At 40.0% G+C, this 72,089-nt stretch overlaps 1 long non-coding RNA gene across 1 annotated transcript; it reads right to left on the reverse strand.

Moving 5' to 3' along the window:
* Positions 1 to 1,016: 1,016 nt before the first annotated feature.
* Positions 1,017 to 37,207, reverse strand: LOC309653013. The gene is made up of 2 exons (XR_014258978.1): positions 20,821 to 37,207; positions 1,017 to 20,760 (listed from the first exon to the last, which is right to left on the reverse strand). It is a non-coding gene; the product is annotated as an uncharacterized lncRNA (long non-coding RNA).
* Positions 37,208 to 72,089: the final 34,882 nt, after the last annotated feature.

A 72,089-nucleotide genomic window follows, 5' to 3' on the forward strand; every position in this document is an offset into this window, starting at 1 on the left:
TGACATTTATTTATTTATTTATTTATTTGGCATTTACTTATTGTTATTTATTTGATATTAAAAAAATTTGACATTACAAACTTTCCAAAAAATTTGTAACATACTTCTACCAACAGTATACAAGAATGCTTGTTTCCCCAGATCTTCAACCTCGCTAGATATAAATGCCTTTTAATTTCCACCCGCCCCATCTGATGGGTAAAAACTGGTATTTTATTTTGCATTTCTTTGACTACTAATGAGACTGTACAACCTATTACATAATTCATAATTTTCGGCTATTTAGATTTCCTCTTCTATTCCTATTCTTTGCCCATTTCTCCCAATATTTCACCTTGTTTATGGTCTCTTTTGCTATGCAGAAAGTTAAGATTTAAAAAATAGACTTAAGTGTATGTCTGTCTTTTTTTTTTTTTTTATGGTTCCTGGGTTACCTATCTTGCTTCAGAAGGTTTCCCCCACTCTAAGATAATATAAAGCTCTCCTAAATTTTCTTTTATTATTATTCTGATTTGTATTTATTACATGGTATGCAGTAAAGATCTAGTTCTGCGTCTGTTTGGATAGTTAGCAATTATGTCAGCACCATATATTGAATAATCCAACCTTTTGACAAAGATTTGAAATTCCATGTTTGTGGAAATTTAAGTTTGCAGAAATTCCACCTTTGTGGAATTTTTGTTCATGTGCCGAGTTCTCATATATCTTTGGATCTATTTCTGAACTCTCCATTCTACTCCACTGATCTATGTATTTATTCCTGCAATAATACTATTTTTGTTTTAGTATTTTTACAGTAATTTTTAATATTGAGTAAGATAAGTCTTCACTATTTTTTTCCCTTAAAAATGTCCTGGCAATCAGTTTGCAGCCATTTATTCGTCCATATGAGCTTTTAAATCATTTTTCCCTATTCCCAACCCAGTCCCTTAGGATTCTGGTTGGCATTCTATTAAATGTATACACAAATGTATATAAAATGTTTATATATGTACATATGTATAATAAATTGGGGAGGAATTAACTTTTAAATGATAAGTATGTATATATGTTTAGGTGTGTATATATATATATATATATATATAAATGTATATTGTATGTATGTATATATAATATATTCAGGAAGGATTAGCATATTAATGGTAAGCCACATGATGTGGAAATGATAGCAAAAGAGACTTGATCTTGGTTAATTTCTTGCCAGAAATACTCTCCTCTCACCAACGATGCCCAAAACTTTCAAAAATTTAGAGTTTTAGTCCAGAAGACAAAATTAAAAGATTTTGCCTGTCATTGGATTACAGTTTTTTTTCCCTCCCTCCCTCTTTCCTTCCTTCCTCCCTCCCTCCCTCCCTTTCTTCCTTCCTTCCAGTTTTATTGAGATATAATTGGCACACAGCACTGTGTAAGTTTAAGGTGTACAGAATAATGAGTTGACTTACCTACATCATGAAATGATGACCACAGTAAATTTAGTGACCATCCATCTCATATAGATACAAAATTAAAGAACTTGGAAAAATTTTTTTCCTTTGTGATGAGAACTAGGATTCACTCTTAACAACTTTCATATATACCATACAGCAGTATTAATTATATTTATTATGTTGTATATTATATCCCTAGTACTTATTTATCTTATAACTGGAAGTTTGTGCCTTTTGACTGCCTTCATCCACTTCCTCCTCCCTCCACCCCCTGGAATGCAGTTTTCTTTCGAATTGTAAAGGTAAAGTGTTTTTCTGCATGCTATGGGAATAAAACTGTATGGTGTATTCCTGCAATGTGTCAGTAATGTATTCCCAGGTGTGCTTGAAAACTTGTCTAGATACTATTAATGTCTGAGTAAATCCATTTCCATCTGTCACACTATAATGTATCCTCTCTGTGTCGCCCTCAACATACAAATACTCATTTTCTTGTTTCAAGTGGGAGACTTTTAGCATGGGTCAAATACCATTACACTGAACTCTGCAGGTGTGTCAGACGCTCCCTGTACCATTTGGTGTGCAGATCAGAATTGCCTTCCCAGCTCACACACCCTGTTGCTCAGAGGTCAAGGGCTGGGGACACCACAGCATGGATGCAGGACCCTCTCAGGGAGCCAGGATTTCTGTCATCAGCAGCAGGGCTTCTCTGGCTGCAGCTTTTTCCAATTCCAGCTGCTTGACCGTCATGGCCATTGACCTTGAATAAAGTACTCAGAAGCCTTGGGAAGTTAGGAAGGGTGGGTTAAGCTGGATTTGTCAAAAAGAGATATGAATGTTCTATTTGTAAAAGATATAAATATCCAATACGGGGGAAAGCCAAGGATTCTGGGCCCCCAGTACCTGGATCTGAATCTCAGCTCCTCCACTCCCTTGGCAATGCCAGCTTGGATGTGTGACTTAAACCAGTCAGTGCCTCAATCTCCTCATCTGTAAAGTGGGGGTTAAAGTGGTGCTGAAATCATAGGGCTGTTGTGAGGATTCAATGACCTGATATATGTAATGCATTTGAAACTGTGCCTGTCACATAATGAGTACTCTTTAAGTGTTTGCTATATTTTTATTATTAGTTCCTTGAGGGAGAAATTGATCACAGAGTCTGGGATTATAAAGGAAAAGGCAGGAAGGAGGCAGGGTGTGAAGGTCTCAGGTAGGTAGACAGATTTAGAGTAGGCTTCTATTCCAGGAGAGAGCTAGGGAACAAAGCAAGAAACTGGGATAGAAGTACCTTTCTATGGGTGACTGTGGGGGTTAGGGAAGAACTGCACTGCCCAGAGCTGTGTGTGTTCAGTTTTTACCATAGTCACTCTGGATCCTGGGTCAGGAGCAGCATAACCACTTCCAGACCTCACCTGCTGATGGTCCCGATGCCCCCAATGTATCTCCAGCCCCAGCCAGGATTGGAGGAGTTACTGGCTGAGTTATTCAAAGTGGAGGACATCAGTGGGCTGACCTGGGCTTTGTATGGCAGAATATAAATCAATCTTCTCTTTCTTCTCCTCCTCTTCCTTTTTTTTTAATGGTAAGTTTTAAGCACAGCTAGAAGTAGAGAAGCTAGCATTATTAATAGATTTATGCTTATCTTTATACATATATAAGTTGTAGTCTTATGTCAGTATCAGTAGCCAATTTACTTATTTATTTTTTTAAGTAAATTTATTTTTGGCTGAGTTGGGTCTTCGTTGCTGCACACGGGCTTTCTCTAGTTGCAGCGAGCGGGGGCTACTCTTTGTTGTGGTGCACGGGCTTCTCATTGTGGTGGCTTCTCTTGTTGTGGTTCATGGGCTCTAGGTGTGCGGGCTTCAGTAGTTGTGACACGCGGGCTCAGTAGTTGTGGCTCGCGGGCTCTAGAGCGCATACTCAGTAGTTGTGGCACACGGGCTTAGTTGCTCCGCAGCATGTGGGATCTTCCTGGACCTGGGCTCGAACCTGTGTCCCCTGCATTGGCAGGCGGATTCTCAACCACTGCGCCCCCAGGGAAGCCCAGTTTACTTATTTTTAAATTAAAAAAAAATTTTTAACTGTGGTAAAGTATGCATAACATGAAATATATCATCTTAACTATTTTCTTATTGAAGTATAGTTGATTTACAATGTGTTAATTTCTGCTGTACAGCAAAGTGACTCAGTTATACATATATATACATTCTTTTTTATATTCTTTTTCATTATGGTTTATCCCAGGACATTGAATATTGTTCCCTGTGCTCTACGGTAGGACCTTGTTGTCCATCCATTCTATATGTAATAGTTTGCATCTACTAACCCCAAACTCCCACTCCATCTCTCCCCTACACCACCCCCACCCTGGCAACCACAAGTCTGTTCTCTATGTCTGTGAGTCTGTTTCTGCTTCGTAGATAGGTTCATTTGTGTCATATTTTAGATTTTACATATAAGTGATATATGGTATTTGTCTTTCTCTTTCTGATTTACTTCACTTAGTATGATAATCTCTAGTTGCATCCATGTTGCTGCAAATGGCATTATTTAGTTCTTTTTTATGGCTGAGTAGTATTCCACTGTATATATGTACCATATCTTCTTTATCCACTCATCTGTTGATGGATATTTAGGTTGTTTCCATGTCTTGGCTATTGTGAATAGTGCTGCTATGAACATAGGGGTGAATGTATCTTTTTGAATTATAGTTTTGTCTGGATATATGCCCAGGAGTGGGATTGCTGGATCATATGATAATTCTACTTTTAGTTTTCTAAGAAACCTCCATACATCTTAACTATTTTTAAGTGTACAGTTCAATAGTATTAAGTACATTCACACTGTTATGCAAGTAATCTCCAGAACTCTTTTCATCTTGCAAAACTAGAATTCTCTATCCATTAAATAATAACTCCCCTTTTTCCCCTTCCCCCAGCCCCTGGTAACTACCCTTCTACTTTTGGTCTCTTTGAATTTGACTACTCTAGGTACCTCATATAAGTGGAATCATACAGTATTTGTCTTTTTGTGACTGGTTTATTTCATTTAACATCATGTCCTCAAGGTTCATCCATGCTGTAACGCGTGTCAGAATTTCCTTCCTTTTTAAGGCTGAAAAATATTCCATTGTATGTATATACCACAGTTGGTTTATCTTTTGATCCCTTGGTGGACACTTGGGTTACTTCCTCCTTTCAGCTATTGTGAATGATGCTACTATGGACATGGGTATACAGATACTTCTTTGTGACCCTGCTTTCAGTAGCCAATTTACTTTTGTATTTTGCTTTAGAGTTATAGTTAAAAAAAAATCTTAGCTCATACAGATAGTTTCAAAGGTAATAAGTTGCAAATGGTAATAGTTTGTAATAGCTTGCCATAGAGTATTATGACTCATGTGAATGTCAACTCATCTAGAATAATGTAAGAGGAATCATGAGGCATTTTAGTTCCAAAGTTAATCATTAGCAATACCTTAAAAGCTTTTTTCTTTTTTTAACCAGTAAGTGTACAATTTGGAGAGTCAGTGAAAGAGTTTCTAACCAGTTAAAATCTGTATTTATTTATTTTTTTTGGCCGTGCTGCGCGGCATGCGGGATCCTAGTTCCCCCACCAGGGATGGAACCTGTGCCCCGTGCAGTGGAAGCATGGAGTCCTAACCACTGGACTGCCAGGAAAGTCCCTTAAAATCTGTATCTTATGACACAATTTGTGATGTCATTTGAAGGAATCTTTGATCTCTCACTATCCTTTTTTTTGTAAGACAATCACATACATTTTGTTCCTTTTTTTAATTTTATTTTTGGCTGAGTTGGGTCTTCGTCGCTGCACGCGGGCTTTCTCTAGTTGCGGCGAGCGGGGGCTACTCTTCGTTGTGGTGCACGGGCTTCTCATTGCGGTGGCTTCTCTTGTTGCGGTTCGTGGGCTCTAGGTGTGCGGGCTTCAGTAGTTGTGGCACGCGGGCTCAGTAGTTGTGGCTCGCGGGGTCTAGAGCACAGGCTCAGTAGTTGCGGCACACCGGCTTAGTTGCTCTGCGGCATGTGGGATCTTCCTGGACCAGGGCTCGAACCCGTGTCCCCTGCACTGGCAGGCAGATTCTTAACCACTGCGCCACCAGGGAAGCCCAGTAATGGATTTTTATGATGGAAAAGAACAGTATACTGTGAGAGAGAATAATAAGGGTGACTGCTTTAGATCTGGTGGTCAAGGAAGGCCTCTCTGAGGAGGTAACATTTAAAATGAGCCCCGTTGGCAAGAAGAAACCTGACATTTAATAATTTGGAAGAAGACAAATTATTCCAGACAATTCCAGACAGTGGGAAGAGCATGGCTAGTGGTTCTAAGGCATGAAAGAGCTTGGTGTGTTTGAAAAACTGGAAGACCCATGTGGCTGAAGCATATTGAGTGTATTCATTTCCTATTGCTGCTGCAACAAGTTACCACAAATTTATCATCTTATGGCTCTGGAGGTCAGAAGTCTGTCATGAATCTTTTTTTTTTTTTAATAGGTTTTTTGTTTTTAAATTAATTTATTTTTTGGCTGCGTTGGGTCCTCGCTGCTGCGCGCGAGCTCTCTCCAGCTGCAGCGAGTGGGGGCCACTCCTCGCCGCGGTGCACGGGCCTCCCACTGCAGTGGCCTCCCGCAGTGGAGCGTGGGCCCCAGCAGTTGCGGCACGTGGGCTCAGTAATTGTGGCGCACGGGCCTAGTTGCTGCCTGGCATGCAGGATCTTCCCGGACCAGGGCTCGAACCCGCGTCCCCTGCATTGGCAGGTGGACTCCCAACCACTGCGCCACCAGGGAAGTCCCTGTCATGAATCTTAAGGGGCTAAAATGAAGGTGTCAGCATGGCTGAATTACTCCTGGAGCCTCTAAGGGAGAATCAGTCTCTTTGCCTTTTCTGTTTTCTAGCTTCCAGAGGCCACCTGCTATCCTTTTCTCATGGCCCCTTCTCTATCTTTTTAGTGCAGCACTTGAAACTGATTCCATCATCACATCTCTTCCTCTGACTCTGATCCTCCTGCCTCCCTCTTATAAGGACCCTTGTGATTGCATTGGGCCCACCTGGGTACTCCACGGGCATCATCCCATCTCAAGATCCTTAACTTAATCACGTCTGCAAAGTCTCTTGTGCCATGTAAGTTGACATTTATCAGTTCCAAAGAAATTTGGGGGGCCATTATTCTGCCTACCATTCAGGGTGTGGGGAATTGAGAAACTATAAAGCTATATAAGTGAGTGTATTATGTTTTAATTCAGGGATATTTTAGTTAGTGGAGTTTGTATTCATTACGGTTTAATGTAAGTTGTGTAAAGAGACCACTCAATATTATGGTTTAAACAAGATAGAAGTTTATTTCTCTTTCATGCAGTGATCCGGAGGAAGGCAATCCAGGGCTGGGAGGGTGAATCTGCTCCTTAAGTTCAGAGCTCCAGGCACATTCTGTCTCTCTGCCCTGCCAGCCTCAACACGTGGCTTCCTTGTCATGGTCTAAGGTGATTATGAGTCCACACTTCAGCCAGTGGGTATGTGGAAAGGGACAGCAGGGCAACCCACCCATTCTTTTTATAGGCATGACCTAGAAGAGGTACATAACGTTTTCACTTGTATCCCAATCGCCAGAACTTTGTCACATGATCACACCTGGCTGCAAGGGAGACTGGGAAATACAGTTGACCCTTGAACAAAATGAGTTTGAACTGTGTGGGTCCAGTTATACATGGACTTTGTTCATTAAATATGTACCACACGTACTGTACTATCCAAGGTTGGTTGAATCCGTGATGCAGAACCGTGGATACAGAGGGCCGACTGTACAGATATAAAGAGATTTTGGACTGGTCAGGGATCGGCGCCCCTAACCCCCATGTTGTTCAAGGGTCAATTGTATAGTCTTTGGCTAGACGGTCGTGGGTCCAGCTAAGACTCAGGTGTTTTATTATTAAAGAAAGGAGAGCAAAATGGAAATGTGTCTCTGCAGCAAATTCCTTCATTAAAAAAAATACCGATTTCTTGTTTTATTTGAAAAATTGGTACTTGTACCTTGCCTTGAGACAGCTATTGGCCTTCAAGTTAAAAAAGGAAATTATGATACTTGCTGCCAATAAAATTACAAACATTTCTGAAAAGTCTGCAATTTAAAGTCTGCTCCTTAATAAAATTGACAGTTTGTATGGCATCATTCAACCCTATTTTGAAAGATGCTGACATCTTATTAATGCTTAGAGCTTGTCTAACTAGAATAAGAACTACTATAGTTGGAAACATTGTGGTCCCAGCAGTGATAGAAGCCCCTACTTCTCCAGTTTATTTAGTAAAGGGCTCACTGCATTATTATTAACTTTTTGGAAATAAATTAAAACTTATCAACATACTTAAAGACATATTCCTGTTGAATAAGCGATAAGTGGTTTATATACTAAAAGTCTTCTTCATAGTTACCTGGCAGAACATATATTAAAAACAGGCAAAAAAGTAGATATACCCTTTATGGATATATAAAATCCATAATTTTATGCAGGTGAATTGTGGACTTCGTATAACATCAGTCCTTGAACCAATTCATCAGATATGTGTGCTCTGGTATTCTATTCTAGCTTTTTCATGTGATGGTACAAATTACATGTTTGGAGCAGTCTGCTTATCTACCACTCATTCAGTAAATATCTATTGAGCACCTCCTATATATCAGGCACTGTTCTAGATGCATAGGGCACATCAATGAATAAAAGAGACAAATATCCCTTCCCTTCATGGAACTTCCATTTATGTTGCAATATCAGTAGATCAACATTTACTAAGCATTTTTTAATGTGAACTTTTAATTGAAATATGCCATACTTACAGCTTAATGGATTTTCGTAAAGTTACCACAACCCCAGATCCCGTTTGTGCTGCCTTAGTCTCTGTCTTCTGGGAGAAACCACTATCCTGACTTCTGACACCACAAATTGGCTTTGCCTGCTTTTGAACTTATGTAAACAGAATCATACAGTACATGCTCTTCTGTGGCTAGGTTACTTTTGTCAACGTTTTGTTCATGAGATTCATTGGGTTTTGTGTAGTTGTGGTTCATTTAGTCTCCTTACTGCATCACATTCCCTTGTGTGAGCATATCAGAATGTTCTTATCCATTCTCCTGTTGACAGCCATTTGGTGGTCTCCTATGTTTGGCCATTATGAATAGTGCTTCTGTAAACATTCTTGTACATGCCTTTCAGTGGACATTTGTATGCATTTCACTTGGGTATGTAACTCAGCATGGAATCATTGCCTCATAGGGAGTGCTTATGTTCAACTTCAGTAAATATTGACAGTTTTCCAAAATGTTTGAACCAATTTATCTCTCCCCAGCAATGTAAGAGAGTTAGTTGCTCCACACCCTTGTCAACACTTGATGTTGTCTTCTTTATTTAAGCTATTCTGTGGAAGTGTAGTGATATGGCATTGCAGTTTTAATTTGCATTTCCCTGGTGACTAAGTGGGGCCCCTTTACCTATATTTATAATACTCATTTGAATATCCTCTTTTGTGAATTGTCTGATTAAGTCTTTTGTCTATTGTTTTTTTTTTTTTGGCTGCATTGGGTCTTCATTGCTGCACACAGGCTTTGTCTAGTTGTGGCGAGTTGCGGCTACTCTTCATTGCAGTGTGCGGGCTTCTCATTGTGGTGGCTTCTCTTGTGGGGTACGGGCTCTAGGCGTGCGGTTTTCAGTAGTTGCAGCACGCGGACCGTAGAGCACGTGGGCTTCAGTAGTTGTGGCTCACGGGCTCAGTAGCTGTGGTGCATGGGCTTAGTTGCTCTGCGGCATGTGGGATCTTCCTGGACCAGGGATCAAACCCATGTCCCCTACATTGGCAGACGGATTCTTAACCACTGAGCCACTGGGGAAGTCCATGTCTATTTCTTTCTAGTAAGCTTTTCTCTATGTGCAGCGTTGTGGCATCTTGCTTTGATAGATCCTATGTGTACTTATATAATCAGATTTAAATTTTGTTTGCATAATTTTTTCAATAACATTAAGTTGTTTAATTTTTGCTGAAAGAACCAAGAGCCTTATTTTTATGCTCACTGTGTATTGTTTCAAAATGATGTTGTAACTTGGCAAGGACCACAGAACTATTTTGAAAAATTTCACTGCCTCAACTCTGCTGATGACTCGTGCACTGTTTTAACATGATAAAAGCTTAGCGCCTATAACAAATTCAGCCACCATTTTATTCTGCCTTTAAATGACATCGTGAGAGCATTTTAGGTACATTATTTTCATTTTATGTACTGTCAATTGCTAGAGAAAGACTCATTTGATTCCAATATGCTATTTTTTGTTGTTTCATCTCCAGCCCAATCAATCTCATCACCCCCATCACCAGTTTTTTTTGTTTAAAAAAAGTCCTGTTTTTAATCTGTAATCCATTTCTGGCTTTAAAGGTAATAATTTCAAACCATCAAAGAAAGTTGTAAATAATAATAGCTCACAGACTCTTTAAGATGTACCAGTCATTACTCTGTGCTTTAAGTGTTTTAATTCATTTAACCCATATGAGGTTGGTGCGTTATCAGCTTCATTTTACAGATGATGAAATTGAGGCCCAGGAGAAGTGACTTGGCAAAGTCACAAAGTTGGTAAGTGGGAAACTCAGAATTCGAACGCTGATGCCTAGCTCTCCACTTCTTCAGCCCCTTTAGCTGTCTCTGTCAGCTTGATATGGCAAATTGCCCACTACCAGCATGCTCACCAACACACTGCACATTTTGTCCTTACTGATAGTACTGTTGGTGCCTGGGAACCCTACTACGAGCACATGTTTGACTTGTCTAGACCCTCAAGGTTGGCCAGGACGTTTCGTGCATTCCAGCTTACAGAGTCCTTGTATTCAGAGGTCAGACACAGGGATGTGGCTCTTTCTTCTTATCTTCCTCCGCAAAGCTGGGGCAGCACGTTGACATTCTTCTGCTTTCTCCTTACATGGGTCAGAGCCTGGCCTTCTAGTACATAGCATTGGAAGCCAGGCCATCTCTTTTCTCCTCTTGTCTTACATTTGGATTTGGGGCAAAGAGACACCCTTTTTGGACCTTGAGCCTCAGCAGTGCTCTCCACCCTAGGTAGGAGAGCTCTGTATCAGTATTTTGGTCATAAGCCTAGCTAATGACAAAGCTGTCCTGTGACTTCCCATTTGCTGCTTTCCCTAACATAAATCTCAATGGGATAGCAACAATGTTTTGGCCGATACAAATGATATGCTGGGGGTTATTTAATATGATTTCATTTAGAAAGTAGAGCCCCTGGGTGGCTCTTATCTTTGTTTTGGGAAACAAATTGGCACTTCTCTAATGCTCTGAATATTAAAATAGAATTGGGTATGGAATTCTGTCTTGGACGTCATCCAAAGGATTCTAATTATCAAGGCATGCTAACGACCAGGTATAAAGTAGTTTTGCTTACAAGGTGGTCCTATGGTCTGGACTCCCAAGCATAGTGTTAAAGATTTGGTGGTTTATTTGTATTTTTTCATGACTGTAATTTGTTTTTGGACACTTCTTTCTTCTGGTGTGATCAAGTGCCAAAAATTTGAAAATATCTATGTCCTCAAAGTGGGAGAAAGTAAAACGGAAACTCAGTAGGAAAAAAAAGAGCTGCCCCCCACCCCCGGCCTTTAAGTTCAGTAAGTTGGGGAATGTTTTTGACTTTTTTCCCAATTGTGTCACTGATGGCCCTGTTCAGAACACCGCAAATATGAGGTTGTCTAAATTGTATTTAGTGGAAGTTATTAAGCAAAGACCTTGAGAGTCAGGCTTGCCTCTAGAATTTGCTCCCTAACCTGCAATGGTTTGTTAACATTTTTATGGGCTGATTGTTCCCTCTGGACTTACTCTGTGAGGCCACTTTTTAATCTTTTTTATCTTTTTTTTGTTTTTGTATTTTTGGCCATGCCATGAGGCGTGTGGGATCTTAGTTCCCCCACCAGGGATTGAACCCGCGCCCCCTGCATTGGGAGCGTGGATTCTTAACCACTAGACTGCCAGGGAAGTCCAGAGGCCACTTTTTAAAATGTGTATAGGCAGAGGCCATTGTGCTCGGGCAACAAATAAAGCCCAATGTGCGTGGTTTAAGTTATGAGAACTGAAATCCTAACAATGAGAAACGAGGAGTTTATCAGGAGCCATTTGCTGCCTCTGGATCTTGGGTGTTTTTCTCCCCTTATTCTACGAGTTGTTCCAGTTCTACAGTATTTAGCTTTCTTGAATGGTGGGAATGAGCTCGAGAATGTGATAGTGGAATAGTGGTAATCTACGTCCCCCCACCAAAGATACCTTTTTCTTCTCATCTACTCTGTTCTGATTTTATGATCTTCTTTGCTAATGGACTTTGGATGGGGGAGGATTTTATGATTTATTCGCCAATCGATTCAGAAGTTTCAGTATTATGGTGAAAAAGAAAAATTGATTTCTTTAAGATACACAGGAAAAATTATTTGGTTCCTCTCTGAGTAATTTAACAACAGTGTGCCCTCCTTTGTACAGCCTTCTTTTATTCACAAGTCTTTATTAATTCACCAAAAGAGGTGAAAATTTAAAAGAATACTTATATGTTTGGCAGGTCTATTTTCTTTTCAGTACTGCACAGTAAATTATTGTAACATGAATGTCCCTGGGCATCACTTGCTAGTGGATACAGATGGAATTGTATTAACAGTAGGAGTCTAGATTTCCTCACTCACAAGGGACTTCAAGCCTCTGTAAAGCCTCTTTCTCCCCAAAAGGATTTCTGTTAGTCATTAGAAGGAGGCTTACGTGTGCTGGCAGACCATCATGTAGCATTGTCATATTGTTATTCTCATGCTCCAAGTCCTCCTTGTTGATGGCTTTTGCTCCTGATGCTGCTTGATGGTGCTTCTGGTTGCCACCGTGTTTTCTCTGGTGTCTCTTGTGGAAACATCAAGGAGAATGTCTGGATGTTCGCAGAGGCACTCATCCTCAGGAAGCATAGTGGTGCTTTATGGAGCACAGAGACCACTCCTTTCCCCAGCTCTGCATTGGGCCTTGTCACCAGGGATACTAAAGAATTGCTTATGCTTCCCTCAAGTCATGCCTCATAGCGTCTTTTTTTTTAAAATTGAAGTATAGTTGACTTACAGGGTTGTATAGCATCTTTAATTAAAACGGTCCTTCCAGTTTTTCCCGGTACTTCTTTTCTTGATTGGGGGTCAGGCTCTGTCTCCTGGGGCCAGCTGGAGAGCTAGTGTCAGGACATTCTCCATTTCCTCTCCCATGTCATATTCTTCCCTCTGGTACTGGGATGTCTCTGGTACTGTAGCATGAAGCTCCCTCCCCCTCCTTTATTCAAAAAGTGTATCAACACACACACAGACACACACACACACAAACACACAAACTCCTCTTTGGGGGGTTGTGCTGGTCTCTTAAGACACATGGTCTTACACTGATCAGGGTCATGTTCTGGTTGAGAAAACTATATCCAAGCCCTTCTAAATTCCCCACGTCAAAATGTTTGCACCTTTAGAAGTTAGTGAACATTAGGATTATGTCCCCTGTGAGCAGCCTGATTGGCTGCCCTGCCTGCCACTGTCATTGTCTTCCTGGTTCTCCTTCTTACATTTCCTCTCTTCCTTCCTTTGGATGAAGCATGACTTTGGTGAAATGTGTTAGGGTTCAACCTATTTTATGTTTTGCTTCACTGAAAGTTAGTATTTCACTCCACCCTGTTTTTTGATCAGTGCATTAAGAATCCAGCAGATCGGGCTTCCCTGGTGGCGCAGTGGTTGAGAATCTGCCTGCCAATGCAGGGGACACGGGTTCAAGCCCTGGTCTGGGAAGATCCCACATGCCACGGAGCAACTAGGCCCCTGAGCCACAACTACTGAGCCTGCGCGTCTGGAGCTTGTGCTCCGCAACAAGAGAGGCCGCGACAGTTGAGAGGCCTGCGCACCGCGATGAAGAGTGGCTCCCGCTTGCCGCAACTAGAGAAAGCCCTTGCACAGAAACGAAGACCCAACACAGCCTAAATAAATAAATAGCGTTCCCTTTAAAAAAAAAAAAAGAATCAAGCAGATCATATTGGCAATATTCTGTATCTAGCTATTGCAAAGTAGGTGATACTGCCTTCTTCTTCTTGCCCCTGGTGCAAGGCAGGATGGACTACAGTGGCTCTCAAATCTGGCTGTACATTACAATCACCTGGGGAGCTTGAAAAAATTACCAATGCCTGGACCTTCCCTCTTCAGAGCTTCTCATTTAATTGGTCGGGGCCCAATAAGTACCATGTGTCAACTGAGTCTTGGTGCTGAAAAGACAGAGCCTGTGAGGGAACCCTGAGCTTTGACCCCAGGAACCACTGAATCTGTCAGAAATCACTACACACATCCTTGGTTTAGCATTGCCTCTTGATGTGTTTTAGAAAAAAAAAATCTGAGAACCACAAAATAGCTGGTCCAGAATGAAATTGCTGGTATCAGATTTAGCACACTTAAAATGGACCGTTTCGTGAACACAAAAGTTTTCTAAATTTCATTCTTATTATCTTATCTCTCCAGTTTTCTTTTCTTCTTCTTCTTCTTCTTTTTTTTTTTTTTCTGTGGAGGGGAATATTCTCTGACTACTCACAAGAATGGAATGAAGATAAGGTTGGGAACATTCATATGCACGAGAATATGACTTTTTTTGGGATTTGTGTAAGTTTAAGAATACACCTGCACAGGGACTTCCCTGGTGGCACAGTGGTTAAGAATCCGCCTGCCAATGCAGGGGACACGGGTTCGATTCCCTGGTCTGGGAAGATCCCACATGCCGTAGAGGAGCTAAGCCCATGTGCCACAACTACTGAAGCCCATGCTCTCAGAGCCCGTGCTCCACTACAAGAGAAGCCACAACAATGAGAAGCCCGCGCACCACAATGAAGAGTAGACCCTGCTCGCCGCAAGTAGAGAAAGCTCACGCACAGCCACGAAGACCCAATGCAGCCAAAAAGAAAAAGAAAAAGAAAAAGAATACACCTGCACAAATGTCAGAAATAGGCCCCCATCCAATACTATATAAATAGGTCATTATTATAGTTGAATGCTATGGGAGTTTCCATGCAAAAAATCAGTAATGACCTGAACAGGGAAAGGTGAGGCCACTGTGGGTAAAAGTGCCCCCATAGTCCTGAAGGTATGGACCATTTTCCTGGAATGTGAGGTCAGCACGCATGTACAGTAGGGGCTCGGGGCGTTCAACCGTGGAGCAGCTCTGCTGGTCTTCTTGAAATGTACATGTACATGTTGACACGACAAGAGAAAGCATCATAGCATTAACTCAGATTGTGAGATAATTATGACTTATTCATAGCACTGCAGGCCGATTACAATAATGATTACATTTCTGTAACAGTTTCCTCCCATCCTCCTTCCTGTCCCCAGGAATCCTAAAGAACTTTGCTCATTTATTTTCACAATGCGCCCATAGTTTAGTTGCATTCGTTTCTTTAAACCACAAAGGCATGAACCAAAGGGGGAAAAAAAGAGTTACTCAAGTTTATGAAATGAAGCAGAATTAAAATGGACCTAAAAATCATTTGCCTTTACCTGCTTATATTTCATTAAGTTGGGAGAGAGCCTAAATATTCACTTAGTGTAGGTTCCTTAAGCTGGCCTTTGTAGTTAGAGCAACAGAGAAAGGCTGGCAGGACAGTGTGGGGCCAGTCATAGAGGAAGGATGATGTGCTGTTAGACTTCTCTTTAAAGGTTCTGGATTGGTGAGAAGAGGTAGCACGGGGAGCATATTAATGCCTCCCCTTGGAAACTGCAAGCAAATAGGGGGATACAGCAACTTTGCCAAGTGATTCAGCAGTGTTTACTAAAGCTGAACGTACTAGTACTCTGTGACCCAGAAATCCCACCTCTAGATGTATACCCAAGGGGAAGGAGTGCTCATTTGTCAGAAGACGTGTTATAAGTATGTTTATAGTGGCCTTTTCATAATAGCCCCAAATTAGAAACAACCTAAAAGCCCATCAATAGGATAATGGATACATGATTTATAATATGTACATACAATGAAATACTACTCAGCCAAAAACAAACAAGAACACAAGCAAATAAACAAAAAGCCCCTACTGATTCTCACAGACATTATGGAAGAGGCTAGCCACAAAAGAGTACATACTGCATAAATCATTTCTTATAAAGTTCAAGACAGGCAAAACTAATACATGATGATAGAAGTCAGAATAGTGATTATCTTTGCGGGTGAGTATTGCAGGAGAGGGGGAATGAGAGAGCCTTCTGGATGCTGGAGATATTCTAGATCTTGGTCTGGTGGTGGTGACCCAGGTGTGTACATATATCAAAAATTTATTGGGCTGCACACTTGGAATTAGAGCACATTCTATACTGTATGTATGTTATACCTCAATTTAAACAAAGACAAAAACATGACCTACAGGTAGGGAGAGGCATTGTTGTCAAAGCATCACAATTAAAAAGTCAAGAATTATGTAAAGTAAAAGTAAAATTGATTATGTTATTTGTACTGAAGTAATTTTATTTCAGTGACTAGAAATTGCTTTCAGGTGTTGATAAATTACTAGTCCTCAAAATGATCATCTGGTAGCAAAATAAATCTATCTTCTTTCTTAACCCTTTAGCAATAGCATAGTCATTTGATTTTGTATTTATTATAAAGATATTTGTGGCAGACTACCTAAAAGCCATTCCCAACCTTGTATTCCTTGTAGATTTCTTATTATAGGTGTTGGAAAAACCAGAGATTCATTTTCTCAGCCTCTCTTTCAAATCTTGAACATGGATCCTACCTTTTGATGGGAGGACAACCAAAGAATTAGTGGACATGTTTTACAAGTGCCACAGCATCCACAACTGACATAAATTATTATGCATTTTCAGCTTTCAATCACTTTATTTCAACTAGGAGAAATGGGAAGTCCAGTACAACTCACTTGGGTTCCACCATGCCTCCATTTTATTTATTGGCCTGTAGATAGTCTTATGAGCCCATGAGCAAGGAGGAAGGTGGGGAAGGACTGTGGGGAAGGCAAACCAATGTGTCTGCCAGAGATTTCTCTCCTTTTGTTGGTCCAGATAATAATGGGCAAAATAAGAAGCTCTTTACAAAAAGAGATAACAGTGATAGAATTTTGAACAAAGAAAACCACATTTCTCTATGGAGAATTAATGTACTCTTAGAATTAAATAGCCTCAGAATCTGCCTAATTTATTTATTTTATTTATTTATTTTTAAAATTTTATTTATTTATTTATTTATTTATTGCTTGGCTGCATTGGGTCTTCGTTGCTGCGCGCAGTTGCGGCGAGTGGGGGCTACTCTTCCTTGTGGTGCGCGGGCTTCTCATTGCGGTGGCTTCTCTTGATGCAGAGCACGGGCTCTAGGCGTGTGGGCTTCAGTAGTTGTGGCTCATGGGCTCAGTAGTTGTGGCTCGCGGGCTCTAGAGCACAGGCTTAGTAGTTGTGGCTCACAGACCCAGTTGCTCCGCGGCATGTGGGATCTTCCCAGACCAGGGCTCGAACCTGTGTTCCCTGCATTGGCAGGCGGATTCTTAACCACTGCTCTACCAGGGAAGCCCCTATTTATTTTTTTTAAAAGATTGTTTTGATGTGGACCATTTTTAAAGTCTTTATTGAATTTGTTACAATATTGCTTCTGTTTTATGTTTTGGTTTTTTGGCCGCGAGGCACGTGGGATCTTAGCTCCCCGACCAGGGATCGAACCCGTACCCACTGCATTGGAAGGCGAGGTCTTATCCTCTGGACCACCAGGGAAGTCCCCAGAATTTGCCTAATTTAAGGGATGGATAAAATAGAAATAATTTAGCTCTTTGGCATAATTGGGTCATGCCCATTGTGCTGTTAAAAGAGAGTAAGGGCCCTGCATCTCTCCTCTTATTTTCTTGGGGTAAAACAAGCCAGGTGGGCTTCATGGCTCTTATCACATTGTGTAGGAAGGAGGCTTTGAACACAAAATCTGCTCATAAACAGAATGAGAAAGAAGCATTTATGAGAACATCTGACAAAGTAGAAGAATTTAGGGTGAAAGCAAAGGTTTTTCTGAAATTAGAAAGTAAAACTGTAGTTCAACACTTAAGTTTAGAAAGAGAAGAAAATATAATTAGGTGTTTATATATAGCTTGCTATTGTACAGGGTCTCTGCTTATACTTAGTAATTATACAGAATTTAAATATTTGTCCCATTTACTTTTTCTCAGATTTTTTTTTGTTTTTCCAACATCTGTATACAGAAAAATTGAAAAATTGTGCTGTGAACACCCACATACCCATCACTTAGATTCTACAATAAACATTTTGGTGTACTTGTTTTATCATGTTTCTATCCATCTATTGACCCTGCTACCCATCTGTCAATGTAGCTTACTTATTTTTTGGTGCATTTTAAAGTAGGTTGCAAACATCACTACATTTGTCCCATGAACACTTCAGCCCTTTAAAACAATTTTTATGGAAAAAGCAATTTGGGCAGAATTAGGTGCTATTTCGTCTTCTCTCAGTTATTCCTATCTTATATATTGAACCATTACCATAGACATTACGATAATAGTTAACATTTATTGAGCACTTCCTAGGTACCAGGCATGTAATTCTTTGCAGTAATCCCAGGAAGTAGGTACTGTCATTATCCTCATTTTATAGATGACTAAGCTGAGATACGATCAGTTAAATACCTGCCCAGGGTTGTATAGCTAAGAAGTGGCTGACCTGGTACTTGATCCCTTGTATTTTTACTTGAGAGGCTGGTCCCTGAATCAGGAGGAGTAACTATGATTGCAGGAAGAAAGCGCCACTTGAAGGTTTCCAAATCCTGTAAGAGATGACAAAGATCATGTGTGCCTGGGACAATACACACCACTCTTTCCATCCATTTGTACACAAGAGGGAACTGTATAGTGCAGGAAGGATTTTCTTATTGGTGGATTATGAAACTTTCTGGGATTTTTTTTCTAATTCTCCCCTTATTTTTGATCACTGTGTAGCTAGTTCATAAGTAGGTGGTTCATTTACCACCAAATCCCAGGGAGGAAAATGACCAGGTGTTAGTTTCTTATTTGTTCTCTAGTTTAATTTTTAAAATCTCCTTTTCTTAAAGTATGATTGATGTACACACAGAAAAATGTACTTATAACAAATTGAATGTACCTGTGTGCTAGGAACAGAGCAAATATTCGTTTCACATATGGTGATGCCCAAGCATTTATATATGGACTTCAGCAAGTCATATCTCCTCTGCTTTCCTTACATTTTAATAGGAGACCAAAGCAAACACTTTACGTCTTTCTGAACACTAGTTACATAATCACTGGGTCTATTTGTTAAATGGATAAACCCTAAAGCTATATTTGTGGATTAACACTGCTTCAGATGAGAAATATACATTGGTACAAACAGATGTAGAAACTGAAACTCTCCAGATAGAACTAAACTCATATTTTTATTCAGTTTCTATTTTTTCTTTGTCCTCATTTTTTTCTGTTCTTGACATTCTCTGTATTATGTAAAACTGTTTTTACCCTTTTCCATTCTATATTTTGAAGAACGTTAATAAATAAAAGATGTGAAAACCAAATTGCTATTCAAATTCAATTGTTTCCAATTACACCAGGAACTAAACAGAACCCAGCAATTCACAGCTTCTTAGGGTGAAAGCAGCTCAACATTATTCAGTCTTGTATAAAAGAAACAGAGAAACAAAAAACGGAAAGAGGGGGGAAACTCGGAGATTGTGAAATATGACAAGAGGTTAATATTATGAAGAACAGATGGACTTAAGAAGGCTCTGAAAAGTTACCGTCAGGACCTGGCATTCTCTGCTGCATTCCTAGTGTCATCACATCATCTACAATTGGAGGCTTCTGTCATTTGTTGCTTTTCATTCACGTCTTTGTCTTCCTTTGGTCAACTGGTATACTTATACTTCCTTACACTATATACTTATTTCAAGCCTGCCTATAATACCTATGAGTATTTCTCATGTAGAGAGGGAGGTGAATAAAAGACTAATAAGCCTCAGTGTTGGAGATTCTAAACTACCCCAAACAACACAGTGTGTCAAAATGCTTTAAGAAATAAAACTGTTGTCAGCTTTCCTTTCTCTATAGGTTTAAAGAAGAAAAATTTAGGCTAACAGTTCTGAAATGACTGCCGGAGATACTTCTGCAGTTTTATAGGGGGAAGAAATAGAATGATGTTTCTGAATGAACTGACGTAAATCTGGGGGTTTTGATGAGGGTACTTCTTTTGGTTGTATGTTAAAAACAGAGATGGACAAGTATTCCATACCTTGATGAAGTCTTGTGGTTTGTAATTTATGGAACAACCTATTGATGTATTGGATTTGGAAAATGTATTAGCTTTAGCTGCAGTAACAAGTGACCCTGATATTTTGGTAGCTAAGAAAAATACTCTTTTATCTGTTGTCCATGGGTCTGCTGGTTGGCATGGCCTTGCTAGGTTCAGCTGGTCTTGGATCCAGGTGCCGGGCCTGATTCAGGTCTGCTCCCTGCCCATGGGACCCAGGCTAAGGAACAACAGTTAGCTGGGACATGCTTTTGGCATGGTGAATGACGGAAGCCCAAAAATTGCTGGTAAAAGCTAGCTATACCTGTTAAGACTTCTTAGACACACTGTCACTTCTGCCCACAAGGCTAGGCCTAAAGTCAGTTGGGTGGAGATGTTTACTTTGCAAACTCTATTGCAAAGCCAAATGGCAAAGGCTGTGGATTTATAATCCTATTACAGGGAAGGAGTAAAGAGTTGGGAACAATAATTCAAGCTACCATTGAAGGCCTCCATTAGAGAAAGGTCTCAGGGTTAGTGGAATGTGATTGGTACCTTTCCCCCACCGTTTAGCTAATCTAAAGTGAGGTAAAGGACTTAATACAAGTTTTAATTTTAAAAGTATATTTAGGACCACTAAGATTTAGAATAGCTTGAACATAAAGGTGAAGTAATTCAGATAGTGGACTATATGAGCTACTCAAGCAACACGGACTTTTTAAGCCCCTCACTACTGCTCACCGCCATGCTAGGTCTGTGTGAAGATATTAAACATATAGGCAAGTGGAAAAAACGTAGAAGGAAAGGGTATAGTGGTTTCCTCGGTGTCCTCTTAGCTGCCATTCGGGATTTCAGTCCTGAGGAGGAGTGCGGGCATCCATCTTCCCACGCCGTCATCACGAACCCTGCATTTGGAAGAAACGTGCCTACCAGTTAAGAGGATGGCATGATGATGAGTCTGAGCAGGGCTCGCTGAATCATCCTTCTGTGGGCAATACACGGCCTACCTGTACCTCACAGCTCAATACACGGCCTACCTGTACCTCACAGCTCAATACACGGCCTACCTGTACCTCACAGCTCACTCTGCCACTCTGCCAGGCAAGAGAGAGAGAAGAGCTGAGTTGGTATCTGTTGAGATTTGGCTCTCTCCGCCTTACTCTGCCTAAAGACACAACAAGCCCCCTCCTCCTTTTTTTTTTTTCTTGCAGTTAAAAGTCTAGCATTTCTCTTTTCCACTGAGATGAAGAATTTTCCAACAAGAACTTGAGTTCTTCCAACATTGTGAGCAAACATCTTCTACTGAGTGTGGACCGGAGAGAGCAGTGACTGTGGCTGACCAGCACACCATTCTGTGATGTGCCAGATTTTTGGAAACAGAATAACCGACCTAATTTCTCTGTGGACCAGAATCAGAGTCCAATCCCTGTCTGTAGAAAAATAAGCCTAGATGAGACCTACGGCAACCATCCATCCGTACTTCTATTTCTTTTTTTTTTTTTAAATTTTTAATTTATTTTTGGCTGCGTTGGGTCTTCGTTGTTGCACGCGGGCTTCCTCTAGTTGCAGCGAGTGGGGGCTACTCTTTGTTGCAGTGCGTGGGCTTCTCATTGCGGTGGCTTCTCTTGTTGTGGAGTATGGGCTCAGTAGTTGTGGCTCGTGGGCTCTAGAGCGCAGGCTCAGTAGTTGTGGCGCACGGGCTTAGTTGCTCCGCGGCATGTGGGATCTTCCCAGACCAGGGCTCGAACCCGTGTCCCCTGCATTGGCAAGCGGGTTCTTAACCACTGTGCCACCAGGGAAGTCCCCGTACTTCTATTTCTAAACAGGGTGGTCCCCAAGCGGCTGCACATGGAGACTCTGGGGTCATCCGGATGTTCTGCTGGGCAGAGCACTGCACAGTGTTGCCCTGTAACTGCTGCAAAGCAGGTTTAACTCTACTCTCAGAAAACCCAGCTGTGCTTTGTATGACACAATGTGGACATAATATGGATAAAGAAATGGGCTCTTTCTGGATGCAGTGAGTTTGAGAGGCAGGTGTGGATGAACAGCCATCATCACACATACTGGGGTCTTTCCTGCCTTGATCTGTTAATACCCAGTTTGAACTGAGGTATTGTATCTTTTAGTGTGGACTTCCTTTTAATTAGGTTTTAGTCTTGTTTGGAATCAGGGACTTCTTTAAGACTAATAAAAGCAATAGGTATCTCCCAACTGCATGTATTTATATTCAGACATTTAATTTCAGGGGTTCACAGAACCCTTGAAGTTATGGCCCCAGATTAAAGATCCCTGCTTTAGATCCTTCTATTTAATAGCACTTATTTTAGGCTACTTGATGGATAGAAAGACAAGGGTTAGTGAAGGGACAAGGTGTAGACAGTTAGGCTCCAACACTGCCGCCATTATTTACTAGCCCTAAGACATTGCTGAGCTTCTTCATTTGTAAAATGGGAAGCCTGTAGCACCCTCTCAAGGTTGTTGTGAGAATAAAATGAGGCTATTTTCTTGGTTTTTGAGTAAGTTGGTGTTCAAGAAATGGCAGCAATAACTCTTATTGTTATCGCTATGTTAACATTGTTTTTATATTATGCAGATAGCAAATGGAAGGCACATCCAAACATTTTGCAACAGAAGTGTGATTAAAATTCCACTTTTAAGGTTGCTACCTTCTCTTAAGGTATCTGATGCACTTACATTTATGCATAGCTCTTGGTGCCCTCATCCACAGCATTCATCTCTAAACACTGTGGTAGTCAAGCATTTATTAATAGAACAAAGTACCTGGCACATTTGTAGATGCTCAATAAAAATGAATCATTATTGTAATTATCATTAGTCATATTACTACTGTTGTTATTATTACTGTTGATGCTTCATAAGTCGTCCTCCAGTGGAACCTTAGTTTTAAGAGAAAGAGGGTCTCAAGATGATTTTTTCCAAGGAGGGGGAAAATATCTCAAAGTCACTGTAATAAGGAGAACAAAAAGCTAGCTTTTTACCTCTTCTCTTTTGTCAACATTCTATAAAATAAATTTATTTCTTTTTCTTCTGTTTACTTTGCTCAAGATAGGCTGGATGTCCAGGCTCACCAGCCCCTCCAGGACAAATGACTAAATTGGTTTATAATAGTTTCTGGAACAACAAGGAAATATATCAGCCCTCCATTATGGGTCGGTTGGCTCTAGGTTCTCCCGGCTAAGAAATCTATGTGCTCAAGGTCTCTCTCCCCTTCTTGATGGTCAGACTTGTCCTCAGGCCCTGAATTCTCTTGAAGGTACAAATGACTAACAACACTTGAAGTATGAGCACTTACCATGATTGTAAAGTCGGAGTCAAGGTCCAGGATCATGTCTTAGAACACCCAGAACCTGGCAAAGCCTCAAATATCAAATGAACAAAGTAAAGGAATTCGAGTGGGTGGAATGTTAGTTGTTAGTGAGTAGGATAATTTATTTTGGGGAGGTGAAGGGGTTTCTTGGTGCCCTTGAAAGCTTACTGTTTTCTCTTGCCCTGAATTTTCTGGCTGTGGAATTCAGACACCACTCTATTACTAGTGTCTGAATATACCAAATACAGTAATATGTATAACTATAATTTTTTAACTTGAAGCTCTGCTTTTCCTCCCTATTCCAGGGTAGATCCAGATTCACTAACATGGTAAGCATTTTTCAGGGTGCCACAGTGTGAGAGGGTCTGACTGAAGACACTGTACTGGTTAGTTATTGCTTCATAACAACTACCCCAAACCATAGTGCCTTCAAACGACAACCATGGGGTTTTTTTTCCTTCAGGATCTCGCAATATGGGCTGGGCTCAGTTGGGTGGTTCTCTGCTGGCTTTTCAGCGTTTACTCATAAGGTTGCATTCAGCTGGGGAGTTGGCTGGGGACTGGGCTTAGTTGTTTCATGAATGAATAAGATGGAATGGCTCTTCCTTACAGTGAAATTCCAGTTGATAAATGTAGAAGGAATGAAGGGGATAGACAATCATCAATGGGCAAACATCACAGTAATTATTCTTACAAGGATTATCCATGGATGCTTAAATCAGTGGTAGAGCATGATGAGAAGTGGGATATTTGCATGGTCTCAAAGCGTCTCCTCAGAAGATATTTATTGATTACAAAAGAAAAATGGTATCTTTAGAGTAGAGAAAGTTAGCATATATAGTACTTAAATCAAGTGATCAAAGTTGACATTACTAATAAGATATACTTACATCATTTACACCTGATATGATGCGTAGAGAAGAACACATCACTTCTATGGTATTCTTGCCAAAAATGCCTAACCTCGATCTGATCATGAAAAAACATCAGACAAACACAACTTGAGGGACATTACACAGGATACTTGACCAGTATGCTTCAAACATGTCAAGGACATGAAAGGCAAGGAAAGACAGAAACTGTCACAGTGTGGCAGAGACTTAAGGAGACATGATGACTAAATGCAACATGGTATCCTTGATTAGATCCTGAATCAGAAAAGGGACATTAGTGGATAAACTAGTGAAAACCAAAGAAAATTTGTAATTTAGTTAATATTAATATATCAATGTACATTTCTTAGTTTTGATAAATGAACTATGGTTATGCAAGATATTAATGTTAGGGGAATCTGGGTGAAGGGTACATGGTGACTGTATTCTTTGCAACATTACTGTAAGTCTAAAACTATTAAAAAATAAAATATTAAAAAGTGAGGTAATGAAGCATAAACTGTGTGTATAGGTGTAGCGAGGCAAGTGCTGAAGCAGGGACCCAATGGGAGTTTATTACAAATAGTCCAGGCAAGAAATGATGGTAGTTTGCAACAGGGTTGTTGCAGTAGAGGGATGAGACAGTGATTCTGGGTATATTTGGAATGTGTAACCAACAGGATTTGCTGATGGATTGGTTGTAAGGGGAAGAGAAAGGGGGGAACTGAGACCATACTGAGACCTGCTAGAAGGTACTTCCTTGCTCCTCTGTTTCCTAGAGAACTGGTCCTCTTAAAAAAATCAGAGACTGACTCTAGGAACAGGGTACCTGTAAGTCACGTGACTGGAGGAGTAAAGCTCTGGGAAATGAAGAACCAGCAGGCTGAGGACAGAGAGAGAACTGACATTGGTGGAAAGGAGATGCCCAGAAGAGAGGGTATTTGCTGTCATGTAAATCCATTTTTCATCTCTGACTGACATTGATCTCCTCCCTCTTATAAAGACAAAGGACACAACACAGAAATACGAGGAAAACATGAGTTGAGAAAATAATAGCTAGTCATGAGAGAGGGAATGTCTGACGAACCATGGTATCATCATTGACCTGCAGTCCCAATTATTTACGATCTGGCTCTTTACAGAAAAAGTTTGCCAACTCCTGGCCTAGGCAGTGAGGGGATAAGGACACAGGTTAGTGTCTGTGTAAGTATATTATGAATGCTGCCCAATATGTTGTAGGGCAACTAAAACATTAAGATAGAAGATGGAGAGAGCTGATATTGAAAAACTAATCCATAATTCACCTTTATTAACAGCCTCTATCTGATGGACAAAACCCCTCAGCTCCACTGGTGTCACTTTGAAGTGTCTATCCTTATTTCTAGGATAATCTCTCTGTGATGGAATGGAGACATCCATCCCACTGTTGAACCTGTCACACTGTATTTATTTTCTTCTTACGCCTATTTTTGGCCCCCTTCTTATTTCTTTTCTACAATTCCCCCCCTCCTTTGTTCAGTCTTTGTCTTTCTCCCTTACATACTCACCCGAGTTTGACAGCGTGATTACTTAATACTCACCTGCCAAATTAACTGACTTATTTTACCAACTGGGTGGATATACAGTACTTTGACACTTGCTATTTGAGTATTTTACTGATCTTTTTTGTATGTCCATGATGAATAAATAATGGTGCAAGCATTCACATATTGGTAATTGGACTGTTTTGTATTAAAGTATGCATCACAGTATATATTGTCTCTCTTACTGTTTGACTTTAGTGTAGTGAAGATTAATAGGTTAATATTAAAATTAATAGCTTTCTTCACTCCTCTTCACTTTCTAGACTCCCTTTTCATTTCTCCAAGTTAGGATGATTACAATGAAAGAAGAAAGGGCATTTAGCCAAATGTGCAGTGTGAATAGCAGATTAGTGCAGTTATTTGAAAATAGAACATATTCCTGTAGTTTCCAAACATTTCGTTTTGAAATGGCCCCAAGTTTTTTGTACCAACCAAGCACTATTGGCAACCATCTGGTGGTGGTGTTTATTACATTGGAGAGTTCAGTTGTATTCCCCAATACAGAACACACTGTCATAATTAAAAGCACATAAGCGCCCCCTTCCACCTTCCCTGCCTCCTTTCCTACACAAACCCACGCCCTCGGCAGTGAAAGTGCAGCGTCCTAACCATTAGACCGCCAGGGAATTCCCCCTCCTTTCCTTCCTTGATTCTTTATTCCTTCCTTCCCTTTTACCTCCACTCCTCACTCTCTTTCCTCCTCCCCCCACACCCCTCTGGCAATGATTCCAATGTGTCTAATGTGTATATTCAAACTTGTGTGTATCAGAATATGTAGGTTATGTAAGAATAACCTTACAGAATATATAAGGCTATATTGTGGGTATGTTTTTAAAGTTTATATTACAGTTTTTCCAAGTAACTCATTCTGTTTCTTAATATTTTTTTCATTTAGGACCGTGTCCTTAATATCTATCCATGTTGTTGTGTGTCCATCTACTTTGTTGCTTCTAACTGCTGCATAATATGCTACAGTGTGTGCCCTTCACATTCTATTTATCCATTATACCCCAGTGATGGACACTTAGGTTGCTCCAACTTCCTTTACCGCAAACAACCCTCATCATGAATGTCCCTTTTTAGGCTGTGTGTGAATTTATCTGGGATATATTCCCAGGAGTGAGATTGCTGGATCTTAGTGTGAATGAATATTTTGATTAAATTCTGCCAAATTGCTCTCCATAATGTCTGCATCAATGTGTGTGTGTGTGTGCGTGTGTTTGTGTGCACATTCTCAGAGCCCGAGGGTGAAATATTATGTGTTAGTTGTTATCCTTGAAAATTGATGAAGCCAGATTGGGGACCATTGCTTGGGGTGACAGGAAAGGTGGAATCACATTAACTTTTCTTTGAGGATTCAGTCTGCATTCTTATTGATAGTAAAAGTAACTACCATAAAGTGAGCACTTATTATGTGCCAGGGACTACTCTAGGTGCTTTAATTCTTTGTCTTATTTAACCTTCACAATAATGCTATGACATAGATGTTGGTATTATAACTTCTGTTTCAAGGATGTGAAAACCTAGGCTTAGAGAGTTTTAGTGACTTGCTTGAGCTGGTAAGTTTCGGATCTAGGATGGGACTCAGGTCTGTCTAACTCCAAAGCCTGTGCTCTTAATCACAATGCTACAGTAACTCTTCATCATCCCTGTATCAGAAAGACTTTTTGAGATATTTGATATTTGTCCCCACCAACTCTGTGTGCTGTAGGTTTTAGAACATGAGGTTAATGTCAGGGGTGAGGGTGGGGTGGGGAAGAGGGAAACTATGCGAAGGACCATTGCAGCCTTGTGCATCAGTGTTCAGTACACCATAAGAGAACACATTTGCATTCTGGTTTATAGCTCAGTTACTTTATTTTTGATGAGTGTGAATCCGTCTCGCAAGTGGTAAAATCATGTGTTTTGAAATACCAAAACAGAGGCCAAGGCCGCATGACTTACAATGAACAATAGAAGCGTTCTTTTTCTTTTTAAACATATATATTTTTTAAGTTCTCAATTTTTAAAAAAATTTATTTATTTATGGCTGCGTTGGGTCTTCGTTGCTGTGCGCGGGCTTTCTCTAGTTGTCGGGGGGGGGCTACTCTTCGCTGCGGTGCGCGGGCTACTCATTGACGTTGCTTCTCTTGTTGCGGAGCGCGGTCCTCAGCAGTAGTGGCACGTGGGCTCAGTAGCTGTGGCTCGCGGGCTCTAGAGCGCAGGCTCAGTAGTTGTGGTGCACGGGCTCAGTTGCTCCGCGGCATGCGGGCTACTCCTGGATCAGGGCTCGAACCCGTGTTCTCTGCGTTGGCAGGCGGACTCTTAACCACTGCCACCAGGGAAATCCAGCAATAGAAGCTTTCTTAATTGACCTCTACTTAATTACGTTGTTGGAGGAACTGATGTTCTCCATTTCATCTGTAAGCCGTACTTACTGATGCCCACGGCATGCTGATTACTACACTTGCAGTTAGTACGCTCCTCTTCGCTTCTGATCCTACTAAATGAATTCTATGCTTAACAGAGACAGTTGTGTTTGTTCCCCAACCTGTTTATATGGGTTGTAGTTAGTAACGTAAATGATATAATTTAATTAAATGTTAACTGAATGGATGAAATGTGAGCATAATGTTTCTGTGAAAATTAGGTTTAATATGTTCATAAGACTCAATAAATATGAGTTGCTAAAAATAGTTATTGATAAATTAGGTATGGGGAGGCAACTGTAAAAGATGGAAAAAATCATTCAATTTCTCGACACGGGAATTCCCTGGTGGAACAGTGGTTAGGACTCCATACCCTCACTGCCGAGGGCCTGGGTTTGGTCCCTGGTCAGGGAACTAGGATCCTGCAGCCAGTATGGTGTGGCCAAAAAAAAAAAAAAATTCTCAAGGGATTCTCAGCTCAGATTGCTTCATAAGTGTCTTTGAGTTCTCAGTTCACTTTGAAGAAACAGTACTAGGAATCATAGATGATCCATTATGGGTGTGGTTTATGCAAGAAAGACCATATACAACTCCAATTAGCAGACCCATCCTCAAAGGCTTTGACCTTTCATCAAAATATTAGCAAATAGGGACTTCCCTGGTGGCGCAGTGGTTAAGAATCCGCCTGCCAATGCAGGGGACACGGGTTTGATCCCTGGTCAGGGAAGATCCCACATGCCGCAGAGCAACTAAGCCCGTGGACCACAACTACTGAGCCTGCGCTCTAGAGCCCGTGAGCCACAACTCCTGAAGCCCGCGTGCCTAGAGCCCATGCTCCGCAACAAGAGAAGCCACCGCAATGAGAAGCCCGTGCACTGCAACGAAGAGTAGCCCCAGCTCGCCGCAACTAGAGAAAGCCCGTGCACAGCAACGAAGACCCAATGCAGCCAAAAAAGAAAAAATATTAGCGAATAAACGTACATTTGTGTTTTAAGTTAAATCCAATAGTTACCACATCTTCTTAAGCCAGTCATCTGTTGATGGGGACTTGGGTTGTTTCCATGCCTTGGCTATTGTAAATAGTGCTGCTGTGAACATTGGGGTGCACGTGTCTTTTATGGATTAGAGTTTCATTTTTTTCCTGATATATATATACCCAAGATGGGATTGCTGGGTCATACCTGCCACTTTTTAAATCTACCTTTGAATGTTCTTATTTTGCATTAAGGAGCACTCTCACTCACTGGAAGGCACGAGCTTTCACAAGTCTTGCTGTAGCTTGTTGCTTCTGCCTGCTTAAGGTCTCAGGAGTTTGTCATCAAAATTCTGATCTCAGCTCCTCACAACATAGGAGCAATGGCTCCCTATCACTCCCTAATGACTCTCCCTTTGAGATTAGGGTTCTTAACAGTTTTGAGGGTCACACACCTCTTTGAAAATCAAGTGTCAGCTTTGGACCATTTCACCTACAGATACAATGCACATGGAATTTTACATATACATTATTGGGCAGGGTTTTGGACTTCTTAAAGCCCATTCATGCATCCAGGTTCATTATCTCAGCTCTACTTGATGCTACATGGGAAGATTAGGAGTCTGGGTTATTCTTGGCTCTGCCATTAACTAGTTAGGGCACCGTAGGCAAATCTGTTAACCTCTTTGGGCCTCAGATTCCTTATCTGTAAAATAAGAGGTTTATCATGTTATCCTCAACTATCTCTTTCAGTTCTACCTTATAATTCTATTCGTGCCCTCCAGCCGTTTTTATGAACCGAACTTGGCATCAACCTCAGAAAGGGCCTGAAATCACTGTTTCTTGCAGAACAAAAAAGAATGGTAACAACTAAAAGTGGGTAGTGTCTAAGAGACATTATCTTTTCTTTTGATTCCACAAACATGTATTGAGGGCCTACTATGTGCCCAGCCTTGGGCCAAGCACTATAAGTTTCACAGATAAATAAGGCTCCCTCCTTGCCTCCCAGGGTGGGGGAGGTTTCAGTGCACTTACACATACGTTTTCTGTTTTAAAAAGTGAGAAAAGACCAAGTTATGTGAATTTCCCTGGGCCTGAATAAAATCTGCTTAAATGGTCTCTATTCAGGCTTTTCCTGGCAGCTATGCTCCTAATTCAGCTCTCTCCTTCAGGAGAAAAGCTAATGTATGGAGAACCAGGCTTCTTTGCCGTTCTGCAACTCCTTGCTTGCCAGAGACCAGCTTTTAATTCTTAAAGGAACCCGGCGTTTCTTCCCTGAAACCTTTGAAAATCCCTCTCAACAGCACAGTTCACAAGCAGTCCTGTGGTAGTTTCCTCACACCCACATTGCTTTCCTGACTCCCAAGCAGGAGGGAATGAGTTGAACTGGTTTATGGGGGATACAGTAGAGCATTGAGAAGTTCTCATTTTTATTTACTTATTTGATAATCTGCTACTTATTTTATTTTTCCTCCTTTGTTCAGTCTTTGTCTTTCTCCCTGTGATACTCACCCGATTCTGACAGTATGATTACTTAATACTCACCTGCCAAATTAACTGACTTATTTTACCAACTGGGTGGATATACAATACCTTGACACTTGCTATTTGAGTATTTTACTGAATTTTTAAAAAAATGTCCCTAGTGGTATCTTATCCAAAGGCAAAGCCCTAGGGCTCCTTTTGTTTAAAAAAAAAAAAAAGCCATTTGTTGCTTTTGTATTTATAAACCATGTTTGGTTATAATACATGTTCCACTCTAAGGGCCAACCAGTTTTCTCCTTCCAGTTACAAAGGGCTTTCGAAAGATACAAATATAAGCGTATATTCCAATTTAATTTTGTGCAAATTGTTCTGCCATCCCCCAACAAGAATATGGCTTTGTTCACAGAGATTTAGTCCCTGGATTGGGCCAATTAAGCTATTTTTTGTTTGAATTTTTTTGGTATACAGTCAGAAATGGATAAATAAAATACTTCCCAAGAGCCAAATAACTACCTTTTTTTAATGAGTAGAAGTGGGATTAATGGCATTTTTTTTTCTTTTCTTATCTTTCCAGGAATTAATATACTGCCCACCTCCAGCACACACATTTCTCCTAATAGATCAGTATGAAGGAGTAAAAGAGAAAAGGGTAAAATAAGAGCTCACATATATATTTTCCCATTTTCTCAAACAAATACTCAAGTAAACATTGAGTCTTGAATTAATTATTGTTTTAGGGTTATAGGAGATAGTATAGTTTGTTCTATACTCTGATATAGGTAGATATTTACATAACATTTGTAGCCTTCTCTGAGCAGGCAGGATTTTGGTTTCAGGGCCGGAAAAGTTATGTAAATTTCCCTAGGACTGAATAAAATCTGCTTAAATGGTCTGTCTCAAATGGAGCCTTCCGTACCTTGCAGCCATTTGTGTTTGGGCTTCTAGAAACAAGGAAGGAGAGAAAAACAACAAGAATAATAGGCTGAAGGAAGTCTGTGAGTCAGATTGTATGCCCTAAGAGACAGAATGCTTTCTCTTTAATCCAGTGGAAGCTAACTGTCAAGGTGAAATGAAGATAATGCTTGAGTAACACTTGGTTATCAGGGGCCATCTTATTTAAGCTTTATTGCCTCTGAATTTGATATGATTAGTATGGTTTAAAGCACAGGGTATTTCATGAAGAGGTATATAGTTTACTTTCCATTTGATCTCCATGATACCCAGAATCCTATAGGCATTGTCCTTAGTAATTTCAGTTTCCTAGAAATACTTTCAGTTCCTACAACCTCTACTAACAGTGGTTCCCAAAATGTGGTCCAGGGACCCAGAGGGTTCACAAGACCTCTTCAGGGGATATACAAGATAAAAACTATGTTCATAATAATATTAAGAAACTATTTGCTTTTTTAATTCTCATTTTATCTTGAGTGTAGAGTGGAGGTTTCCAGGGGCTGTATGATGATGCATGATATTGCAACAAACCGGATGCAGAAGCAGATACATGAAACAGTTGTCTCCTATTAAAATCAGACGTTAAAGAGACTTGGAAAAATATAAAACAATGCCACTTGTTTCACTATGTTTTGTTTTGGAAAATATAACTATTTTTTCACAAAATGTTATTTATATTAACATGTAATGAGTCTATTGTTTTTTTGGGTTTTTTTGGCCACGCTGCGTGGCTTGCGAGATCTTAGTTCCCTGACTAGGGATCGAACCCTGGCTACCACAGTGAAAGTGCCGAGTCCTAACCACTGGACCACCAGGGAATTCCCATTAAATGAATTGATAAATAATTTAAAATTTCTCAGTTTTCATTTCTAATATGGTAAATATCAATAGATATAACCCATATAAACAAAAGCTCTTTGGAATTCTCAGTAATTTGTAAGAGTGTCAGGGGTCTTGAAACCAAAAAGTTTGAGAACGGCTGCTCCATTTACATACACGTGGTCTAGCACGGGAAAAGAACGTAAGAGAAACACTGTAAAAAGTTCAGAAAAATCAGTTAATATCGAGCCTGAGGATTTAAAAAAATAAGCTAGCAATAACACATCTAAATTTCAATTTCAATTGTAATTGTGTGCCTTACAAAGACTCATTGGTGTGACATTACACATTCTCTGTCATATGAATCTGCTCGAATTTAGCAACTCAGGGCTAATTTCCATTGCTCTTTGTAATTTGATCATTGTTATATAGGTGTTTCTTCATTTGCCACTGAAATGGAATATTTAACCATTGTTACACAGGTGAAGTTGGTGGCATTTACCATTTGGTCTGTTTTCCCCATATTTTTTTGGTTCTGGAAGATAAACAGTATCTGGTGAATTGTGTAGTGCAATTATCTTTGATCATCTGAAATTCATAACTTCTGTGTATTTGTTAATTAACTTAAAAAGGTGGTAGCTTCAAAAAAATAGCTGTTAATAGTGTTGATGAAACCGTAAAAATTTGAAATTCGTGCTGGCACTCCATAATTCTTTATAATTAAGTTACCTTTACCCCAGTCTTATATATTTTCATTCTTCCTATTCTTCAGAGAGGACTGTATGCAGTTATGAACAATTTAAATGGGAATGTGGAGATTTAGAGAGAGATTTTATAGAAGAAAAGCTGAAATTAATTGAGATTGTTTAGCCTGAAGAAGAGGACTTAACAGAAATCTCTAAGCATAGCCTTATTTTGCAAAGGATGGAAACCAGCTGTCTTTCAACTCAAGGAGACTAGAATAAGAGGACCCGGACTTAAAGTGTAATCAGAGGGATTTAGTTAAGATACACTGAACATGTTTCCTCACAGCGGAGGCTGGTAGACTCTGGAGTGGGTTCCTGAAGGCAGCTGTGGACTTTCTTTCTCTGGAGTCTTAGGAATTCAAAACCATTTCCATGTTGATCAGCTGTAGGCAGAAGTTAGGCGACTGCTTCCTAACTTACTGAGACTTTGGCACTTCGACATCTTAAAATTTTCATTGGAACATCTGGACGTGGGTAGGCAGAAAGGCCTTTGTAAAATTATATCTGACTATTATAATGAAGAGGGAGGAAAGGGAGGGAAGAGACCGTTAATGCACAGAATTCAGCAGCAGGGGTGGTTTCTGCTTCTCTGCCTGCTTCCTTTCTTCTCCCTAACAGTTCATGTTCTACTTGGCACTCAGGATGATCTTTTTCTGATTGTTATACAGCAGAAACTAACACAGCATTGTAAAGCAATTATACTCCAATAAAGATGTTAAGAAAATAATTTTTAAAAAATGATCTTTTTTAAAAAAAATATTACACCAAATATATTTTCTACTGTGGTAAAATATGCATAACATAAATTATACTGTTTTAATACATTTTAAGTATACAGTTCAGTGGCATTAAGTACATTCACATTGTTGTACAACCCATCACCACTATCCCTCTTCAGAACTTTTTCATCACCCCCAACTGAAACCTGCCCCTTTTAAACAACAACTCCCCATTCCCTCCTACCCGCAGCCCCTGGTTACCTCTGTTCTACTTTCTGTCTCTATGAGTTTGAAGAATGGTCTTTTAAAAGAGCATATCAGATCATACAGTTTCCCTGCTTCAAATCCTGCTATTGCTTCCCGTTGCAATTAGAATAAATTCTCAACTCCTCACTGTGGTCTACCTACCTCTCTGAGCTCATCTTCAAGCGCTGTCTTCCTTGTTCACTGCACCTCACTATTTTGCCTTTATTTTTTGTCCCCCTAATATTCTAAGCTCATTCTCATCTTGGGGCCTATTCCTTTGCTGGAATGTTTTTCCCTGGAGCTCCTTCTCATCATTCAGTCTCAGCTCAGGTATGACCTCTTTGGAGAGGTCTCCTGTAACCACTCAGTGTTCGGAAGCATCCCCTCAGTTCTGTCTTTCCCACTACTTTATTTGTGTTTTCCCTATAGTGCTTGTAACTGCCTGAAATTGCTTTATCTGCCTTCAAGCTATATCCAGAATCTGGCCACTTCTCGCTCCTCCACTCTTACCTCCCTGGGCTGAGCCATCTGTCACTAGGATGGCCCTGGTAGCCTCTGCACTGCTCTCTTCGTTCCACCCTTACTCTCCTCGCAACAGCGTTTTCTCAAAACACCAGCCAGAGGAAAAGAGAAGTCAGAGCATGTGGGTCTCCGTTACTCTCAGAGTAAAATCCAAAGTATTTGCAAATGGCCTACAAGACCCTCATGATCTCGCCCCCTGTGACCTTTGACTGTATCACCTAATGTCTTCCCTCTCACTTACTTTAATTCCTGTAATTGGTCTCCTTGCTATTCCTTGATCAAGCCACACCCGCTCTTGCCACAGCTAGTGGCTTTGCACTGGCCAATTCCTTTTAAACATTCTATGGCATTTATTCATTTATCATATTTATTGCTTCTTGCCTATTCCCAGAATATATGGTCCACAAGGTAGGGAGTTTTAAAATTTTATTTGCTGCAGTATCCACAGTGCCTAGAACAGTGCCTGGCATATGATAGATACTTGTTATGTGTTGAGTTGTGTCCCTCAATAAGATCTGCTGAAGTCCTAACCCTCTGTAGCTGTGAATGTGACCTTATTTGGAAATAAGCTCTTTGCAGATGTAATCAAGATAAGATGAGGTCATAGGGTGAGCCCTAATCCAGTATGACTGGTGTCCTTATAAAAGGAGGAAAAGGCCATGTGACAACAGAAGGAGCTGCAGCCACCATCAGAAACTAGGAAGAGGAAAGGAAGACTCTTACCCAGGGCCTGTGAAGGAGGGTGGCCCTGCTGATATCTTGATTTCATACTTCTAGCCTTTAGAACTGTGGGAGAGTAAATTTCTGTTGTTTTAAGCCACTCAGTTTGTGCTTTTTTTTTTTTTTTTTTGGCTGCGTCGGGTCTTCATTGCTGTGCGTGGCCTTTCTTTAGTTGCGGCCAGTGGGGGCTACTCTTTGTTGTGGTGCCCGGGCTTCTCATTGCGGTGGCTTATTTTGTTGTGGAGCACGGGCTCTAGGTGCGCAGGCTTCAGTAGTTGTGGCGCGCGGGCTCTAGAGTGCAGGCTCAGTAGTTGTGGCGCACGGGCTTAGTTGCTCCGCGGCATGTGGGATCTTCCCAGGCCAGGGCTCGAACCCGTGTCCCCTGCATTGGCAGGCGGATTCTTAACCACTGCGCCACCAGGGAAGCCCAGTGTGCTACTTTCTTATGGCAGCCCTAGGAAACTAATAGAATAGTTGATAAGTATTTGTTGAATAAATGTATCTGTTGTTTATCTACTTATGCTCCATCTCTTCCACAAGAATGAAAGCTCCTGGAAGATGTAGTCTGTGTCTTATTCTCCATTGTATCCTTGGTGTCTAGAACAATGCCTGGCACAAAGAGGTGTTACACAATGCTTTACAAAAGCAGTGTAGAGTGGTGGTAAAGCATGGGGCTTGATGTCAGACCACCCAGGGTTTAGGTTCTAGCTCTACCACTTACCAGCTGTGTGCCTCTGGGCATTGCTTCTGTACCTCCTCTCTTCATTTGTAGGATGGATTAGCATACCTAAAGCACTTAGAACAGTGCCAGAGTCACTAAGCACTCAATATCTGTTCTCTAGTATTCTTAGTTGCTTGGTATGACGAGACTAAGGTGATGCGTGAAAAACTTCATGAACTGGGAACTCAGGAGGCCAGGAGCTCACTGTGGGACCTTGGGTGGATGACTTTGCCTGTCTGGACCTCTGTCTTCTCATCTGCAGGCGCAGGTTTTAGATTAGCACTTCCTGAGGTAATCTCTAGCCTCAGCCTTTGGTGAGTCCATGTGGTGGGTATTACTTGCAGAACAGGCAAGACTGGGGCTGCCTTCCAAGGGTAGATCAAAGATGTGGTGGGCACATCAGAGATTGAGCCTTGGTGCGCTTTCAGTTGAGGAGAGGAGATGCAGAGAAAGGGAAAACAGAATGAGGAGACATGTGGAGCTGACCTGGCCTCCACCTGCAGCCTGAAGTCAGTCTGCAGCTGCAGAAACAGCCCAGCTTACCCTCAGAGCCATGAATAAGAAAAGGAAACTATTGTTGTAAGCCACTGAAATTTTGGTTTGTTTGTTATGCAGCAATATTGCGGCATAAACCTAATACACGGTAAAATAATACATATTTTTTGTAGCATGAACAAAGGCATAGCTCTAAAATTGCCTTCATTGGTTTTATTTTCAGCCAGTCAACCTGGACCATACAATGTGACTTTTATTGTTTAATACATATTCTCTCTCTCTCTCTCTCTCACACACACACACACACACACGCATACGCACACACTTTCTTTACAATAAATTCATGGTCGTGAGAGGATGCTGTCACCTTGATTGATCCAGTGATGACATATTACCCTTAACAGCCACCATCTTTCTTTCCTCCTTGTTGCCTTTGGAAGGTGTCGTACTCTTTCCAACTTTAGCAGGATAACTGCTTGTTGACTCTGGAAGCATCATAGCTGGGTCACTGCACATTCATACTACCCCTATCCTGGACCTTTCTCCCATTAGCCCTCTAAATAGTTTTCTTCAGAACAATATCTGAAGCACTGATAATAATTTTGTAATAGCAACTTTGGTTTTCATTTTGTATCTTGCTTGTGTAGGACACTTATCCCTGGTCAAGTGTGCTCTGTAAGAAAGAGGAAAATAAGGCAGAGCTTAAATTTTGACTCCATTTATCCAGTTCAGTGTCAGAGAGAGGATGATTATAGTTAGGTTTGCTGATTATCTATTGTGGACTGACAAATCACCTCAAAACTGAGTGGCTTAAAAAAAATCATTTTATTTTGCTCACAGTTTTGTGTATCAGCAGTTCAGGAAGGGCTTGGCTAGGTGATTCATCTGTGATCCACGTGGCACCAGCTTGGGTCGCTAGGATGTGACAATCCACTTCCAAGATGGCTGCTTCACTCACATGTTAGGCATGTGGGCAAGGATGGCTGGCATTTGATGCTGTCAGCTAGAAGCTGAGCTAGGGCTGTCATCTGAAGTGCCTACACATGGTCTCTCTATGTGGTTTGGGCTTCTCACAGCACAGTGGATGGATTCCCAAAGACAGCGTCTCAAGAGTGAGCATTCCAAGAGACAGAAAGTGGAAGCTACCAGACTTTTAATGCCTGGGTCAGAAAATTGGCATAACTTCTACTGTATTTTGTTGGTAAAAGCAGTCACAGAGCTTTCCCAGATTCAAGGGGAGGGGACATAGAAATTCTCTCACCATGAGAGAAGCAGTAAAGAATTGGCAGCCATCTTTCATCTATATATATGTGGATAATTTTTACTCAGAAGGCTTTAAGATATAAATGTGACCTGGGTTGAGGGCTTGGGACTGGGAATTTTTTTGCTAATTTTTTTCCTTAGCTGTACTTTATTTATTTATTTATTTATTTATTTTTATTGAAGTATAGTTGATGTACAATATTATATAAGTTACAGGTATACGATATAGTGATTCGTAATTTTTAAAGGTTATACTCCATTTATAGTTTTTTTTTTTTGATTACTTTTAAAACATCACTCCTTTTTTACTTCTGTAAAGGAGAGAGTAAAGCTCTCCTTCTGTAAAGGAGAGCTCGGTGAACTGATAGTAAACTCTAACCCTTGTCAGATAAATTAGAGTTACATGCTAGTTACTTCACGATGTACCACAGTCTTTTAAAGCTTAAAAAATGGAATGGTAATAACAATAGCTTACTATGTACATCGCTCAGTGCATTTTCTGTACTGATTCATATGATCTTCATAACAAAGCCATGAGGTCAGTTCTTTTATCAACCCCATTTTTATGAGAAAACTGAGGCACAGAGAGGTTAAATAACTTCCTAGAATCACATAGCTAGTAAATGGTAGCCGGGGAATTGAACTGCATTCTGTCTAGTTCCACTGCGGAAGGGGAAATCATCTGGTTGACCTTTACATTCCTCCTTTCAAATGGAGGAAAATCAGCAGGTGTGTGCATTTGCTGCTATTAAATACTATTATGTGCATAAATTGCACAAATATGTTCATATTAGAGCTTGGATCCAGAAGTGGGAAAACAGAAACATGTTCTTTCCTCTATAGGTGATCTTTAGAGAGGCTATTTCGGGAAAACACTTTCAGGTTTTTATCCTCCAAACCCTGCCCCTAGTCAACTTGAGTTTTGTCTAAAGTTAATAATACATTTATTGACCCCTGAACTTGTTTTTATCAATGCCTTCTTTTAGTCAAATGTAATTGTTCATTTTAAAAGAGTTGTGTGTGTGTGTGTACGTGTGTGAAAATCCTATTGCTATTGTGAAAAAGACAGAAGAGTTTGAATAGACAAATTTAGTACAGTCTTTCTTCTGAAGTCCCATTTTCTGGATTGTTTCTGAGGAGTCTTTAAACTTATATACTGACATAATTTGTGTTAGTTCATACTTATTAACAACTCACACTGCAGTTTCCTATCCCCTTGCAGTTGGGAAATTTGAGCATTTCAGGACAGCTGGCTACCTTTGCTGAGGCCCTGAAGCACTTTTTCATAATTCACAAAGAAAACTGGTGTGTGGCCAGAATGGGCAGCGACAGGTGGGAGGCTCAAAGGTCACCCTTTGTACAGGTTCTCACCACAAGTGTACACTCTCCACTTCTGTTATGTTAACCTCTTAATTACCCATAGATAGCCATGTGTGGTGACAGAAATTAGCTAACTTAGAAGGCTGCTACACAGCCAGTTGAAATCTGTAGATGGGCTCTGTATAATTTTGTGGTCTGAGAGTAAACCTGAAATAGACTTCAGAGAATTCCAGAAATTCTGAGATAACCCAAAGTTTGGGGCTCATTTCTCAGGGCACAGCTGCAGGCAACACTCATTAAACAGACAGGTTTGTGTAACCTTCATAAATGATCAAGAATAATATTTGGATTTTTCTTGTCCTTGGGTAATATATTCTTGGTTTAAGAGTCGGATATTTTACCAGTTATTTTTGTGTGTGTGTGGAAGGGATGAGATTTATTAATTACTGAAGGATTAAGCCTAGCTGATGTTCAAGTCTTGGTCTTAAGACAACATTCTGGTCATGAACATGTTTTTTTCCCCTTAGATTCAATTCCATATTGAATTTATTCTTTGATAGAGGAGTCTGAAATAAATGACCTTTATTTAGGTGAATTGCAAGTACTCTCCAATATATATACACATCTTCAAATGACCAATTTTCTCAAATTAATGAGGAATTGCCTTATTGATGAGGACTGTACTCCATTCTTTATTAGTATTATCTCTAAATTTTGAAAAATCTTATAAAGTTAGATCTTTCTTTATCTCACAGATGAGAAAACAGGTTCAGAGAGTTTCGGTAACTTGCCTAAGGTCAGAAAACAAACCCAAAGTTTTTCCCATTGAATAGTGCTTTCTGTTTTTCTGTCTGCATTATTCAATTTCCATTGTATTTCGTGAATGGAAGTGTCAGGGTCCAAAGTCTAAGATGGAAAATAAATTTCAGAAGAGGCTTTAGCAAGAGCTCATTTAACATGTAGTCTGGGAAAACATTCCTATACTAGTCTTAAGGTTGCTTATGGTGTTGTCGTTGTTTTTTTAATAAATTTTTTAATTTATTTTTGGCTGCGTTGGGTCTTCGTTGCTGTGCGGGCTTTTCTCTAGTTGCGTCGAACGGGGGCTGCTCTTCGTTGCAGTGTGCGGGATTCTCACTGCGGTGGCTTCTCTTGCTGCGGAGCACGGGCTCTAGGCGCACAGGCTTCAGTAGTTGTGGCACGTGCACTCACTAGTTGTGGCTCGCGGGCTCTAGAGCGCAGGCTCAGTAGTTGTGGCGCACGGGCTTAGTTGCTCCGCGGCATGTGAGATATTCCCGGACCAGGGCTCGAACCCGTGTCCCCTGCATTGGCAGGCAGATCCTTAACCACTGTGCCACCAGGGAAGCCCGCTTATGGTGTTTTTAACTGTGGTAGTTTGCTGGGGATTAGCTTTCTTTGCACCACAGATGTTACTTCTGTGAACACAGGTGAGTGAGTGCTGACGCTTGGCAGTATATCTACTTGATTTATAGCTTCTTCATAGGGTGGTAAACCAAGTAGGAAGACTACAAAGTAAATTTTCTTAATATATATTTAGTAATCCATCCAACAATCCATCCAAAGTAGGTAAGGGTAGAGATACATGGGTGATTAAGACAAGATCTCAGCCCTTGACATGACCATAGACATGTAGTGGGCCACTCCAGTATGGTGTAATAAGAGCTATGACAGAAGTGCCAAGTCCTATGAGGAGAGATGAGGGAGCAACTAACTGTCTTTGGAGGATTTGTGGAAGGCTTCACAAGAGAGGTGGTATTTGAGTTGGGTCTTTAAAAATGAGGGGTATGTTGAACGGAGAAGGGGAATAGTATTCTCAAACACAAAGTGTATCAAAGGGCATGGAGTATTTGGGGAACTACGAGTGGCTTGGTGTGGTTGGAGTACAGAATATGTACATGTGTGGAGCTTGAGAGAAGAGCTTGGAGAGATGAGTTGAAACCAGACAGTGAAGGGGCCCTTTATGCAATGGGGATCCATAGAAGGATGGAGTTGTATGGTTGGGTATTCAGGTTGGGTTTGAGGAAGAGGGGACTGGAGAGAGGGGGCTGGTTAGACGATGAATACCATGGGAGCAATAGTAGTGGCATGAGTGAGGAAGTCAGAGTCTCTAGAGACATTGGGAGATACTACTTACTACTGTACTTGAAAACACATTGTTTAGTGTGGTTGAGGGAAAGCGTGGAATGGACCTTGAGTTTCAGGTTTCTGTTTTAGGTAAAGTGGAGCCACCAACTGAGATGAGGAATTCTAGAATAAGAAGTAGATTGGGAGAAGGATATAAAAAAATTAGTTTTGATATGTTGGGTTTGAAGAATTTGTGAAATGTAGAGTTGGAGTTGACCAGTGGAATGCTGGAAATTTGGGTCTGGAGCCCAGGAGAAAATAGGACTGACTTAGAAATAGAGATTTGGAATTCCTCTACATTTAGGGGACAGTTAAAGCTTTAGAAGTAGTGGGCTCATATAGAGGGAGTGAAAGGGACAGAGAAGGAGTGGACAAAGAGGTCAGAGGGGAACCAAGAGAGAATGCTGCACAGAAAGCAGTGAAAGAGAATCCAAAAGGGCCGAATGGTTGGCGATACCAAATGATGCAGGGAGGCCAAGGAGACTAAAGAGTGATAAGAAACCTTAGGATTTAGCCCTTAGGAGGTAACCAGTGACCACATCATTTAAAAAACTGGTTTCAAAATAATATGTAAAACACACATCCAAACAATGTATATTCTCTAATACCATTTTTATAACACAGTGCATTGAGAACTCTGAAGGGACAGATTTCTAATAGTGGTTATCTCTGAGTAGTAGTATTAAGGGTGATTTATTTTAAAGGGAAGAATCTACTTTTAACCTCATTCTGGTTGTTTTCTGAATTCAGGTCCTGTTTCCTTGCTGGCTGTCAGCAAGTGTCAATTTCAGCTTCTGGAGGCTGCCTGCATTCCTTCACTGTTGCACTCCTTCCTCCATCTTTAAAGCAGCCATGCGGGATGTCATTCTCATTCTTCAAATCTCTCCGAAGAGATAGTTTGTAGCTGACTGGGTAGAAAAACTGGAGAATTCTTAACCATACAGTGGCAGCAGAACACAGAAGAACGAACATGTAGTTTAGCATCAAAAGCCCCTGCTTATGCTTTCATATGTGACTTTCTAGCCATATGGTCTTCGTCATGTTATTTAACTTCTTCCTTAGTTTCCTGATCTTTTCCAGCTTCTGCAGGCTGCCTGAATTTCTTAGCTCCTGGCTCTCTTCTTCCACTCTGATCAGGGGTGATTTTTTTTTTATTGCTCTTTTTTGTTTGTTTTTGCTTATTTACATTTTCTGAATGTCCTGCAATGATCATGCATTACTTTTGTAATCATAAAAGAATATGATAAAAATGCTTAGAAAAGGAAGTCACTGGTGACCTTGGTGAGAACAGTTCTGGTGGAGTGATAGGAAGCAGAAGTTGCATTCTAATGGATTAAGAAGATAATCGGAGCTGAGGAAATGGGAACAGGGAATGGTTGACTCCCTGTTAGTGGCAAAGGCAAGGAAAGAGAAAGAGTAGCATCTTGAGTGAGTAGCAGGATTGAGAAAATTATTTATTTATAGCAGCGGTTCTTAAACCTTTCACTCTCAGGACCTCTTTCTAGTCTTGAAAAGTCATTGAGGACCCCAAAGAGCTTTTGCTTCTGCGGGTTAATATTTACCATATTACATAATAACACAGAAATCTAAAAAATATTTACCTATTGATTCATTTAAAAATAACAATAGGGACTTCCCTGGTGGCGCAGTGGTTAAGAATCTGCCTGACAATGCAGGGGACATGGGTTCGAGCCCTGGTCCGGGAAGATCCCACATGCCGTGGAGCAACTAAGCCCATGTGCCACAACTACTGAGCCCGAGTGCCACAACAACTGAAGCCCGCACACCTAGAGACCGTGCTGTGCAACAAGAGAAGCCACCGCAATGAGAAGCCCCCACTTGATACAACTAGAGAAAGCCTGCGTGCTGCAACAAAGACCCAACGCAGCCACAAATAAATTAATTAATTAAAGAAATATTTCTTAACATATAGTTTCATGAAAAAGAATTTTTTCAAAACAAAAAAGTTTAGTGAAAAAAGTGGTACTGTTTTTCATTTTTACACATCTCTCTAACGTTTGACTTACTAAAAAGCAGTTGGATTCTCATATCTGCTTCCTCATCCAATCTGTTGCAGTATGTTGAAGTAAATAAGAAAAATCTTATTGGCTGAAGTAAATAAGAAAAATCTGGCCTTAGACAGATATGTAGTTGGTAAAGGAAAAACCCTTGTGGCCTCTCTGAAAGGGCCTCAGAGACTTCCCACAACGATTCTTGGCCCACACTTTGAGAACCACACTGATTTACAGTATGGGAGGAAATTTGAACATGCTATCACCTGAACAGAAAGAGCCAGTAGAGAGGCAGAGATTTAAAATTCAAGAGAGGGAGGTACAATTGAAAGACTATACCAATATGGATAGAGGGTTCACCTTCTGAAGGAGAGGAGGTAGGTAGGATGGAGTTGTAAGGATAGATGTGGCTGTAAATATTTTTGGTGGAATAGAGGCAGTTGGTAGATTTCACCTCCATTACTTTCAGTTTTCTCTGAAACAGGAGTGAAGGACCACAGAATGGGATGGGGACTTATGGAGTGCTATGAAGGTTATTGTCTATATGCATACTGCAAGATGAGATGCTGGCTGTGTGAAGGTTTAAGTATTTCTGTGAGTAAGAACCTGCATTTCTAGTAGAGTGCAAAGAATATCTTAAACTGCATGTTCACCCTAAGTGCCTTCTCTGCCACACTTTAATCCAAGTGAGCCAAGTTCTACCTTGCTTTTTTTTTTTTAATACATTTATTTATTTATTTTTGGCTGTGTTGGGTCTTCATTGCTGCGCGCGGGCTTTCTCTAGTTGCGGCGAGCGGGGGCTACTCTTTGTTGCGGTGCACAGGCTTCTCATTGAGGTGGCTTCTCTTGTTGTGGAGCATGGGCTCTAGAGCGCAGGCTCAGTAGTTGTGGCGCACGGGCTTAGTTGCTCCATAGCTTGTGGGATCTTCCCGGACCAGGGCTCAAACCCACGTTCCCTGCATTGGCAGACGGATTCTTAATCATTGTGCCACCAGGGAAGTCCCGGGAAAGTTTTAAAACTAAGATCTGTTCCCATCGTTCTGGAATAGTACGATTTGTTCTCTCCCATAAACTATTTCCCCTACAGATGAGCGCTTACTAAGTATCAGTACATCTTGGCATCTTTTCACTTTTCCATGGAAAAGTGTAGTTTTTGGATAAGGATTTCCTGACTCACAGCCTTATTCATAGGATAAGCTCTTAATTTAGAAAAAGCCTTTAACTCACTTGACAAATGCCAAGTTTCCCATATCTTTTTAAAATTGAAATACAGTTGATTTACAATACTATATTAGTTTCAGGTATACAACATAGTTATTCAATATTTTTATACATTATACTCCATTTAGAGTTATTACAAAATAATGGCTTTTCCCCCATGCTGTACAGTATATCCTTGTTGCTTATTAAGTTTTCCATATCTTGATGAAATCTTTGAGCTGGAAGGAAACTTACTGAACATATAGTTTGTCTTCATTTTGTAGCTTAGAAAACTAAAAACTAAGAGGTTTGGGGAGCTCCTGAAATCTACATTGGGGCTTGTTGCAGACTTTTTTTTCTTCCAGTCTTGTACACTTTTCTTTACACCAGAGATCTAAACTTCTCATGGTTACAAAAATGTAAGAAGGCTTTAGAGTCTTCTGTGGCACAAACAAAATTACAACCACCTCTATGCATTTGAAGAGTCTCTCTCTTTAAATTTCAGTTTAATTGATTCATTTAGGTCTCTGTCTGTGGTTCTTGTCTCTTTTTGGATATCTCCTGCTCATTGATCTGTTTGCAGTGTGTTTTATTCTATGTTTTTGGGCTCTCTCTCTCTCTCTCTCTGTATCTCTTTTCCTCTATCCATAACTGAGCACTGTTCCCTTTATTTCTGTCAGTCTCTCTCTCCCTTTGGGTATCTTATTCCATCTTTTTCTTCTCCCTTCTTTTTTTTTTTTTTTTTTTTTTTGCCACACCATGTGGCATGTGGGATCTTAGTTCCCTGAGCAGGGATCGAACCTGCACCCCCTGCATTGGAAGTGCATTGTCTTAACCACTGGACCACCAGGGAAGTCCCTCTTCTCCCTTCTTAATCTCCTCTTTTAACAGGTGCTAAAGGATTCTAAAGGACAGTTCTCTGGTCTCCCTTTTTATCTTCCATGTTCTTTCCATTTTCTTAGCTTTTTATCTTCCACAAGAGATATTGATCTATAGTTTTCTTTTTTTGTATTGTCCACGTCTCTTTTTGGTATCAGGGTAACACTAGCCTCATAAAATGCATTGGGAAGTGTTCCTTCATCTTTTATTTTCTGGGCGAGATTGTGTAGAATTGGTGTTATTTCTTCTTTAAAAGTTTGGTAGAATTCTCTACTAAAACCATCTGGGCATGGAGATCTATTTTTTGGGAGCTTTTAAATTATGAAATCAATTTCTTTGATAGTTATAAGACTACTTAAGAATATTTTTAAAAAAATATTTATTTGGCTGCACCAGGTCTTAGTTGCGGCACGTGGGATCTTCACTGCTGCGTGCAGGATCTTTGTTGCAGCATGCAGGATCTTTAGTTGCGGCATGCGGGCTCCTAGTTGTGGCATGCGGGCTCTTAGTTGTGGCATGCATGTGGGATCTAGTTCCCTGACCAGGGATCGAACCTTGGCCCACTACAATTGGAACGTGGAGTCTTAACCACTGGACCACCAGGAAAGTCCCTAAAATTTTTTTAAATTGAAGTATAGTTAATTTACAATGTGTTAGTTTCAAGTGTACAGAAAAGTGATTCAGTTATATATTTAGATAGATAGATAGTTTTTCAGATCCTTTTCCATTATAGGTTATTACAAGATATTGAATATAGTTCCCTGTGCTATTCACTAGGTTGTTTCAGGACTATTTAGATTATCTACTTCATCTTGGTTGAGTTTTGGTAGTTTGTGGTTTTCAAGGAATTGTTCTATCTTTTCTAAATTTTCAAATTTATGAGTATAAAGTTGTTTATCATGTTCTATTATTATCTTTATTTTTGCAGGGACTGGTTCTTTATTTCAGAAAGACATTTATCAATTTTCAGTATCAAAACAGTTACACTATTGGTTTTTCTTTCTCCCAATCAGCCCCCAAAGAGACCACACCAAAGGAGAGTACATTTTAAGCCAGTTAAGCTGCAGGATGCACACCTAACAGACCTCACTGAAACCTCACCAAAAAGGGGGGATTGTGTAGGGAAAGAAACTTTAAAAGATCAGTACAGTGCCAGCGCACAGACTGTAGACAGCTCTCACAGCCAGATTGGGGTGACCAGTGTGCCCCAACCCCAAAGAAGCAAAGTTTCAAAATAATATAAAATTTAAAAACAGTTTTGAACATAAGCTATTCAAGATTTCTCCAGCACTAACTGATATGAAACATGAGATGCCACTTTTAGAGACAGCAGCTTCAGACCCAGAAAAGGGTGATGAGATGAGTTTCATATGGCAAATCAGTGGCAAGACAATTTTCTTTTCTTTCGTTCAAGGAGGAAGGAGAGCAAATAAGTGGTCACGTTAATATAAGGGCACATGATCCGTTCTGTGAGCGGTTGGGAATGGGGTAGAGCTGGGAAAAGGATGTGATCTCAGAAGTCTCACCATCTTAATTTTGTTTGGTCACTTCTGATGAAAAAAAAAAGTTGCCCAAAGATACCATAAAACTGAAAAGCTGAAGAGCACTTTTTTTTGGGGGGCTAACTCCTCCCGGAATCACCTTTCTGGTTTGGTGGGTACTTTTTACAGAGCAATGAGGTTTCCCAAAATGGAGTCTTTCTCTGGGCTGTTTGGCTTTCAGTACAGTTTACAGTAAAGCCATCCTTTTAATAGCTCCAGGATTTTTAGTGATGTTCCATTTCTTTCCTGACATTGGTAATATGTGTCATCTCTGTTTTAATTTTTGTTTGTCTTGCTAAAGGTTTATCCATTTTATTGAATTTTTCAAAGAATTGGCTTTTTAAAAATTGATTTTGTCTATTGTTTTTCTGTTTTTGATTTCATTGATTTGTTATCTATCCTCTGCTTGCTTTGGGTTTTTGTTCTTTTTCTAGTGTCTTGAGGTAGAAACTTAGATTATTGTTTTGAGACCTTTTCTCTTTTCTAATGTAAGCATTAGTGCTATAAACTTCCCTCTTATCACTCCTTTAGGTGTATTCCTACATATCTGGGTACATTTTATTTTCATCCTCATTCGGTTCTATGTGTAATTTATTTCATTTTGACCTCTTTTCTCATCACTTGGAAATTAACCAAGACACTTCTAAATAATTATTTTCTGGTGACTTCCCTGGTGGTCCAGTGGTTAAGACTCTGCACTCCCAATGCAGGGAGCACAGGTTTGATCCCTAGCCGGGGAACTAAGATCCTGCATGCCACACGGCGTGGCCTAAAAAATAAAAAAAAAAATTTAAATAAATAAATAAATATTTTCTTTCTGTTTGGAGAAGTTCTTTTAGCCATTCTTTTTTAAAAATTAATTAATTAATTTATTTATTTTTGGCTGTGGTGGGTCTTCGTTGCTGTGCACGGGCTCTCTCTAGTTGCGGTGAGTGGGGGCTACTCTTTGTTGCGGTGCGCGGGCTTCTCATTGTGGTGGCTTCTCTTGTTGCGGAGCATGGGCTCTAGGCACGTGGGCTTCAGTAGTTGTGGCAAGTGGGCTCAGCAGCTGTGGCTCGCAGTCTCTAGAGCGCAGGCTCAGTAGTTGTGGCACACGGGCTTAGTGGCTCTGCGGCATGTGGGATCTTCCTGGAGCAGGGCTCGAACCCGCGTCCCCTGCATTGACAGGCGGATTCTTAACCACTGCGCCACCAGGCAAGTCCCCTAGCCATTTTTTAAGGGTGGGTTTGTTAGTGACAAATTATTTTAGTTTCCCTTCATCTGAGAATATCCTTATTTCCCCTCCGTTCGTTAAGGATAGTTTCACCAGATATATAATTCACAGTTGACATTTCTCTTCTTCCAGAACTTGGGAAATGTTATGCCACTTCTTTTTGGCCTCCATGGATTCAGATGAGAAATCTGCTACCATTTGAATTGATTTTTCCCTACAGATTGTTTCTCATTGGCTGGTTTCAACATTGTCTTTAGTTTTTAGAAGTTTAATAGTGATGTGTCTTGGTGTAGATTTATTTGGGTTTATCTAATTTGAGGTTTGTTCAGCCTTGAATTTGTATGTTTATGTCTTTCTCCATATTTGAGAAGTTTTTGGCCATTACTGTATTTCTTTGAATATTCTTTCAGGATCATGTTCTCCATTTGGACTTTTCTCCTCTCTTTCTGGACTTCAATGATAGGAATATTGGGTCTTTTCTTATAGTCCCAAAGGTCCCTGAAGCTGTGTTAATTTTTTTTGGTCTATTCTCTCTGTTGTATAAATTGAGTGAATTCCATTGATGTGTTCTCAAGTTATCTGATTCTTTTCTCTGTTCTCTCCATTTTTCAGTTGAGCCCACTGATTGAGTTTTAAATTTTGGTTAGTGTATTTTTCAGTTCTGTAATTTGCAGATGGTTCTTTTTATAACTTCTATTTCTTTTGCTGAGATTTTCTAGTTTTTCACTTGTTTCAAGATTATATGTAATAGTCTATTGAAATATTCTTGTCATGACTGCTTTAAAATTGTTGTCAGATAACTCCAACATCTGATTTGTGTTGGTGTTGGCATCAGTTGTTTGTCTTCCCTCATTCAGATGGTGATTTTACTGGTTCTTTATATGGTGGGTGATTTTTTATTGTATTTTGGACATTTTGGATATTATGTTATGAAACTTTGAGTCCTAATAAATCTTTTATCAGGAAGTCTCCCTGATTTGGTTTATCCTGCAGATTCTTTAGTGTTGTAGTGTTTTCATTCTCTACTTTTAGAAGCTATATATTAAAGATACATTCATTGGGGGTATTACATTTCAAAACTTAGGTAAAATGGTTAGTTTTATTTAAAAATACAAATTATCAAAACTGACTCTAAAGGAAATACCAAACATGAATAAATCTGTACTCATTAAAGGGATTTACTCAGTAGTCAAAAATTTGCCCATTAAATCCCCCTCAAGAGTGTAGCCTTCCCACCAAGCAAAACATAACAGTAGGCCTGGATGTTTTTACAAATGAGGTCTACCAAAATTTAGAGGAATGTAACACCTATCTTAAATAAAAATTGCTTTATAGACTAAAAGCAGTAGGAAAATTCCCCGATTTGTTTTACATGGTTAGTAAGAAATGATGGACAGAGTCTCAGCATAAGGTACAGGATTATATTTTATCCCTGTTTCTCAGATGATACATTGTACAGTTGACCCTTGAACAACACAGGTTTGAACTGTGCAGGTCCACTTATATGTGAATTTTTTTCAGTAGTAAATACTACAATACTACACGATCTGTGTGGTTGGTTGCATTCTCAGATGCAGGACTGTGGATAATGGAGGAACTGCAGATACTGGGAACAACATATGTGGAGGGCTGACTGTAGGTTATATGCAGATTTTCAACCGCATGGAAGGTCGACATCACTAACCCTTGGATGTTCAAGGGTCAACTGTATTGAACTCTCATGTCTGGTTGGAGTATCAACTGAAATTGTGGTGCTGACGGCGAAAACTCAGACTTCCTCAGATGCCTGGAGTCATGCCTCTAGCTTCTTCTCTTTTGGGTAACTGAAGAGGCATCTGGTGCTTGGACTGACCAGTGAATAATTGTGTAGCAGCCTTCTAGTCCTGCAGAAGCACTAAAGCTTACATAAAGAAATTCCATTGCTTCTTCATAACCAGGATATACAGATGCATGTGTCTCCTTGCCAGCTGACTATTAGCTTTTGTTTTCTCATTCATGGTTACTCCTATCTTCACTTAACACTATGACAGTATATTTACTATTGTGCCATTTTATGCTTTTGTCAAAACAAGTCTTCTCCTGTGTGAGACCCAGGTGGTTGGGATTGTTATTTTTGGCTTCAGCAAATCCATTAAGAGGAAATATATCCTATAGAAGATATAAAGAAGAATCAAATGGGAAATTTTAGACTTGAATAATAAAATAACAAAAAAAAACCCCCCAAAACAAACAAACAAACAACCCTCAGCAGAATGGAGAGGAGGGCGAAAAGAGTCAGTGAACTTAAAGATAGAATAATAGAAATTACCCAATCTGAACAACAGAGAGAAAATAGACTGAAAAAACTGAGCCAGAGACTCAGAGACCTGTGGGACTATAACAAAAGCTGTAACATTTGTGTGACTGGAGTCCCAGAAGGAGAGAAGAAAGAGGATGAGGCTGAAAAAGTAGTCAAAGAAACAATGACTGAAAATACCCCATATTGGCAAAAGACTAAACCTACAGATTCAAGAAGCTTAGAGACTCCCAAACAAGATCAACCAAAGAAATCCATGCCAAGACATATAATCAAACTTAAGGAAAGTAAAGACCAAGAAAATATCTTGAAAGCAGCCAGAGAGAAATGATACATTATCTATAGTGGGAAAAATTATTTGAATGACAGGGGTTTCTCATCAGAAATCATGGAGGCTAGAAACAAATGGCACAACATTTTTCAAGTGCTGAAAGAAAAGAATTGTTAACTACAAATTCTATATTCAGTGAAACTATCCTTTAGTAATAAGAGAGAAATAAAGATATTCTCAGATTAAGAAAAAGTAAAAGAATTTGTCCTTAGCAGACCTACCCTTAAAAAATGTCTAAAGTAGGGCTTCCCTGGTGGCGCAGTGGTTAAGAATCCACCTGCCAATGCAGGGGACACGGGTTCGAGCCCTAGTCTGGGAAGATCCCACATGCCGCAGAGCAACTAAGCCCGTGCTCCACAACTACTGAGCCTGCGCTCTAGAGCCCGTGAGCCACAACTACTGAGCCCACGTGTCACAACTACTGAAGCCCATGCGCCTAGAGCCCATGCTCAGCAACAAAGACCCAATGCAGTCAAAAATAAATAAATAAATAAATAAATTTATTTATTTATTTAAAAAAATGTCTAAAGGAAGTTCTTGAACTTGAAAGGAAATGAAAGAATCTTGAAGCATCAGGAAGGAAGACAGTACAAAGGAAAGAGCAAAAATATGGATACATACAATAGACTTTCTCCTCTTGAGTTTTCTAAATTATATTTAATAGCTGAAGTAAAAGGTATGACATTTTTGATGTGTTTCTCAATGTTTTGTAGAGGAAATATTTAAGATAGTTATATTATAAACAGAGGAGTATAAAGGGACTTAAAGTGAGGTAAGGTTTCTACATTTCACTTGAACTGGTAATATTTCAACACCAATTGACTATGATAAGTTATGAATGTATAATGAAATACCTAGAGCAACCACTAAAAATTTGTTTATGTACACAACAACTTTCATGGACCTCAAGGGCATTATACTGAGTGAAAAAAGCCAATCTTAAAAGGTCACATACTGTACGATTCCATTTATATAACATTTTCAAAATGACACACTTAAATTGGTGGAGAACAAATTAGTGGCTGCCAAGGGTTAGGGTTGGTGGGGCGGGTGGGTGTGACTCTGAAGAGGTAGCTTGATGGAATCTTTATGATGGTGGAATAGTTCTGTATCTTGATTGCAGTGGTGGTTACACATATCTACACAAGTGATAAAATGGTATAGAACTATACACACGTGTTGTCTATTTCCTGGTTTTAATATTGCACTATAGTTATGCAGGATGTAACCATTGGGAGAAACTGGGTGTAGGGGATACAGGATAGGCCTTTCTTTACTATATGATTATTTCAAAATAAACAAATTTTAAAAAGAGAAAAAAACCTCATACTCCTTTGGTGAAAATATTTCATTTTTATTTTAATTTACCTTTAATAAGTATTTTTTCTCCATTATTGTGAAATTTGTCCCATAGAAGTCTTGCATGGCAGTAGCAAATTAAAACAGGAATTTTCTCTCCTAAATGTGGTTTTACCATTTGAGTCACTGTGGTTTTGAGTTGGGAGCTATTGATGCCAATATTTATAGGAGAGAATGAGGTGACTTTTACCCCCTTCTCACTTCACTGTAAGCAGGACTGCTCTATCGGGTTACTTTTCAGTAGGAATGCTAAAAAAAAAAAATTAAAATCCCTCGTTATGCCTGCCTTACCCAATGACCTAATTTTATGTGTTGGTTGGCTGCAGTCAGAGGTACACTGGTGGCTGTGGAATGGAATTCTCACTACTCAAGGCTAAGTAGCCTATATGATTTTCCTCTTTGTAACCTTGACTAACTGAACTTGGATTAACTGCAAGTTTTCTCTTGTGACTATCATGTTTTCCCCTAATTAATCAAATTTTCCAGAAGCTCTTTCTGTACAACTAACTAGACTAGATCTCTCTGCAGAGGTGGGAATAGAAATTACTCTGGGAATCTTGATTATGTTACTGATTTGCATAGTGTTAATGATTTGTATGTTAATGGGATCAGGAGGCCGAAGACTTACATGTCAGTATAACCTGTTTCCTATTTCCAGTTCTGGAGCCATGCGGGGTTAACTTCACTTTTTTTTGGTTTCTCTTTAGTTCCTTTTCATTTGCACTTTATTTTACGGCCAGAATTTAATATCAAGTAGCATTTATTTGGAATATAACTTTGAGCTCTCTGCTACTGTATCAGGTGCTTTTACATATACCATCTCATTACTCCAAACAGCAATCTTTTAAGTAATAATTTAGTATTTCAATATTCCATTATGTTAGAATTATGTTTAAATACCAAATTAAATATTAAAAATTTGATGAATGCTTTCAAATGCATTCTAAACGACACGTGGGACACTTATATTAGTTTGATACAATGGAATTATTAAATACGCCTTAAGAGACTTAATATCATTTCAATGCATACAATGAAGGAAATTCAGAAACCATAATCAAGAAGCTCATCTGTTAAAAAAGAAATTATACAAGATAGAGTAAACCTGACATAGAAAATTTTCATTCTACTATTTACTTACTTTATTCTCCCAATGTTCATCTTGAAGAAGTTTCTATTTCAAGTATTATTACAGATGTAAAAATAAAGGTGAGATGAATGACAGTGTTGAGTTGGCCAAAAAGTTTGTTCGGGTTTATCTGTACCATCTTACGGAGATCTATGTAGTGGTTAAATGATAATAAAACCATTACAGTTCATCATGGTAAAGCACACACACTTGGAAATGTATTATTGTTATTATTTTCATTATGACAGTGTTGAGAGGGGCTCAATTAATCAATCTAGGATGTAGCCATCTGATAGAAAGATGGGATTTGTAATAAGAGGTTTACTATTGGGTGGCAGATGTGGCAGATAGCCCAGACAACAAGCTTGGAATGGTGAACCACACATCCCACTGGCAACATTTGTAGCACCGGAAGTGGTATCCATATGCATGTATTTACTCAGAGAAATGGAAAAGGGGAGAAAAATAAGAGCACATGTGTGAATGGCATTATAAAGCAGTGGACTCCCAAATTGTGAGCTAACTTTCAAAATGCACCCATTATTTGAAATCCAGTTTTACCTCCTTACAAATGCTAAGAATAACAAGCAGTGCTTGTATTATAATATATACATTAGTAAAAGTATAACTGTAGGCATGTTTTTTAAAATTTTATTTTATTGAAGTATAGTTGATTTACAGTGTGTTAATTTCTGCTGTACAGCAAATTGATTCAGTTATACATAAACAGTGCATACATTCCTTTTCAGATTCTTTTCCATTATGGTTTATCACAGGGTATTGAATATAGTTCCCTGTAGACATGGTTCTAGTCAATAAATTGGGTCTTACATAATGTGGCAGGCAGCCTCCAAGATGGCTCCCAGTGATCCCTGCTTCCTGATATCCATACCCTTGTGTAATTCTTTCCCTTTGAGTGTGGGCTGGACTTATTGACTTCCTTATAATGAAAAGAATATGGCAGAAGTGATGAGATGCCACTTCTGATATTAGGTTATAAAAAGACTGTGACTTTCATCTTGGAGTGCTTGTTCTGGGGTGTGTTAGTCTGCCTGGGCTGCCATAACAAAATACCACAGACTGGGTGGCTTAAACAACAGAAATTAATTTTCTCACAATTCTCGAGGCTAGAAGTCCCAAATCAAGGTGCTGGCTGATTCTATTCTTGATGAGGGCTCTCTTTCTGTCTTATAGGCAGCCACCGTGTCTGGCTGTGTGCTCATATGGCCTCTATGTGTGGAAGGGAGAGAGAGAGCTCTCTGGAGTCTCTTCTTATAGTGACACTAATCCTATTGGATCAGGGCCTTACCTTTATGACCTTATTTAACCTTAGTTACTTTCTTAGAGGCCCCATCTCCAAATACAGCCACACTGGGGCTTAGGGCTTCAACTTAGGAATTTTGTGGGGATACAAACATTCAGTGCCCAGTGTGGTGGAAGCCAGCTGCCATGTTACGAGGCAGCTCTGTGGAGAGGTGCACAGTAGTGAGTTTGGACGTGGATCTTCTATGGCCTGCCAACAGTCATGTGAGCCATCTTTGACCTGGCTTCTCCCCCCGTTGAGCCTTCAGATAACTGTAGCCCTGGGCCACACTTTGATCGTAGCCTCATGAGAGACTGAATCAACACCACCCAGCTGAGCTGCTCTTGGATTTTTGATTTACAGAAACTATGAAATAATAAATATTTTTTGTTTTCAGCTGCTAAGTTTGAGATAATTTGTTATGTAGCAGTAGATAAATAATACATATAGTATTATTTAATATTTGACTCTTCATTTCTTATGTCAGAAACTTCAGAAGTTGGATCTATCATTCAGAGAGTCTGATTATCAGCAGGGAGTGGAAGAACAGGGCATGTGAAAAGGGACTAACAACTTTCTCTTTATTGACAGTCTTCTTCCCAGAAATGATTTATATAATCTGTGAATATGCTGGTGAGTATACTGATTTTATCTACTCAGGGAATTGTGCGTTTTATGGCAACTCCCTCTAGGACCTTTGATTCTGCAAATGCATCCTGAATAGAATGTATGGAAATTCTTTATTACTCTAGGATTTCACAGATGCAATTGTCACTGAGCATACTTTTTACAAACGATCACTACATAGTCTACAGGGGTGAGAGTTTGATAGCCAGTGGGAGGTAAAAGTTGGCAGATGAACCATTTACAATTATAGTGCTTGCCCAGCAACCCTCAACTTTCCCGAATGCCCAGTGTAAGGGTCCATTTGTCTCAAGCCTCTTAAGACTGTGGACTACCCTGTGCTCCATTGGCATGCTGGAGAAGTTACATTCGTAGCCAATTAGCAGGGTGGCACACACTCCGCCAAGAAGCCCCAGTCTCTATAGACCCGGTATAGAGAGTGAAATTAGCTGAGACAAATACCTGTTAATCCCCAGTTCTTGGCCGGCGTGGAGTGCCTACTGTGTAGTGCTAATAGTTCTGGGAAATCCCAATTCCCAGTGTCAAGAGTTGAACAGACTAAGTCTGTTAAATGAAGAAATTTACAGCGCATTAGCTTTGATCAAGAAATTCTAGGTGCAAGTCTCTTAAACAAATGAAGGCTGCTTGGGAATACAGGTCACTCTTTCTGGGAAGCTGATTTTGAAGGAGTTTATCTGCGCTCTCTTTCCCATGCCAGAGTCAGGGGCAGAAAAGTGGCAGTTTGAGTGGCTGGACCTGGGGGCAGTAGAAAATAGTATTATTTGAACAAGAGGAGAGAACTGAGTGACTATACCAGAGTTTTGTCCACAGGAGCTTGGATATGGTTTTCGAAAATGTGAAATTGTGACAAAAATCGCAGGAGCCCTTACAGCTTCCATTGCAGGCTTGTTTATACTTATATGTGTAAGCTGCGCCCTCTGCTGGCTGCGTCAAGCTATGTCCCTGTTCTTTACCCCCTCCCCCCACCCTCCTTCCTGGGAAGAACGTGTTGTATTTTCCCATCTAAATTATGTTTTCAGTTGCATTCTCTCAGCTCGATGCTGTCTATGCAAAGAATGAGGCAAGCAGAATTGAAATCGTGGCTTGCACCATACTGTCTGTCACTCAAAGTTCTGCATAGCGGCTCTCAGAGAAGGACGAAGGATTCAGAATTCTTCAGGACACACTATAAATTTTCAGATTCTGGTTCCTGGCTAAGTTCGCAGACATCCAAGTCTATTTTTTTGCGACCTATCTTTTAATGTAATTCTTGTTCCACTGTGGAAGGCAGAAAAATTTTTCCTTAGTCTCAGGAAATGTTTTAAATTCAGACATGCTTTTAATTCTTGGTTATGTGAAATATAAGGGAGTGTGGTATCTCCCTCAGCTCTGGATAAGGCAATGGAGAGAGGATGAATAGATTCACAGTGAAAGAGGAGGAAGGTGGGCTGATGAGACCAGTGAAGGGAAGAACAGACGATCTTATGCTCAAGTGCTGCTTTGCCTTGAGCCTAGGAAGAAAGATGATTTACATTTTGACATGTCAGTGAAAGGAAACTAAAAGAAGTTGTGCAACTAACAATTTGTTAAGAGCTTCTCAGGCATAAAGCACTCTCCAATTTTATTTTCCGAAAAAGGAGGAAAGGAGTATCCATTCCAGGGAAGGCAGAGGAGAAGAAAATACAGCCTAGTCCCCTGAGATGAGTTAAGCACGCCATAAAGAGTGGAGGTGGTAGACGGTCTTGTGGCATTTCGTTTTGGAAAGGCATATTCAAAATGTAGTCCAGGACGTTCGTGAAAATGAGGCTACATCATCTTAATCCCTCTAGACATTGACACACATCATTTAGTCCTCTCCTCTCACCCCCTGCACAGAGGTTGTCATTGTTTGGTGTAGTTGGCAGGACTAAGACCTATGACAAATAACACAGGTGCTTTTATAAACTGGGATTAAGTCACAGTTAGCAGAGATACACAACTGAGCTGTTTGGGTAACCCTCTCTCTCCTCCAGTCGGCTTTCACTGATGAAAGCATTCCCTAATAACTGCGGTCACTGTATGCTCATTCCGTTAATCCCAATTCATAAAAATCAAATCTATAGCAAAGAAGTTTCTATTGATGTGAGGCCTTGGAAAGCTAACTCACTTTCAGGCCAACTCCATGCGTGGGGGATATTAAGCTCTTACAACAATGGATTCCAACTACTCATGTTTACCAAGAGCGAGGGATCAGGCCCTATGCTGTTATTCTACGATAGAATTGCATGGGGACATTCCACAGACATGTTTAACCTTAATCTGAAATTTGTATGCAATATAACATTGCTGAAACCTTTTAGCTGTTCTAAGCTCTGAGTACTAAAAAAAACTCAAGCATTTTGCTTGCCATTTTTAAAGATTATGTTTTGGTAATTTCTTCTATACATGAAATATATCCAAGTGAACGATTGTTTGATAAGCCAATCCTTATAGTTTGAGAGTTGTACTTTCTATACCAAAGTGTTTACCAGTAACTCACCAGAGTAATGGTTCAAAGCATGGTTTTGGGAGTCAAACGGATCTGGATTTGACCTTAATAGATGTGTGATCTCAGATAAGTTACTTCATGTTTTTGGACCTTACTTTTCCTTAATTATAAAATCAGGATAATTATAGTATCTACTCATGGAGTTGTAAGAATTTAGTTAAATTATGCATAAAAAGTTTAGCCCAATTCCTGGCCCATGTATCTTCTAAAAATGTTAGCTGTGTAACTCGTACATCAAATAGACAAGAATCTTGGGATGAACTTAGAAAGCATCAGCACTTTTTTTGGTCTCCCATTGTCCCTTTTTTTAAAAATTCATTTATTTTTGGCTGTGTTGGGTCTTCATTGCTGTGCACCAGCTTTCTCTAGTTGCGGGGAACAGGGGCTACTCTTTGTTGCGGTGCACGGGCTCTAGGCACTTGGGCTTCGGTAGTTCTGGCTTGCGGGCTCTAGAGCGCAGGCTCAGTAGTTGTGGCACACGGGTTTAGTTGCTCCGCGGCATGTGGAATCTTCCTGGACCAGGGCTCAAACCCGTGTCCCCTGCATTGGCAGGCGGATTCTTAACCACTGTGCCACCTGGGAAGTTGCTCCCATTGTCCCTTTACATTTGTTTTGTGGAAAACATTCTTCTCCAGCCATAGTTTAAAAATTCCGTCAAGTCCCACGATTTCCTGGCTACTCATGGGAAAAAAGCAACTTCTAAGGTGACTTTAATTTGCAAACCCAATCTCAATTCAGTAAAAGTCTTCCAGTCCCAAAGAGTCCAAGCCTGACTGAAAGTGAAATTTCTCTGTTCCCTGCTTCTCTTCCCCAGCTTGCTGCCTAGGCTTTCTGACCCCTTTGGAATCAGAGCATGGGAAGAGAGGAAGGGAAAGAGGAGCAGGAACGTTTTTATTTGTTGGCCCTGTTTCAGAGTGGCTTTGCAGTCTCTGGTCAAATGTTTGAAGTTGATGGTCTCAGAGCTTTTTTGCGGGTTCTGCAGAGAACCCATGCTGGGCCTCCCTCCTTTCGGGCAGCGCTGCTCCTTCGGCCAGCTGCCACCATCCCCTCAGTCTCTGTCCTGATGCCTCCCGTAGCCTGTTAGTCTAGCAGGCTTCACACTCCGGCAGGTGCCCTCTTGGGCAGGGTCCACATTTGTTCCCCAGGATTTATACACATTTGACCTGTAACTGAAAATTAGTGTAGTTACTTCTCAGCTACATTGGCTTTCTAAAGTCAACCATCAGTTCTCAGTCGGCCATCAGTTCACCACGTGCCATCTTCTGTTGAACACGTACCAAGCTCTCCAAGTGATTCCTGTGGAGCCTGTCTCACCTGGCTTGGAGATAGAGGCAGTGCCCCCACCCCATCCCATCTCCTTGAAGGGTATACTAATGAGACTCAGAATTCAGCCCTTTCCAAAAAGTAAAAATTATTCTCTTTACAAGTTCTCTTTAGTTTTGAACATTTTTCTTTTATATCCTTGGTGTGGATGAAATATCTAACTGACACTCATTTTCCTACTATGAAATTTCTGCGTGGTAGTCTGTCCTACAAGTCACTTTGGCTTCTGATGTCCTAGTGTCTCAGTCAAAGCTCCCAATTAAACATCTTCTTGTAGCTGTTATCTATATGAAAGATATTTGAGTTGATTTGTACTTTTCTCTCATCTCTTCCCCATTGTGAACAAGTGGTATATGTTTAAAGGTTAAAACATAACCTTTTTCTGAGAAACTTAATCATCTAATAAATTTTCCCAAATGCTGTTGGTCGGTCAGTTATTTTAATGTTAACCACAGAGAAAATGATGCTTAAAGAAAATGTATTGATTTAATATATTTTAAAGGTGTATTTCAAGGAGTTTTATAACCTTTGAATGTCTCAGAAATATGGAACTATGCAAAGATTAAGTCTAAAAGGATGTTCAATGCAGTGTTTATAATAATGAAAAATGAAGACAATTTAAATGTCTAAATCTAGGTTAGGGTATTGGCTAAATTGAATAATGAAATATGAAGCTATTATTAAAATGATATAGTAGAATAATATTTAATGACCTGAAAAGATGTTCATTGTTCATAACACTTTGTAAATAAAAAATGCAAAAGAAAAAAGTATGCACAGTATAATCTTGTTTTGGTGAAAACATGTATATCTACACATAGAAAAAAAAAGACCATAAAGATATCAACCAACTTGTAAATTGTGCTGTTTTGTGAACTTTTCTGTGTGTATACTATGCTTCAACAAAAATTTTAAAAAGTGTACCTTAGTAATGAGATTGTAGGTAATTTTAAATTTTCTTTCTGACTGTATTTTTGAAATTTTTTTTTAAAAAAGCACAGTTTTTTCATAATATATAAAAGATAAATGTTACTTAAAAATAATACTTAGGTACTTCCATGATGTCCTGGTATGGGGTGTCCAGGCATGGTGAACCAAGAAATGTCATCATAAAGGCTCTTGTCTTGCTGTGGACCCCTCTGGGCCTGTGGGTGGCCTTTAACCCTTAAGGGTAGGCTCTGGTCTCACAACCACCATCCTACCCACCGTCCTAGGGTAGAATCTTAGTGCTAGTGCCTGGCCTTGAATTTTAGAGCTTGTTGTTGGGTTTCTAGAACTGTGTGGAAAACAGAAGCTGCTCTGAGCATGTGTAATAGTTCATGAGTCAATTCCCAATTATTGATTTTCAGCTTAAGAGAAGCAAAGACTGAGGAAAAGCCAACAATTTAGCTAATTCTTTTGTCATTTGCCCAGGCCTGGTTCTCTAGCTCACAGAGGCCCAAAATAGCATAATTCTTTGCTGGCTGCCCCCAATTTCTGGAGTAGCTGGGAGGGAGAAGAGTAAGAGACATTTGGTGGGAGAGGGATTCTGGTCTGGCCCAGGCCTTTTTGCACTTATTATGCCGTGCTGCCCACTCCTCGGAGCCCTGCAAGTTCACTCTTCACAGCACCAGAAAGGGAGGGAAAGCCTCAAGGGTGACGACAAAGAGGGATTTAGGCCATGCTTAGGATCTAGGGACTTATAGAATAGGGGGGGCCCTTTGAGGGATTTTAAGCTGGGAGTGGCACATTCATGCTTGCTTTTTAGATGACCATTCTGAGTTTAAGGGAAAAAGATGAAGGCATGAAGCAATACTAGAGGGCTGTGGTAAGTCCTGGCCTGGATTTGAGTGGTAGGATGAAAGATGGAGGGGGAGGGGTAGAGCTAGGTAATACTTGGAAGATGGTATTGACAAGACTGGGTGACTGGGTGTGGGGCCTGAAAGTGGACTTGGATATAGGAAGACTTTATGGTGAATTATGTGAAACAGGAGACACATTAACTGGGGTAATGTAAATCATGGTGTGAGTTTCATTCAGTTGTTTGAAAATATGGAATGGCTGCCATTTAGCCGGCATTGGGTAAATATTTGTTGGCTCTGTGAATAAATTTTAGCCTAATAAAGGAGTGTAGCTAGGCTGTTCATATAAATGTGTTGCACAGCATAATTGTAACTTAGCTAAAAAACCAAAAGGGCTATTTTTAAAAAACAGTGTCCTTTTCACCACAGTGGGTTTTGTGTGCTGCCTTAGCTGGTCAGGGTAGGAGGGTCCCTAGGAATTGGGGTAGTGATCCCAGTGGTTGGATGACAGGGAAACACAGTAAAAAGCTTATCAAAGTGCCCACTTTTTGGCTCACATTTAGTTTTGTCCCTTTGCAGTCACATTCTGCCAGCAGTATCGCTGTGAAAATGTAATAATCTCGCTAAAAGTGGCTTTGTGTGTGTGGGCAGTGGAATAGAGAAATAGAAGACATTTCTAGGATGCCATTTTAACCATGTAAATGAACACTCGCCCATGTACCTGGAATTTTAAGATCCCGTGGCATGCGGGATCTTAGTTCCCCAACCAGGGATGGAACCCATGCCCCCTGCAGTGGAAGCATGGAGTCCCAACCACTGGACCACCAGGGAAGTCCCTTAAATTCTCAACATCTATCTCTGTTGCCACTAGCCATTACTGGTCTTTTAGATTATTGCAACTGTCGCCTACCTCTTCTTGCTGAGGGCTTGCCTTGTTCCAGTCCATTCTCCAAAATTCAACCACGGGACTGCCAGGGAAGTCCCGAATATGCCTACTTTTAACCAAATGATGGTGGATTAGTTTAGAGCAGCTGAAAAAGAGTAATGAGTTCAGTGTTTTGAGGACTACTGAGTTTCTACAGGGAGCTACAAACACATGTGGGGCTCAATTAAAACGTTAATCCGGCTGTAAGCTCTGTTACTGAATATAAGAGGAAACAAATTGACAAGGTGGCTCATTTTTGAACAAAGCAACTGGCCCATGATGATATTATTTTGATGTATCTGGAATTATCATAATGGCAAAGTCCAACAATAAATAGAAAAATGAATGGCAGTGAGAATCCAACAGAGACCATTTCTCTAAGAATAGGAGTCAGAATATGCACCATTGTATTCACGGTATCATTAAAATATGAATAAACAGCAGCAACTTTTTATTATACAGTGAAAGAACTTCCTACAGGGCACTGAAAATTGAGTGGTGTGTGTTTAATAAATTAAAATCAACAAGAAATGGCTATTTCCCAGAATGCAGGAAGGACTCAGAGAATAATGGGGGTTTAGCTAGGGACATAAATGAGACTGCTTTATTATTAGGTAGGGTTTTAAAGGTTTAAAAACGTTAATTATATGGTAGAAGTTGGGAGGGGAGGAGAGGGAATGGTGAGAGATGAGACTATGGAGTTTCGCTGGTGTTCCATTGTGAAGGGCCACATTTAGTAAGTTAAGGTGTTTGGGCTTTTTCTTGAGGGAATCTCTTCTGGGATTTTAAGCAAGGGACAAAAAAGATCAGTTAGCTTTGGCTGTATAACAAACTACATCAAAACTTAGTGGCTTAAGACATCAGCCTTTTATTATTTATCATGAATCTGTGGGTAGGCTGGGCTATTCTTTTGGTCTAGTCAGCTCAGCTGAGGCTGGATGGTCTAGGAAGGCCTCCTATATCAGGGACCTCAGTAGGATGGCTGGGATCTTTTTCCACGTGGTCTCTCATCCTCCAATAGGCTAGCCCAGGCTTGGTCTCACGATGGCTGAAGGGTTCCCAGCAGCAAGAGAAGGCAAGTACCAATGTGTGAGCACTTTTTTTTTTGAAATATTTTTGAATTTTATTTATTTTGTATACAGTAGGTTCTTATTAGTTATCTATTTTATACATATTAGTGTATATATGTCAATCCCAATCTCCCAATTCGTCCCACCACCATCACCCCCCCCTTCCCCCCTTGGTGTCCATACCTTTGTTCTCTGCCTCTGTGCCTCTATTTCTGCCTTGCAAATCGGTTCATCTGTACCATTTTTCTAGATTCCACATATATGCGTTAATATACGATATTTGTTTTTCTCTTTCTGACTTACTTCACTCAGTATGACTGTCTCTAGGTCCATCCACATCTCTACAAATGACCCAATTTCGTTCCTTTTTATGGCTGAGTAATATTCCATTGTATATATGTACCACATCTTCTTTACCCATTTGTCTGTCGATGGGTGTTTAGGTTGCTTCCATGACCTGGCTATTGTAAATAGTTCTGCAGTGAACAATGGGGTGCATGTGTCTTTTTGAATTATGGTTTTCTCTGGGTATATGCCCAGTAGTGGGATTGCTGGGTCATATGGTAGTTCCTTTTTTAGTTTTTTAAGGAACCTCCATACTGTTCTCCATAGTGGCTGTATCAATTTACATTCCTACCAACAGTGCAAGAGGGTTCCCCTTTCTCCACACCCTCTCCAGCATTTGTTGTTTGTAGATTTTCTGATGATGCCCATTCTAACCGGTGTGAGGTGATACCTCATGGTAGTTTTGATTTGCACTTCTCTAATAATTAGTGATGTTGAGCATCTTTTCATGTGCTTTTTGGCCATCTATATGTCTTCTTTGGAGAAATGTCTATTTAGGTCTTCTGCCCATTTTTTAGTTGGGTTGTTTGTTTTTTTAATATTGAGCTGCATGAGCTGTTTATATATTTTGGAGAGTAATCCTTTGTCCATTGACTCGTTTGCAAATATTTTCTCCCATTCTGAGGGTTGTCTTTTCATCTTGTTTATGGTTTCCTTTGCTGTGCAAAAGCTTTTAAGTTTCATTAGGTCCCATTTGTTTATTTTTGTTTTTATTTCCATTACTCTAAGTGGGTCAAAAAAGATCTTGCTGTGATTTATGTCAAAGAGTGTTCTTCCTATGTTTTCCTCTAAGAGTTTTATAGTGTCTGGTCTTACATTTAGGTCTCTAAGCCATTTTGAGTTTATTTTTGTGTATGGTGTTAGGGATTGTTCTAATTTCATTCTTTTACATGTCGCTGTCCAGTTTTCCCAGCACCACTTATTGAAGAGACTGTCTTTTCTCCATCGTATTTCCTTGCCTCCTTTGTCATAGATTAGTTGACCATAGGTGCGTGGGTTTATCTCTGGGCTTTCTATCCTGTTCCATTGATCTATATTTCTGTTTTTGTGCCAGTACCATATTGTCTTGATGACTGTAGCTTTGTAGTATAGTCTGAAGCCAGGGAGTCTGATTCCTCCACATCCATTTTTTTCCCTCAAGATTGCTTTGGCTATTCGGGGTCTTTTGTGTCTCCATACAAATTTTAAGATTTTTTGTTCTAGTTCTGTAAAAAATGCCGTTGGTAACTTGACAGGAATTGCATTGAATCTGTAGATTGCTTTGGGTAGCGTAGTCATTTTCACAATATCGATTCTTCAAATCCAAGATGTGTGAGCACTTTTGAAGCCTCTGCTTGGGTCCTGTTTATTGTCCTATGGGCCAAAGCAAGTCACAGGGCCAAGCTCAGATTCAAGGAGTAGAGAAATAAATTCTACCACTTGATGGGAGGAGCTATAAATGTTGTGGTCATTTTTTTCCCTGATCTGTCATAATTAAATTTGAATTTTGGAGAATGGACTGGAATGAGGCAAGCCCTCAGCAAGAAGAGGTAGGCGACAGTTGCAGTAATCTAAAAGACCAGTAATGGCTAGTGGCAACAGAGATAGAGAGATGTTGAGAATTTAAGGGACTTCCCTGGCGGTCCAGTGGTTGGGACTCCATGCTTCCACTGCAGGGGACGTGGGTTCCACCCCTGGTCAGGGAACTAGATCCCACATGCAGCAACTAAGAGCCCACATGCTGCGCGGCACAGCCAAAAAAAAAAAGAGAGAGAGAGAGAGAGAGATGTTGAGAGTTTAAGAAATATTTAGGAGACAGGATTAACAGACCTTGGTGATTAAGGGTGTGTGTGTGTGTGTGTGTGTGTGTGTGTGTGTGTGTGTGTGTGTGTGTGTGTGTGTAGTAATTTCAGAATCAAGGATGCTATTAATGTTTTGATTCATAATAGTCCTTCTGTGGGGATTCTTTATTGATACATTTATATATTTGTAGCTGAATTAGACTAGTCTAAAAAGGTTTAATCTCTACTTGACCCTGTAAGTCAATATGAGAAAGAGAACTAGAAGTACAGATGTTACTAGGTAGAGAGGAGATGCAGACAGCTTTCACCTATTCACACAAACATGATGATTTTCTAGTCATTAATAAAAGTTCTCTGGACATTGCTTGTACATCTGCTGTGGACTGAAGGAATGTGTCATTATGTAGACAACTGGTTCAGTTAGTCAAATACTTAGGAAATACCCTCTATGCCAAAGTTAGTGGGCTAAGTCCTTAGGGCAGTTTGAAGAGACATAATCCCTTGACTTGATTCCATTTGTGTTGGGGAATGAGCCATGTTTACAGTATCTAGAGAAAGATTTGTCACCATTCAGAGATATAGGCAAGTGCTGAATCAATGGGAATGATAGTAAGGTCTTCTGAAGTCCTGAGGGGGAAGCAGAATTCACATTTCAAGCTGTTTGGGTAGGAGTCAAATGGGTAGAATGTATACTCTGGAAGATGATTCAATTTTAAGTCAGTTTGGACTTCCCTGGTTGTCCAGTGGTTAAGACTCTGCGCTCCCAATACAGGGGGCCCAGGTTTGATCCCTGGCCGAGGAACTAGATCCCACATGCCACAGCTAAGAGCCTGCATGCTGCAACTAAGACCCGGCGCAGCCAAATAAATAAATAAATATTTAAGTCAGTTTCTCAGAAAAAGCTGATGAATTTGGGCTGAATTACTTTTACAACTGAGTTATGAAAAAACGGACCACAATAGATTTCTTTCTATGTAGGATACTGTATTGCTAGCTCTCCTGCTTTTAGCAATACTCCTATATAAAGGTTTATTTAATAGTCTTAAAATGTTTTTCCTTATAATGCATGTTTGTTATTATGAAAATGTAGTGCCACTTTTCCCCCTCCCCTTTGTTTTGCAAATTTATACAAAATGATATGGAAGACTGAAGCAACTATCTGGGTAATTCAGCTTTCCGTAATTTAGGTTAAAAAAGTAGATAAGATTTTGTATAACATATTCAGATAACTACGGCATATATATATTTTTTTCATTTTTTTTCCTAGATAGTTGTTATAAGGTTAGCATTGGGTCAGAGCTTCCAATCAGCTTTATCTCTCTGATTTTCCATTACGTTAATGTAGACATTTTCTCTATTGAAAAGAAGTTTGGCCTTTTAAAACATGCTTTGGTATTAACATCTGATGACTCGGGAACCCTTGTTTTACTTTGTAAGGAAAAATAAAGTCTCTATACTATTTCGACCATTCTTGCAACTGCTAATGGTGGTGATAGATAATCAAGTAATGATTGCTAACACTTTACATGCATTTCCTCATTCACTCATCACAAGAATGCTTTAACGTAAGCACTATTTTATCCCCAGTTTACAGAAGAAGAAACTGAGGAACAGAGTGGTTAAGACACTTTTCTAAGGCCACATAGCTGATACGTGGCAAAACCAAGACTGGGAGCCTGTAAAAGATTGGATTATTGTACAGAAATACTCATGCTCTCACCCACAGCTCCAGGGGAGGAGTACATATGCCCATCCCACTGATTTTGGGCTTGGCTGTGTGACTTGCTTTGGTCTCTTGGTGGGTGGAGTGTACCTCACCACTTGTTGCCTTTGAGCTTGGCCATCGACTTGAATTGGTCAATGGGATATTAGCAGAAATGATGCAAGCAGAAACTTGAAATGTACTCCTGTGATTGAGTTTGTCCTCTTGCATTTCTGCTGCTATCATGAGAAGAACATGTGCCAGTTAAATCACTGATCCAAAGAGGGAGAGAAACATGTGAAGCAGGCCTAGACCCAACCAACAGCATGAAGCCAAGCCCAGCTGATTCCACCCAAGCTCTGCTGTAGTGAGTGGTGGGTGAGAAAGAATAAGTGATTATTTTTTTAAGCTTCTGAGTTTGGTGTAGTTTGTTATGGAGCAAGAGCTAACTGATAAAGAGCCTAAACAGTTGCAATCTAAGAGCCTGCACTGTTAATCACTATCAATGCATCAAATTCAGCATTTTTCCTAAACTGATATTTCTAAAACAACTAAATCAACAATCATTTGTCTCAAATGATGAACTCGAGAACATTATGGGATAGATACTGTTATAGAACTATTCTTCTTGGAAGTTACATGTCTTCATATCCCTTTCTCACACTTCTTTTAAAAATTAAGAATACAGATACTTGATTTTGTTTAATGTCCAGTTCACACAGCTTATACATACATTTCTTGGTCCTCAGCTTCTAGATGTAATCCACTTATGAGTTAGGGAACATGTTTCAGTGTCTGCCAGTCTGAAACAATATCTGAGATGGATAAGTGAACACATTTTGAATGACACAAATGGTTCCCATCCACAGAAAAGCAATGACAGGGAAGGAAATGGAAAACTGGTTACTTACAATAAAAATAACTAACAATGCGAAGAGGTTTGTTCTGCACCGATGGGTCAGAGATGTAAAATTTAGATAGAGATGTGGACAATAGCTACCTGAGCAATGACAGACTTTCTTGTTAACCTTTTAAGGTGTTGATCTTTTGCATTTAAAACAAGGCTGAGGAAAGTGGAAAGCAGGTCAGGGTCTTGGTTTGAGCTCGCGTATGTTCGATCCCTGAAGCTTTAGGGCATAAAATATCATGGGAGATTATATATTTTAGAAACACAGAGTGATTGTCTAGCCTCCTCCTGTGGAGTGTACATTTATTTCATGAGGTATTTTCTAAAATATATTCTGAGAGTTTGGAATTTGGGGGATATATAGGTTTTGCAAATGCACGATCACTCAAAAAGTTAATAAATTTCTTGATTGTGGGAATTCTCCTAGACTTTAATATACTAAGATGCATTATGAATCTTCCAGAGAGGGGTGGAACATGCAGCATTTTTTAGGCTATCTGTTCTCGAACACTGTTTAAGGAGTTACTCCCTGGGCTAAAATTATACAGAACATACATTAGGGAGTTTTGCTATAAAATATTTCTCTAATGAAATCCTGTTCCTTCAGGGACGCTTGTCTACCGTATTTTCAAAGCATCCAGTGAAGGGACTTCCCTGGTGGCACAGTGGTTAGGAATCCACCTGCCAATGCAGGGGACACGGGTTCGAGTCCTGGTCCGGGAAGATCCCACATGCTGCGGAGTAACTAAGCTCGTGCGCCACAACTACTAAGCCTGTGCTCTAGAGCTCACGAGCCACAACTACTGAGCCCACGTGCCAGAACTCCTGAAGCCCGTGTGCCTAGAGCCCACGCTCCACAACAAGAGAAGCCACCACAATGAGAAGCCCGTGCACCGCAGCGAAGAGCAGCCCCCGCTCGCCACAACTAGAGAAAGCCCGTGCACAGCAATGAAGACCCAACACAGCCAAAAACAAAAACAGAAACAAAAACAAAAACAAAAGCAACCAGTGAAATATGTAGAGAATAAGCTTTATTGGCCAGCTTCTTCTTGATGCAGAAGGGGAGGCTGCACATGTAAATCTAAGTGGTAGTGAGCGCAGTGTGATTTCTGGCGCCTGACTGCATGGAATCAAATTCTGGTTTCACTTCTTACTAATGGTGTAACCTTGGGTGTCTGAGCCTCAGTTTTCTCATCTATAAATAGGAATGATAATTAATGTATCCAGTCTCATAAATTTGTTTTGAGGACTTAATAAGATAATAACTGGGAAGCAATTAGTGTAGTGCTTAATGTGTGGTAGATTCTCAGTAAATATTATCGTAAATTATAAATCTGATAAGGGACTTGTATCCAGAATATATAAAGAAATCTTGCAACTCAAAAATGAAAAGACATAATCCAATTCCACAATTTAAAAAAGGGCAAAGTATTTGAACAGATATTTCTCCAAAGAAGGTATACAAATGGCCAATAAGCACATGATAGGGTGCTCAATATCATTAGTCATCAGGGAAATGCAAATCAAAAGCACAGTGAGATACCACTTTACTCTCACTAGGATGGCTATAATCAGAAGACAGATAATAACAAGTGCTGGAGAGGATATGGAAACGTTGTAACCCTCATACATTGCTGATGGGAATGTAAAATGGTACAGCTTCTTTGGAAAACAGTTTGCTAGTTCCCAAAAAGGTTAAACATTAAAGTTACCATATGCTGCAATTCCACTCCGAAGTATATACCCAAGAGAAATAAAAACATACGTTCACACAAAAACTTGCACGTGCAACGTTATAGCAGCATTATCCATAAGAGCTAAAAAGTGAAAACAACCCAAATGTTCATCAACCGATGAGTGGATAAAGAAAATGTGGTCTATCCATACAATGGAATATTCAGCAATAAAAACAAATGTGGTACTGATACATGCTACAACATGCATAAACCTTAAAAACATCCTAGGTGAAGGAAGCTAGTCACAAAAGGCCACATGTTGTATGATGTTATTTATATGAAATATCCAAAATAGCTAAAGCTATAGAGACAGAAAATAGATTAGTGGTTGCCTAGGACTGGTAAGGGATGGGGTCTGGAGGGGAGTGACTACTAATGGGTTTTGTTTTAGGGGGATAAAAATGTTCTAAAGTTAAATTGTGGTGATAGTTGCATAAACTTGTGATTATAGTAAACACATTGAATTACACACTTTGGGTTAATCGTATGGCACGTGAAATATATCTCAATAAAGATAGTAAAATTATAGTTATGATTACTAAGCAGAATGGCTGGCACTATTTTGCGGGATTTCCCAACTTACAGAAATGTCTAGTATTAGTTGGATTGCTCCCATAGCTGCTAATTGTGCTGTGGAACTAAGATTTTCCAGTGAGGTCTGAAGTATGAGTTGGAATGTCTGGAAAATTTCTCCCCTTCTCTATGATTATGGTAGAGATTTATGCTGCGGCCTCTGTCTGATTACAGTCTTGGTGTCTGGTTGCTAAATGGGATGAGGAAAGATGTGGATAAGGCCAAATTCGTAGCCCATTGAGATGATCATGACCAGGTGTCTTTGCTTCCCACTCCTTGGCCAGAGAATTCCTTCTCATGTGCAGATCGGCCTTTGGGGAATTTCTTTTGTGGCATCCACAGCTGGGAAGTGATTCTCTCCTTCAGTTTGGTTATAAGGTCTTCTCTCCTTTATGTCTTTGGAAGTAAGCTCATTATTTCTGTTTTATAAAGCTGAATGTAAAATCACTTCCTTTCATCCAGCTAGCAGCATAGCTGGGCAAAGTATAGTTTTAGACTTTACATTCAGAATTAGATTGGGAACTTTGTCTTCTTTATGTTTCTCTCCTCCACCCCCCAACTCATATACATTATTTTATACTGAAATATTTGAGGGATTGTTGCAGACATTATGACATTTTATTCCTAAATACATCATCCTAAGAACAAGGACTTTCTCCTAAATAAGTACAATATAGCAACCCTCACTGCCCCAGGAAATTTAACAATCATGAAACACTGTTATCTGATATATAGACCATATTCAGATTTTCCCAGTTATAGATTGGAAACATTTGTTTTTGTTTTGCTGACCTTTCTAGAGCCACCAAGTCTTTTTTTGGTGGGCTGCTTTTGTGCTTATCATACAATATTATTATTTTCTATTCACTTGCCCTCACTGCACTAGGCTGTGAGTTCACAGCTTTGCTCACAGTTGCAATTCAGCACAGACTTGGGTACCACCCACTCCTCTGCTCATAGCACCACCTAGTGTGCCACCCATAGTAGATGCTTAATACATGCTTGAGGAATTAGATTAAACTGACTATTGCCAAGTCGGGGTCCATGTTGCAGAGATACACTTTGGTATTTCTGAGTGTCTACTTTTAAAGCTCACTGTGAGTTGCCATTGACTGCCCTTTTCTCCTTCAGATCTCTTGGCATCGCCATCAGTCTTTTGTACACTCCATCTCCCTACTATACTCATGTTATCTTTGGTGTGATTTTTGACAGCTCATGAAGTACTGAGTAGAAAGGGAATAAGAGTGATCATGTAAGTGGAAGAGAATGAGATACTGGTTCCATTCAGAGGAAGTTGGTACTTATAAGCTGGTGTCAGCTGTCTTGGTGGCATAACAAACTAGTGCCGGCTGTTCTGCTTAGTAATAATAACTATAATTTTAATATCTTTATTGAGATATATTTCACATGCCATACAATTCACCCAAAGTGTGTAATTCAACGTGTTTACTATAATTACAACTTTATGCAACTATCACCACAATTTTACTTTAGAACATTTTTATCACCAGTACTTTTGAGCAGCTCAGGGTGTAATTCTCTAGCCTGTTTCCATGTTTTTTTTACAGGTATAATGTTATGATACCAGAATGGTTCTGAGATCAGATCAAACTGGAAGCAAAAGATCCCCGAGGCTTTAAATTATAGTCCTGGTTGGCAGGAAGATTTGCCATGGGTAATCAAGGTGGTTGTCAGTTCATCTGTTTTTTCTTGTTAGGAAGTCTGCAGCACTGTGACATTTTTAAGGCTTGTCAAGTTTACTAGATCCATGAGCAATAGTTATGTCGTTTAAATTACACTTTAAGGACAAAGGTAATGAAGGAATTCAAGACAAACTTTTCTTAGCATGCATTTGGGAGCACATAAATATCTAACGTAACTTACTTTGACAGGGTCCTCAAGAGTAAAATTAAAGAAAGGAATGAATATAAGTTCAGAAGCTCTGAGATGTCCTAGCCCAGGTCAGTAGAAACTAGAATCCAGTGTTTTCAAGATGTTGGCTACTGCTTAAAGTAGAGCGAGGCCTGTTTACTTACTTCAGTGTTTATATATGGATGCAAAGACCATGCTTGACATAATTTGTTCATCTTCATCAAGTAGTTATGATGTGATAGGGGTTTGCTTCCTGTTTATAAATGGAGAACTTGAAGTGTAAGTGTTGCTAAGTAAATACCCCAAAATGAGAACTGACAAGACCTTTCAATATTCCGTGGAAAAGCCACACTTGTATCAGCATTTCCTTGGCTTTTTCAAATCTCAAAGCAAGAAACACAATGAATACAGGGTAAACATTTCTGATCTCTAGACATCTGTAACAGAGATGTCTCCATTGAGTTATGTTCAATGTTGGTCATTTAAATAAATCCTGATGATTTGCTGAACAAGTGTGAGGTTACTCTTTTCATCCCAGTGACTACAAAGATGTCTGAAAACACAAGAGATAAGAGTCTTTTGTCCTCAAGAAGG

Source organism: Balaenoptera physalus (genome assembly GCF_965194825.1).
Source record: "Balaenoptera physalus genome assembly, chromosome: X".
Lineage (NCBI taxonomy): Eukaryota > Metazoa > Chordata > Mammalia > Artiodactyla > Balaenopteridae > Balaenoptera > Balaenoptera physalus.